The sequence below is a fragment of the Physeter macrocephalus genome, chromosome 20, assembly GCF_002837175.3.
Source record: "Physeter macrocephalus isolate SW-GA chromosome 20, ASM283717v5, whole genome shotgun sequence".
Classification (NCBI taxonomy): domain Eukaryota; kingdom Metazoa; phylum Chordata; class Mammalia; order Artiodactyla; family Physeteridae; genus Physeter; species Physeter macrocephalus.
Window position 1 is genome coordinate 22,668,686 of NC_041233.1, and position 72,089 is coordinate 22,740,774.

Here is a 72,089-nt window from a genome sequence, read left to right on the forward strand (position 1 = left end):
CCGGACCAGGGCTCGAACCTGTGTCCCCTGCATTGGCAGGCGGATTCTTAACCACTGCGCCACCAGGGAAGCCCCAAAGCCCTCTTTCTTATCTATTTTGTGATGCTGCCTCTGTGTCATATTCCTCGAAAGGGATGGAGGCTGCTGAACTGTGTGACTGTTGAGAGCAGGTTTGTGTGGATCAGGAATGGGATAGCTCTGCCCTCTAGGGGACACTTTGGAAGAGTGGTGAGGATGCTTTTGTCTTGCAGTCTTGTCTTGTCTGAACATACGTTTTATTATACAAAGCTTCTTGTTTCTCTTCCCTTACATTGCAGTTGGGGTGCTATATTGAAATTTTAAAAGTTATGTCTATGGGTATAATGTTATAATCTTTGAATTTCATTTCAGAATAAAGAACATTACAAAATATTTGTTACAGAAGGGGGCATTGGGTCTGATAGGGTAGAAAGCCACTTTTGTGGACAGTATGCTATGGCAATAAAACTTGAAGATGGACTGGAGTCCATATATGACAAACTTTGGATTCCAGACGAAGGTTCTTGGGCTGTCAGCCCTCAGTGCTTTCCTGCCTTTGATTTTGTCCTCATTTGATTAAGGGGTTTTGCCTGCCTTTTTCCATTTGTTCATTTATGCCACGGACTGTGATACTTTCCACTTACATCTCAGAGAGAATAAAATGAGTGAGTGTATTCATTCATGGGAGAATTGTGATGCTTTCAGAGGGAATTCAAGTCTGGAAATTTTTTAGCAATCTTTCTCCACTTTAGCAACCATTCTTTTCAACCATCTTCTCCTCCTTCCTGGTGCTAGGGGTCTGTATCGCTTTGCGAGTTGCCAAATACTCCTAGCTTTAACAACAACCAAAAAGGTACTGTATAAAGCTAAGTCTACTTCATAGACCCATCCAGATGGATGACTCAGAGTTACCCTATGCACTGTGGTAGTGCTGGGTGGGGTGTGAGTGATAAAAGTTGATCTAGGGTCGAGGTTCTCAGCCAGGGGCAGTTTTTGCCCCAACCCCCATCCCGTGGACATTTGGCAATGTGTAGAGACACTTTTGATTGTCATACTGGAGGAGTGCTGGAGGTCAGAGATGCAACTGATTGCCCTACTCTGCAGTGTAGTCCCTCACAACTGAGAATTACCTGGCCCGAAATGTCAGAAGCGCCCAGGTTGAGAAACCCTGGTCTAGGTTCCTTAACATAAGTAACAATATCTGTGCAGCCCTGGCATTCATGTGGATGGGGCAGTAGGTCTTTTCTTAGAGTTTAATGGGTCTGTTACAGTGATACTTGGGTTGTTTTGCCCATGGATCAAGCTCTGCTACTTTGGAATATATATTGGAGAGTGTACAGCATGATATTCTGAAGCACAGTAAAAGTCCTAAGAAATGCTGTCTTTTGCAACATTTCTGCAGCACTCTTGATTTGGAAACGGTAAGCCTGTCTCAGTTTTGTTTTTCAGGTGCAAAAATCACATCTTTCCAGATATTAGAGCTTCATCTTTGACCCTTGAATCTTTTTCAGGGATGCTTTCTTTATGACTCTCAAATGGGATTTAAGCAATAAACTGAAAGATTGACACTAAAAGCTCATTTCTATTATTTGAATCTGATGTCTTATTTGTAGGCTTGTCTATAAGAAAGGGAGGATTCATTGGAACTGGTAGGACATTTCAATTTTTGTTGACAGTTTGAGTGGCCATTGTAGGATGAGCACTGTTTTTGGCCTTGTTCCATTCTTGTAAATAAAGCAAAATATAACAAGTATGATAATTTCTCCAGCTTTTGGTCTAAAGGAAAGGAAAGTTATAAATAGATAAACCCCAAATCTCAGTCTTTGGCTTGGCTTTGCAGTCTGTGTGTCAGGAATTTTTAGTAACATTTACCTCTTAATTAGGCATTGCCCGATCTAGTATTACATGTAGTTTGTACACATTGGTGGCAGAAATGGGAATCATCCTGGGATTAAGACTCTTCCATAGGGAACTGATTTGTAGTGAATCAGTCCATATGTGGAAGCATACAGAATGCAATTACTGAGAGAAAAAGCATGCTATGGGGTAAGGGAAGATAGGAGCCATCGGGGATGATGGAACAGTGCAGGCTGAAAATAGTTTGTTGGGTCTATCAGTTACCTCCTGGTGCACTCCAACAGTGTGATTGCCCAGAGTTAAGGAACACCAACAAGGGTTGGTGAAACACTTCAGGGCTAAGAGCAGTTAGCGCCCTTAAGCCTGATGGAGCAAGAGAGGGAGTAATTTCTGGAACTTGAGAGAGCTTAGCGGAAAGAGAAGGTAACCTGTGGGAAAGCAACCACTTCCAACCAGTGGCCTAGCAGGAAGGGAATCAAGGAGAATAAACACCTCACATGTTTTATTCTCCCATCCTCTGGTCTGCTGGAGCTTTTCATTGGTCAAACCCAACTGGAAACCAGAGGATACAGGAACCTGGGTGATTTAATTTATAGGACAGCCCCATGAAGCACATAACAGAGTTGAGGAAGGTTCGGTAGAGGAGTATGCTGAAGTCAAGGTCAAGTTAGTTTTGAAAGGTACAAGTGAGAAGATAGTGTTGGAGCAGTCTTGAAGAAACGTTATAGAAAAGGAATGTTCTTGCTGATAACAGAAGGATAGATTCAGACACAGAGAGGTGCCACAGCTTCAGAGCTAGTTTGTTCCCATAGTAGCCTTAGAATCTTAATTGCCAGAAGGGCCTTTAGAAATCCTGCAGTGCCACTTCCCTTGCCATGTGGGAATCCCTTCCACAATGCCCGGCCAGGAGTGGGTGCGCTATAGTTTCTCAGGAAGTCCTTTCCATTGTTGGACAGCTTTAAATTTTTATTTGTCCAAATCACTGGATGTGTGAGGATTAGGTTTGGCTGAATATAAGAGAAAAATCTACAGAAATAGAGATTTCTAAAAAGTAGAAATAAATTTTTCTAAAGTAAGAGAAATCCAGAGTCAACAGTTGGTGACTGATAACCGCCATTCCTAGGTCTTTGAGGAGGTTCCACCGCTCAGTCCATCCTCTCCAGGTCAGGATAGCTGCTTTGAGCTTGAGCTGTCAGGTTCGCGTTTCATTCGGCAGGAAGAGGAAATGGGAAGGAAAAGAGCTTGCCTGCATTTATTATACAAAGAGAAGAGTGTATAAAGCACATGTCCTCATTTTAAAGAATAATAATGAAGAAAACAGTTATATATCTACCACCCAGGTTAAGAAATAGAGCGTTCACCACCAACCCCATGTGCCCCACCCTGGTTACATCTCCTTTCCTTTTCTCTACTGATATCGCTCTACTATCCTGATTTTCGGGATAGTTATTCCCTTGCTGTTTAAGAAAAAAATTGTGTTACCACCTAGTTCTGCATCCTGAATTTTAATTTTGTTTGTTTTTCAACTTGATACAAATGGATTTATATGTATTTTTTTAACCTTTAAAAAAATTGAAGTATAGTTAATTTACAATGTTGTGTTTGCTTCTGGTGTACAGCAAAGTGATGTGGTTATATATATAGATATATATGTATCTATCTATATTCTTTTTCAGATTCTTGTCCATTATAGGTTATTACAAGATATTGAATATAGTGCTATATAGTAGGTCCTTGTTGTTTATTTTATATATAGTAGTGTGTATATGTTAATCCCAAACTCCAAATTTATCCCCCCTCCCGCCCCCCACTATCCCCTTTGGTAACTGTTAGTTTGTTTTCTATGTCTGTGAGTCTATTTCTGTTTTGTAGATAAGTTCATTTGTATGATTTTTTAGATTCCACTTATAAGTGATTTCATATGATATTTGTCTTTTCCTTCTTCACTTAATGTGACAATCTCTGGGTCCCTCCATGTTGCTGCAAATGGCATTATTGCATTCTTTTTTATGGCTGAGTAGTAGTCCATTGTATATATGTACCACATCTTCTTTATCCATTCATCTGATGCTGGACAGTTAGGTTGCTTCCATGTCTTGGCTGTTGTAAATAGTGCTGCTGTGAACATGGGGTGCATGTATCTTTTTAAATTAGAATTTTCTAGGGATGTATGCCCAGGAGTGGGATGGCAGGATCATATGGTAACTCTATTTTTAGTTTTTTAAGGAACTTCTATACTCTTCTCCATAGTGGCTGCACCAGTTTACATTACCACCAATAGTGTAGGAGGGTTCCCTTTTCTCTACACTCTCTCCAGCATTTATTATTTGTAGACTTTTTAATAATGGCCATTCTGACTGGTGAGAGGTGATACCTCATTGTAGTTTTGATTTTCATCTCTTTAATAATTAGTGATATTGAGAATCTTTTCATGTGCCTGTTGGCCATCTGTGTGTCTTTTCTGGAGAAATGTCTGTTTAGGTCTTCTGCCATTTTTTGATTGGGTTGGTTCTTTTTCTGATATTAAGCTGCACGAGCTGTTTGTGTATTTTGGAAATTAATCCCTTGTCGGTAGCATTGTTTGCAGATATTTTCTCCCAGTCCATAGGTTGTCTTTTCATTTTGTTTATGGTTTCCTTTGCTGTGCAAAAGCTTTTAAGTTTAATTAGGTCCCATTTGTTTATTTTTGTTTTTATTTCCATTTCTCTAGGAGAGAGGTCCAAAAAAAATAATGCTGCGATTTATGTCAGAAAGTGTTCTGCCTATGTTTTCCTCTAGCAGTTTTATATATCCGGTCTTACATTTAGGTCTTTAATCCTTTTAGAGTTTGTTTTTATATATGGTGTTAACGAATGTTCTAATCTCAATTTTTTACATGTGGCTGTTCAGTTTTCCCAGCATCACATGTTGAAGAGACTATCTTTTCTCCATTGTATATTCTTCCCTCCTTTGTCGTAGATTCACCATAAGTGTGTGGGTTTACTTCTGGTCTTTCTGTCCTGTTCCATTGATCTATATGTCTATTTTTGTGCCGGCACCATACTGTTTTGATTACTGTAGTTTTGTAGTATAGTCTGAAGTCAGGGAGTGTGATTCCTCCAGCTCCATTCTTCTTTCTCAAGATTGTTTTGGATATTCGGGGTCTTTTGTGTTTCCATACAAATTTAAAATTTTTTGTCCTAGTTCTGTGAAAAATATACCATTGGTAATTTGATGGGGATTGCAGTGAACGATTTTTATGTATTTTTGGTGATTTTCCTATATTGCCCAGTATTTGCGAGATTCATCCATGTTGTTGCATGTAGTTTATAGTTTAGTTAATTCATTTTCATTGTTGTATAGCATTTCATTATATGATTACTACAATTTATTTAGCCATTCCACTGATGATGGATATTTGGACTGTTTCCATTATTTCTTCTTGTAGTTCTATTAGATTTTGTTGTACATAACTTGATATTTTATTACTAGGTGCATCCAGATCTAAAATTGTTACATCTTATCTAGTGAGTTGTGATTTTTATCTAATAATGCTTTTTGACTTAATATAACATAACTATATGAGCTTTTTGTCATGAAATAGGCAAACTATAAGTGTTTGATGAATGAATGACTTGCCTGTTGTATAGGCAGAAACTGCAGAGCACTCGTCCTAGCCTGTTCTCCTGGCACACTGTTATTTATGTGTCCTGTTATCCTACGAAGTGAACAAAGCACTTTTAAATTAAAAAAAAAAATGTGGAGTTTTCTTTTTGGAGGGATAACTTGTGTATAGTAAAGGGCACAAATCTTAATTGTACAGGCCAATGAATATTTGTATATGGATACACGTACTCACTGCCCAGATCAAGATGTGAAAAATGTCCAGCATCCCAGCAAGCTCCTCATATCCCTCCCAGTTGATACCCACCAAAGATTGTCATTCTTCTCACTGTAGATAGTTTTGCTTATTTTTCAGTTTTATATAAACGGAAGTATACAATATATTTTCTTTTGTGAATGTCTTTTGTTCTGAATGTTGATTGTATCTGTGAGTTTCAGCCATGGTCTGATGTAGCAATATTTTTAAGAATTATTGTAGTTTTATGGTGTATAAAATATCAAAATTTATTCATTCTGTGGTTGATGAACATTTATGTTTATAGTTTTTGGCTGTTATGAATGACATTGCTACATTCTTGAACATGTCTTTTAGTAAATGTAAATACAATTGTTGGGTCATGAGGTATACTGCCAAACAGGTTTCTAAAGTGGTTGTACCAGTTTATACTCCTGTAGGGTTTTCTTAGTATATAACTTTTGGATTTAGCTTTGGGCAACAAGTCTTAACTTTTTGTTACCTGTACAGTGGAGAGAGCTTTAAGAACTCTTTCCTGAAGTAGTGTAGGTACTTCTAAAATGTGAAATGCCCTTTTCTTTGCGTTCTCGTTTACCTAGTCTATAACTATTAATAAACATTTGATGAAAAAAAAACACCTTGGTTCTTTTTGAGTATTAAAAGGGCTCTGTTAAGAGCAGAGTTTAGATTTGTAAAACACCATTTGTAGCAGTTAATTCCAAGGCTGAAATCATAATCCTTTGGAACCTAAGTAGTTGTGGTATATTTACGCCTTGTGCTCAGTAGTGGGAAGACCTTCTTTTTGGAGACTTTTCCTGAGAGGCATTTGAGTTCACTCCTTTGCATTGCATTTTGGTATATGAGTCTAAAAAGGAATACGTTAATCCTGCCTTGAGTTCCAGTCTTAATGGTGCTGAGTCTTTGAGACAGTTGAGGGAAATTGATAATTGTTTCAAATTCTAATGGGGAGGAATTGAGGACAAATATGAGAATGCCATGGTGTACCGGCTCCTTGTTGAGCTGTATTGCAGCCAGGGTGGAAGAAAGCCTAGGATTAGAATATTACCCAGACCTTTTTGATAAGCTTAAGGTTTCATGCTTTCGCATGAGTCATGATTGCAGCAATCAACAACAGTCTATCTGGATGACTGAAATCAGGTTTATGATCTGTAAACATAAGTAGGTAACTGGTTTAATCCTGTTTTGTTAGTAGGTAAGGGGACACTTGCAACCTTCTGATTGAATTAGATTGTGGAAGGCTGAGTTGATTTAACATCTGTCTTACAAAATTGAGGAGCAGCTCACTATTTACCTGCATTTATTACCATCATCTGTAGGAAAATACAGCATAGGCATGGAAATCAAACTACTTAGAGACTCTTGCAGCTCTACCTTTGTGGCTTTGCCTGGAACATTGCAAAGGTCACTTTTCCTTGCTGCTAATTGAAAAGGAAAGGAGGGCTTCCCTGGTGGCGCAGTGGTTGAGAGTCCGCCTGCCGATGCTGGGGACACGGGTTCGTGCCCCGGTCCGGGAAGATTCCGCATGCCGCGGAACGGCTGGGCCCGTGAGCCATGGCTGTTGAGCCTGTGCGTCCGGAGCCTTTGCTCCACAATGGGAGAGGCCACAGCAGTGAGAGGCCCGCGTACCGCAAAAAAAAAAAAAAAAAAGAAAAGGAAAATGTTTATCAGAGAATTCAGATTCATCAAATAATTTGTGAAGTGTTTATTATCTGCAGTCATTTGCTTATTAACTTGCTGCATTTAATATTCACAACAACCCTGTGAATTGCTTTTTTCTTGAGAATTTTTTGTTGAATTGTAACAATGGCATCTAGTTTTGTTTGCAGATGAGCAAAATCCAGTTGCATAGAGGTTCAATAAGTGCCAAAGGTCACACAGCTTCTAAGTGAGAGCTAAAATTAGAGTAGAAGCCTCTGAACACTATCCAGACTACCTAGGACACCACAGTGGCCTGTAAAACACTATTAACACAACTCTCAAAGAGTTCACAGGAGTCGTGATGAGGTGTCAGCTCAAGACAGTACTCAGAGGTGTCTGTCCTTTTCAGATGGCTGGAGTATGTGTTCATGAAAAAACACAAAAAGTGTTTTTAAAAAAAGTTTTGTCATTTTAGCAGTTAGTAATTTTGTTTATAGACTCTTAAAAACTATACCTCTGGACAATAATGACCCTTTTTGTCTAGTTTATCCATAATTACTCTACAAATTTCTACATTATTTTTAAGATACTTAGGGTTGCTTTCATTTGGAGTCCAAAGCTTTAATCTGTTACTGGAATTGCAAAGTTTCTGCTATCTTTGACCATATGGAAACTTTTTTTCAGAAAGACTTTTTTTTAAAGTCTTTGAATCCAAACAATCTCAGGTGGTTTGGTTTTAGCTAAGAGAACATTTGGTGAACATAAATGGAATTGCTGAGTCATAATGCTTTTTTTCCTGTAAAGTATACAATCCAGTGGTTTTTAGTGTATTGACAGAGTTTGTACAGCTGTCACCACAATTTTAGAACAATTTCAGAAGAAACCCCTTACTCATTAGTAGTCACTTCCTCCCCATCTCCTAGTCCTAGGCAACCACCAAACTACTTTTTGTCTATAGATTTCCTTATTCAGAACATTTACTATAAATGAATCATATAAATACTATGTGGTGTTTTATAATTGACTTTTTTCACTTAGCGTGATGTTGTCAAGGTTCATCCATGTTGTAGCATGGATCAGAACTTCATTCCTTTTTATTATACTCATGAGGCTTTTCCTGAAGAATTGTAAATAATGTGTTTCTATTTTGTTCTCAAAAATGTTGTTTGCTTTATATATAATAGGATAGTTTGTCATATTAAGGCTACTTCTATGATTCATTTTAGGGAAGACATTATTAATCTGAGGAATATGGATCCCATATATGACTGGCCTTCTGGATGTCCTGAACCCTTTGTACTTATTTGCAAGATTTTATATTCCCAAGCATTTTTTGTTGGGGGAGTTCTAGCTTTTGCTAAAAGATAATTTCCCAAAAAAGGTAAAATCATGACACTCATACAGTTAGGAAATGAATACACACTGTATTTTACTTACAGTGTTCAAAGGAGAGGTCCAAAGAACAGACACATTTATAGATCAGGAATATTAAAATGAGTAGGCAAATGGAGGCAAACCTAGTTTCTTCCATAGTGGAGAGGGAGGTCATTTGAACCTTTACTGGACCTGGCAGACTTTATATGTTTATAGATTAAGATCAGTTTGCATTGCTATCAGTTATCTACAACTTCCAGACTTGTAAAATAACTGCCATATAATCAGAATCAGAGGGATGTCCTAGACAATGTATGATTTTCCACTGGAAACACACATTTTCTCCTGCACTTTCAACAGATTATCCAAAAAGTCTGAAAGTCTTCCAAGTGTTAATTTTAAATTCAGAGTTTTACTTCAGTTTTAAAAAGCATCTCCTTTGTGACTAGATTTAGAAAAATGTTTGTATCCGTTGAGTATCAGTCAGAGACCTAGGGATAGGTCTCTGGTTTATTCTTTTGAACAGGATTATTTGTTAGAAATCTCCAGAGAAGTAGCCTTTGCAACTTAACTTAGGTTACACTTTTGGGCATATATTCAGTATTTCTCATCTCTAATATCAGCATGACTATTGAAGGGAGGGCATTTCTGTAACTAGTTTAGAATAGTCTAGCTTTTCTAGAAAAAAAAGTCTAGCTATCTTAACTCTGACAAAGGTAGATAGATAATCCTATTAGTAAAAGAAGTACAGGAAGGGAGAAGCCTAGACAACTTCTTCCCCAGTTGTGGTATGCTCAGGGAAGTCAAGACTTCTCCTTTGTGTGTGAAGAACGTAGGATTATTTCCACTAGACCTTGCTTATTCTCCAAGGGGTTCTCATTTCCAGTCTTCGGAGGATAATGAACTTCTTTTTTACTTTGAAAGGTAACTTCTGTGCGCGTGTACAGTAAGTCATTTAGCTACTGACTTTAAGAGACTCTGGGAGTTCATAGCAAATTTGGCAACATGACATGTTCAGGTTTGCAGAGTACTTTTCCCCCCACATCTTCCCTACTTCCCTCAGGCTGAGAATGTATTTACCAAGAAAACCCATGATTGCCCTTACCTCTACATCCCTCAGCCTGTTCCTCTGCTTGTTCAACTTAGTTTTATGCATTTCAGTCTTGTCTGCTAGGTTAAGCTCCCTGTAGTGCCTTTCTTGATAGACATCAGAAGAGAGGTGCTCAGAGTTGTTAGTTGACAGAATCAGCATCTGTCTTCACTTGACGCCTGGTCCTGACCATAAGTAAATGAATAAAAAGTTTTCAGCAACCATTTGACAGTCTTCGGGGCCCACTTTTATGAACCCAGGAGCTTGGATTTTCTGTGAGTGCACTCCTGATGACTTGAGAACATTGCATGGCTGTCTCTCCTTTCTGAGGCCAAGATTTTATCTCAGTGACGGGGTGCTTTGCCCAAATACTCCAGTGTTAAGTGTAAAGCAATTAGACTTTGTAAGTGCTTGTGAACTAGTACTGAGCATGTATATTTGCCTCTTGAGGCATGGCTGGAAGGGAAATGTGGACAGTTAAGCTTTTTTGAGATGCGCTTCTCAGATACTGGATCTTTTGACTTACATAGTAGAATTTTGGGGGAAGTATATGGTTTGCTCTTTACCTCCTAAGAAATGATGACTCGGTCCCTTTAAACATTTCTATATCACACAGTCACCGTTGATTGGTTGGGATGGCTGTTTGGTTTATTGCTCAATTCTTACTTCTTTAATGACCCAAGGGAGTTTTCCCTTTGAGCTTGTGATCTGTTTTTGCTGATAAACGTTAATGCCTTTTGAGGCTCTAAAGACAATAGTGTTTTTCTTACCTGTTTACTTTGCACTTTGAAGTTCTGCAGAATGTAATATGAAAGAGAATCAGATTCAGTTAATTTTTTTTTTCCATTTTTAGAGCAGAAGTAGAGTAAGAATAAATACTTAACTCTTAGGCTTTCTTCTGTATTTTAACTTCACTCCTTTATCTGAGTCTCAGTCATTAGAGTACCATTTGATTTGAAGACATTCAGGCAGTGGATGAACTGGGTAAAACAGGTTTTTCTTTTCCTCAACAGCCCATTCCTGCTTTAAAGCTCAGATTTCTGGCTCTTCTGGAAAAACTATTGAGTGTTGAATTGTGCACTTGTATTAGAGGTGAAGAAAGTGGAAGAAGAGGAAAACAAAATCCTTTTTTCTCTGCAGCATTGCAGAATGGAAGATTTTGATTTTCATTAGTATCTGACCAAAGAATAAATACTAGCCATGAGTAATGTGTTGATCTGTGGATTGATGTGGCTGGGCTCCAACTTTAACACTTACAGTAAAACTTGGTGGATGTCTTTTTATCCCCATCTAGTAATATGTTAACTCAATTATTGGGTAATTCTTTTATCAAAGAAGGGGATGGGGAGAGTAGGGGCCATGTTGTAGTGTAGAGAAAGGGTTCTTAACCAAGCAAAGATGTCTGTCACAATCACCTGCGGGAAGTTTTCCAAAATATGTATTTCTGGGCTCCACTCTGTACTTACTAAACCTCTGGGGTGGGGTGTTCTGAAGAAAGCTCCTTGGATGATTTTGATGCATTCTACTGGTTAGCCCCCATTAAATCATGGTGAAAGGATTGTTATTATTAAGGAAAGAAGCACCATCCAGTGTGGGTCTGGAAATGTCTTCTTTCAGTGATAGTCATTTTTAGAATGTTTCTTCTAAGGACATTTAATGGGGGAAAAATATCACTGCCTAATTGGCAGTTGGTTAAGTACAGTAATAGTTCTCAAAGAAGTTTTTTTGGGGTGAATGGGGGTGTGGATAGTGCCATTATGGGAAGTCTGCTTACAGAATCTTGTTCTCTTGAAGTGATTTAAGGACTGAAAGAGTTTAGTATCATTGGGGAGAGACATGGGCTAGTACTGATAGGAAAGTAACTTGTGATTGAAGAATTCTGAGTTTCCTGGACTGAGTCACTCCATCACGTCATGATCCTGGCCTCACAAAAATGTTACGAGAATAAATCCTAAGTATAAAAAGCACTGAGATTGTGTTGAGTGGAAAATAACCTTAGTGTTAACTCCCTTCACCGCATTACAGAACCACATTCTAAATTTAAGGAAGCCAGGAGTGAAACCACTCTAAGACACTGGTTTTAAACCTGAAGGTCATGATCCATTTAGAGGGATGCAGAATCAATTTAGTGGGCCAAGCCTTTGAAAAATGAAGGAGGAAATAGAAAAGAAATCTAAGTGTATCACAAGTAATAAGGTGTTAAGTATTATTTTGGAAATTTTTGTTTTGGTTTTATATCTTTCTGTTGCTGTGTGTGCTAGTTTGTTTTGTAAAATACATTTCTGTGGGACTGTATTGGAAAAGTTTGAAACTCGTTGGTCTAAAAAGTGACATGCCCTGGGACTTCCCTGGTGGCGCAGTGGTTAAGAATCCACCTGCCAATGCAGGGGACACGGGTTGGAGCCCTCATCCGGGAAGATCCCACATGCCACGGAGCAACTAAGTCCATGGGCCACAACTACGGAGTCTGTGCTGTAGAGCCTGTGAGCCACAACTACTGAGCCCGTGTGCCACAACTACTGAAGCCCGTTTGCCTAGAGCCCGTGCTCCGCAACAAGAGAAGCCACCACAGTGAGAAGCCTGTGCACCGCAACAAAGAGTAGCCCCGACTTGCCACAACTAGAGAAAGCCCACACGCAGCAATGAAGACCCAACGCAGCCAAAAAAAACCAAACCATATGCTTTAAAAAAAAAAAAAAAGTGGCAGGCCCCAAATTTACCAAATTTGTAGACTGCTACTATCATGTTCACGGAAGTGTCTTGCTCGCTTGAAGTGATTTGGGGGGTGAGAGGGTTCAGTATGAGAATAGTAGGCTACCAAGCTCCCATACACTCTAGCAGCTGCCTTTTATCTAATAATGATTAGGGTTATTGAGTACTATTTTGTTTTTTTTTTTTTTTTGCGGTACGCGGGCCTCTCACTGTTGTGGCCTCTCCCGTTGCGGAGCACAGGCTCCGGACGCGCAGGCTCAGCGGCCATGGCTCACGGGCCCAGCCGCTCCGCGGCATGTGGGATCTTCCCGGACCTGGGCACGAACCCGTGTCCCCTGCATCGGCAGGCGGATTCTCAACCACTGCGCCACCAGGGAAGCCCCCTTGAGTACTATTTTGATGTCTTTTAGGTATCTGCTAAAACCTAAATCATTAGATTGAAGTGGGATGAATAAAAGAAAGTCTGGTTAGTTTATTCATCCTTATTTGACAATAGCTTCTTCAAAGTAGTTAATATTTTAAATCTTCACACTAAAGTTGATCTTTTTTCCTTTAATATTATACTTTTAAAAGATTTATGGTATTCTTTACTATCATTTTATATAGATTGATTGGGCAAAGTATTTTGTTTTTTCCTCTAGGGGAATACATTTCCAATTTTATAACGAAGTGTGAAGGAAAGAATGCTTTTTTTGTGGAAGTTTTACCAAAACTACTTTTGTATTAAGCAAAGATTAGAGATAAACAGCCACAAACACCCACACATACCCACAGACACACAAGTACACAGACATTTTATTTTGTGAATATTCTGTGTCCCTTCTAGATAAAGAAATGAAGGCACAGATGGGTGAAATAATTTGCCTGGTGTTGCACAATAAGCTAGTGGCCTTCATAGATGATCATTTATGGTTCTTGTATTTCCAGAGACACAATGTAGAGATTAAGTTGAAATAGAAGCCTAAGTATTGTAATTATAAATAAGTATGCAAGTGTATATAGACAAAATATATTTCTATAAGAAGAAAGATGTGGTGGGAAATAGTAATTATAATTATATTAAGTTCTCATGCCATCTCTGTCTAGATGTTTTTTCTGTAGTCATGACCTAGCAATACAATTTTGGTTTGTTGTATGTTATCATATATCCAAGGTATATTCTGCCAGGAACATAAATTGTGGAAAGAAAATCCTTGGGATAGCACTGGATTGTAATGTGTTTAGTGATCCTCTGCCTGTGACACTGAGAATGAAGAATTGAAAGAGTACTATATACTGGCAGGAGGCATGGGTTCCTAGTCTCCACTCTGACACAAGCCCGTCTGCATGAGCTGAGGTACACTGTACTGCTTCAGGGCCTCTGTAAAATGAAAATGTGGGCTTGATCTCTGAAGTTCTCTTCAACATTTAGATTGTATACTTCCCCAGGGCTGGAATATTGCATCAGAACCCAGCCTGGGGTTGGTGCTGGTTGCAAGGCCCCAAGGAACTGCCTCATCCTTTTTTCCAAGGAGATAGCACATGTTACCCCACAGAGCCCTATTGTGCAGCGAGTTGTCAGTGTTGTGAAGTGCTTCTTCGTTGGGACTGAGCCTAGGTTGTTTGTAGTAACCTAGAAGGACTTTGGAATGAGGCCAGGAGATATAATTTCTGTGACCAACTGGTTGCCCATTCAAAAAGCTTGCTAGGACCCATCCAAGTACAGTATCATTCTGTCACTGGAGTAAGAGAATATAGAAATATATCTCCTTGAGAGGTGTTTCTCTATATCTCCTCTTAAGGAGATATATTCAAGGACTCCCATTATCTTCTCATAGCAATTACAAAGAAAATATACTTTTGCTGAATATAATTTTGTAAATGTTAGCAAGGAATGCCTTCATATCTTTTTTTTAAACCCCACATTTGTTTATTTATTTATTTTTGGCTGTGTTGGGTCTTCGTTTCTGTGCGAGGGCTTTCTCTAGTTGTGGCAAGCGGGGGCCACTCTTCATCGCGGTGCGCGGGCCTCTCACTATCGCGTCCTCTCTTGTTGCGGAGCACAGGCTCCAGACGCACAGGCTCAGTAATTGTGGCTCACGGGCCTAGTTGCTCCGCGGCATGTGGGATCTTACCAGACCAGGGCTCGAACCCGTGTCCGCTGCATTAGCAGGCAGATTCTCAACCACTGCGCCACCAGGGAAGCCCGCCTTCATATCTTAATAGGCTTTTTAAAAATGGAAGTAGTTTGCATGTGCTGATTCTTTGCTCTTTCCCTAATACTAGTTATGTTACTTTTTTGTTTAGTCAGTGCTGTGATAATGTCTACAGTCATTTTTGCAATTGGTAACCTCTATTTTCTGGGTGAACTAGGAACTAGAGTCACCAGAGGAAAAGCTGATCTGTATGATTGTTCTTCTGTCATCTCATTCATACACACCATTCAACCATTTGGTTTGATCACAGCTTTAACACTAGAAGATTCTCTATAATAGTTGAAATTATGACATACCTTCAATGGTGGTAGACTCCTCTGGTCTTTCTCTGGTCTCGACCAGCACTGCCACTGTTGTGTATGATTGAGATTGTTGATAGCAACAGTGGGCTCTAGGGAATGGCCACCAAGAACTATGAGGGGGTTGCAGATAAACTGTGTTTCCATGGATAGCCCTCTGGGAACCCAGTACTTGTCTAATGCTAATTACCTTATACCGCAGCCTAATTGCTAAGTGTATAAATATTTTCAACAAACATTAGTTGAGCACCCATCCTCCTTCTGAGCTTTCATGCTGCTCCTCGAACATTGCATGTAGATATCCAACAGGAACATAAACCTACAGCATTATCTTGTTCTCAGAATCTCCTCTACCATCTTCAGCTTCCCTTCGTCTTCTAGTCTGCCATGGTTAACGTTGTCACCACTTACCCAGTCTCTCAAACTTGAAAATCTGGAATTATCTGTATTTTTCCCCCTCCATACTTTCTATATTTAATAAGTTATCAAACACTGTTCTAAAAATGTTTTTCAAATCCATACCATGTTTTGGCCCAGATACCATACTGCTTAAGGTGAAACCCAGTTTATTTCTCCCATGGACTATTTCAACAGTCCTCTTAACTAAAATTTTTGTCTCTGATTTCTGTCCTCCTTCTATTCCTTTCCCATGAAGTTATCTTAAAAAAAAAAAATTGCTCTCTTGATTAATACCCATACCTTTTGTTTTGTTTTTGTTGTTCTGCTATTTGCTTTTTTCTTTTTTTTTTTTTAACTCAACATCGTGTTCTGGAAATTTTTCCATGTGGTTCATTTAAATCTGTCTTTTAAAAAATATAAATTTATTTATTTATGTATGTATTTTTTATTTTTGGCTGCGTTGGGTCTTTGTTGTTGTGCGCAGGCTTTCTCTAGTTGGGGTGAACGGGGGCTACTCTTTGTTGTGGTGCGCGGGCTTCTCACCACGGTGGCTTCTCTTGTTGCGGAGCACGGGCTCTAGGTGCGCGGGCTTCAGTAGTTATGGCTCACGGGCTCTAGAGCGCAGGCTGAGTAGTTGTGGCGCACAGGCTTAGTTGCTCTGCGGCATGTGGGATCTTCCCAGACCAGGGCTCGAACCCGTGTCCCCTGCACTGGCAGGAGGATTCTTAACCACTGCGCCACCAGGGAAGTCCATAAGTCTGTCTTCTTTTTAATGCTGCATAGTATGGGGACATAAAATATATATTATAGTTTATTTAACCATTTATCAATGGACAGTTATGTTATTTATATTTTTTCTTTTGCTGTTACAAAGAATACTGAAGTGAAAGTCCTTGAACATGTACATAGGTGCAGTTATATAGATACCAAAAAGAATTTCTGGGTAAAAATGAATATACATTTAAAATGTTAATAGATACTGACAAATCACTTTACAAAACGTACCTATCAATTTATACTTCCAATCTCTGTGCTTTTTTTTTCCAAGACTATTTAATATCTGGACCTAGTGTATTTCTCTCAGCCTCAGTTCTCTTGTAACTTGATGTGTTCACTCATTTACTTGGTCACTGTCAAGCCACTCTCCAAGCTTTTGTTCAGTACAAATTGTTTGCCAGGCACCATGCTATATGTTGAGGATTTAGTGCTGGGGAAGACAGATATGGTCTCTGCCCTTATCTAGCCTGTGCTCTTACTACACATACCTTTTTGCCATTCTCAGACTCTTTTTATGCATTTGCAGCTATTACTCTGTCTTCCTGGTATGACTTTTTTTTTCTTTTAACTTTTCTGCCTAGAGGATTTTTTTTGATCATTGTTAGATTTTATCCTCTGTCATATCTTCCTTATCTCCCCTCTGGTAGAGTTAGATAGGCCTTCCTTAGTGGTCTCTCTTAGCACTTCATTTACATCCTTTTTATAGTGTTTACCCTGAAGAGTTCCAATTACTTGTTTATATATGTGTGTGCCCATGTGTGTCTGCATGTGTATGTATGGACCTCTCTCATTAGATTGTAAGCTCAGTAAGGGCAAGAACTTAGGATATATACCTTAATGTTCCCCCAGCTTAATGCCTTAAACACTGGAGAAACTTCATGAATGTTGAATAAGTGAGTGAATGGCAAACTGAAGTTGAACTTATTTTGTACAGGGCCCTCGGTGGCTTGTGAATACGACTGGGATCCGGTCAGTCTCCAGGGACCTAACCATGTTGTAAAGGAGATGAGAAACAGATGAGTAGACTGCAAGGCACATTGTGATAAGCTCTGTGTAGAGGCACAAATGAATGCTTGACGAGAATTTAATGGGGGAGATTAATTCTCATGAGTTGGGTATTCTTGTAACTTTTCAGGAGAGGATTTTTTCTTGCTTGTGCTACGTATTGTGAGGGATACACATAATGATAAGATATGGTTCCTGGCTTTAAGAGTTTTCGTCAAATAGGGCCTTAGAGCAGAGATTGGCAGGCTATGGCCTATGGGCCACATCTGGCCTGCTGCCTGTTTTTGTATAGCCCATGAGCTAAAATGATATTTTAACTTGAAATTGTTTTTATAAAAAGAATATTTTGTGATATGTGAAATTAAATGAAATTCACATTTTAGCATCTGTAATTAAATTTTGTTGGAACACCACCACGTTCATTTCTTTACCCACTATTTTGTGACTGCGTTTGTGCTACAGCAGCAGAGTTGAGTAGTTGTGACAGAGACTTTTGGCCTGCAGTGCCTAAAATACTTACTCTCTGGTCTTTTACGGAAACAGTCTGCTGCCTTTTGTGTTAGAGGGTGGGAAAGGTACAAGTAGAGAAGAAGAGAAAGACATTCATATTGAGAAGATTAGTTGAGTGGGACAGTGAATACTGCAGTCATGTAGAAACTTTAGAGCTGAAATGATGATCTAGCTTAACCTTTTATTTATTTATTTACTTTTGGCTGCGTTGGGTCTTCGTTGCTGCACGCGGGCTTTCTCTAGTTGTGGCAAGCTGGGGCTGCTGTTCGTTGCGGTGCGTGGGCTTCTCATTGCGGTGGCTTCTCTTGTTGACGAGCATGGGCTCTAGGTGCACAGGCTTCAGTAGTTGTGGCTCATGGGCTCAGTAGTTGTGGCTCCTGGGCTCTAGAGTGCAGGCTAAGTAATTATGGTGCATGGGCTCAGTAGTTGTGGCTCGCGGGCTCTAGAATGCAGGCTCAGTAGTTGTGGCTCACGGGCTTAGTTGCTCTGTGGCATGTGGGATCTTCCCGGACCAGGGCTTGAACCTGTGTCCCCTGCATTGGCAGGTGGATTCTTAACCACTGCACCACCAGGGAAGTCCAATTAACCTTTTATTTTACAGATAGAAGATCAAAAACTGTGTCAAAGTCCACTTGTCTCTTAAGGGGCAGTGTGCACTGGAGTTCCTAGAGCAGAAGCGGGATGATAAGATTATTGCTAGGGTAGGGCCAGATCATGAGTGGCCTTGCTCTTGAAAAATGAGTTGAAGAGCAAACTAAGAATAGACTTCCTTTCTCTCTTTGAATGTAATATTTCTTTTTTCTTTTGTATTTCTAGAAGGCCTTTGAGCCCTACTTCGAGATTTTGGAAGTGTATTCCACAAAGGCCAAGAATTATGTAAACGGGCATTGCACCAAGTATGAGCCCTGGCAGCTAATTGCATGGAGTGTCGTGTGGACTCTGCTGATAGTCTGGGTATACGAGTTTGTCTTCCAGCCAGAGAGTAAGTATACTGTCCCCCCTGTAAAGATACAGTGGAGTTACAGTAGTTTTGGAACTGATGGCTAATGGACTGTACTAATTTCTTGCCTGGTTGGTTTGGTTCTGATTTTTAAAATCTGTTTAAATAGAAAGGACATTGCCTTCTGACTGGTAAAGTTTTAATAGGACTTATGCAACTATAACTGTTACGTTGATTTTTCTGGATTTGCAGTTTACATTAAACCCCCTGAGAGATTAGTCCTGGTAAGGATCCACAGAGTATGGCTTAAACTCTTCACTTTCAGCTTCTTGCCTAGAACATAATTGTGTCACCTGGAGTTCCCCAAGCATGAGTTTATTGCTTTCATTTTAGGCCATTGTTTCAATAAAGATTATGTGACATTGGAACAGCACTCATGCAGTGACCACTGGAATGTCTGCTATGTGTCAGGCACTGCCAGGCTCTAGGGATACCTATACAAGTAATACAGGGTCCGTGTCCTCTTGGAGTTGAACCTCTGCTGTCAGGGGACAGTATACTTTGAGCTTCCTGGGTGGTGACTCCGGGAGCCAGACTGACATGGGAAGAGGAGGCCGCTTCTCAGGGAGTGTGGAAGATGAGAAGTCTATTGGTGATCAGTTTGAACATCCTGCATCCTTCCTCAGATCCTGCCCACACTCCCTGCACCCCTCCCAACCTCCCACCGCCTGGTTGTGTGGTACCTCCTTACAAATTCTTTTCCCCTGCAGGCTGTGTTTTGTAAGTAAATGGTAGGAGAGGTGGTGGGTGCTCTGTACACTCCCCTGCACCCCTTCCTCATCCTTAGTAGGGCCATTTCTCATTTGTTTAAAATTTCCGTAACTATTTGCTTCCCTGATAACATCTGTTTGAAGGGGCTCTTTAACTGAATACTGTTTCTGCTTTTCTTCCTCTTCTCCCAGAAAAGTCAACTTAGAGGCCAGATTCTGTTTCCTCTCTTTACCATGCAGACAGCCATCCAGCTGTTCTAGTAACATTGCCGAGTCAACATTGCACTTAATTAAAATGGAAATGAGACGTGACTGCCCTGTCTGAATTTTAGCTCACTCCAGCTTTAAAAACCCTGTCCTCAATTTCTGCTCCTAGTCCGTGCAAGATTTTCTTATAAACTCTGACAAATTAGACAGACTAACCCTTGTGCTTCATGTGCTCCATGGTTTGGAAACGGATGCAGCCCCCGTCCCTTCTGCTCAGGCTTATTCCTTTCCTGGGAAGCATTTGATTCAGTGCTGCCCACCATCCTGTCCGATTCCAGAGGCCTCTAAGGAGTAGCAGTAAATGTACTTCTGTTTTTTTTTTTTATTGTGATAGAATATACATAACATAAAATTGATCATTTTACCCATTTTTGAGTGGACAGTTCAGTGACATTAAGTACATTCACACTGTTGTGCAGCCATTACTACCATCCTTCTCTAGAACTCTCTCATCATTGTAAGCTCTGTACCCATTAAACGCGAACTTCCGACTACTCCCTCTCCCCAGCTCCTGGCAGCCACCATTCTGTGTACCTTTCCTTTTAAGATGGTGCATTTGTAAATCCAAACTAAGGCCAGGGATCTTGAGGCTTATATTTCTTTGCTGTGATTAGTATTAGCTTTAGGTATTTACTTCTGTTTTCCATTGTGCAGCCCTCGGTGCCCGTGAGCATTTTGCTTAACCAGTAGTTGAAGCAAGCCATCTGAGGTCTCAGGTACTTTAGCGTTCAAAAAAGAATGTGCTGGCTTCTGAGTACACCATGAGAAAATTAATAGGAGCAGTGTGGTATGTGTAATGGTATGTGGCATCTACATCTTTGTGAACTCCAAGCCATTATGGTTGTTTTATTTTTAATAACATTTTTTCTTATTATAAAAGCAGTACATGTTCATTGTATAAAATTAGGCAATATAGCTAAACCATAAGAAAAAAAATTCAAATCTTATTACCTAGAGATAACCACCATTTATGTATCTGTGTCTCTTTCTATATCTGAATCTGGTTGAATCATATAAAATGTAGTTTTTGTCGGTAAAAAATTGTTGAATATTGGCAATTTCATATTGCTTTAATACATATACACACACAACACATTTTTTATTTTGTAACTTCCAACTTGAATTTTAGACACAGATAGAAATGTCTTCCCGCCAGAGATCGGAGGTAATTTTGATAGAACTGCCGATTTCTTCAGCACCTTGCTCATGTAGAAGTATTCCACGTATTACTGAACATCCAGTCACTTTTAGTATATTGCCTTAGAGGAGTCTAAAGTCCGCCTAGTGATAAATTTTGCTGATCTTCAAATTCCGGGTACCCTTCTGAGGGGGGAGGGTAATTGCGGAACACAGGATGGACATGGGTAGATAAGAACTGGAGGGTAGATAAGAACTGGAGGGTAGATAAGAACTGGAGGTAGATAAGAACTGGAGGCGGCAGGAGGGTGGGGCGGGGCAGGGCTGGAGTCCTCTAAGGTGTGATCTCTCCTTTAATCCTGCTCCATCCTTACTAACTCATGTTGACTTAAACTGTGGGACTATCTGCAGTTCCTCAACAGAAATCTGAGTTCTGTGGTAGGAGGAGGTTTCTAGCCATGGCACCTTGGGCAACACCCTTAAGCCTGTTGGCCTGTTTCCTCACAGTAAAATGAGCATGATAATGCTGCTTTACCCAGTCTCAGAGTGATGGGAGGATCGAGTGGCATAAGTGGTGTGAAAGGAATTTGTAAACTGTAAAGAGCCATGCGTTGTCGTTCTTACACTGGCATTTCTTATTGTATTACCTTAAAACATTCTCGTTACTTTTTTTTCCTGTACCTCTGGGAAATTTTACTTTTGAGAGTATCTTTTTAGGTCTTGACCACATAATCTTTTCATTCTCAATTTCTCCGTCTCTGGTCTGTATTCTCTTCTTTTTACCTTGTACCATATTATCTCACAAATTTCACAAAATTAGTTTATTCTTTTCTTCTCCACCTAGTCACATTAATGTACTTTTGGACACCTGACTCAGCTTGCTGATTTTTAGACCTCTTTCTACCTCATTAATTAATTATTTCATCTATTAAATAAGGAAGTGGTTCTGAATCTTTACAGCTTTAACATTGTTAGAAATAATCAAATAACAAGCAGCTTAACTATCCAACACTAAGTTATGCTCATTTGATGGACTACTGTGGTAACACTGAAAAATACGTTTAGGAAGAATATTTAATGTAGAAAATGCTGTAAATGAGAAGAGGATATGATATTGTACATACGGTAAGATCTCAGGACTGAAAGGAAATACTCCAAAATTTAAACAAAAAGTAACAGTGGTTTCAGTCCCTTTGTCTTAGTCAGTCTGTGTCTTAGATACTGGGTTTTGTCCCAGACATTTACAGAGTGTTGACCTCAGTGCTAGGCACTTAGGGATGCAACCTAAGCAAAAACAACTAGTAAAGATGCAAGGCATCATATAATAAATACCCAGAGAAGGTACAGACACATTCTTTGGCTGTTGAAAGCACCTTCTGGCCAAGGAAATTGGAATTTCCCAGATCTCCTAGGAAAGCAGTGAAGTTCATTCAGTTCATGCCTTGTATCTTTGCAGAAAGCCTACGTGTAGATTCCTTAGAAACTCACTTGGGATAACTGAAAATTCCTGTTGTGCATTTGAAGCAGTGTAGAGGCCTGGGAGTCTAGGACTAGAAAAACAAAGACTTCAGTTAAATCCCCGCCCCATCACTGATTTGATCCGTGGCCTTGAGCAAGTTATTAATGCTTTGATCCTTAGCTGCCCTTGGATAGTAGGTAGTGCCTTCTTTGCCAACCTCAAAATCTTGTTGTCAGAGTCAGTTGAGATATACTGAACGTGAATTCATTAAAAGGCACGACTGTCTATTTAGATGCCATGTATTTATAACTATTGTAATTGACAGGATCAGAATTCCATATTTGTCCTGTGTACTGCCCAACAGAATGGAGTCTGATTGGCGTCCATGATATTTGAAGGCCTTTTTAGGTCCAGAAAATGTTGTTGGGATGTGTGTTGAATGAGAGACTCGAGCATAGATCCTGAAGAAAAGCAGGGGTTGGGCATTTGTTTTGAGGGAGGGGAGAGAAATGTTGGGCATCCGGAAACCTTGGGAAGGTAAGGAGCTCTGCAATATACTTGACCCAGCAATTCTCTTTCTGGGAATTTATCCTGTAGGTATACTGTCACGTACACATATGGTGTGTGTTACAAGGTTAGCTATTTCAGCATGGTTTGTGATGGCAAATATTAGAAACAACCTAAGTTTCCATCAGGAAAGGGCAGGTTAAATAAATTAGGGTACATCCACCTAATGGAATACTCTACAGGTATAGAAATGAATGAGGAAGCACAGATCTTTAAAAGAATATTGCTAAGTAGAAGAACAAGGTCTAGTACAGTGCTGGAGTATGCTACCTTTTGTGTAAAAGAGACAAATAAGAGCATACCTCTATTCTTACTTGTATATGCATAAAGAAATTCTAGAAGGGTGTCTAGAAACTAGTAGTAATATTAACCTGGGGGTAGGATGAGGGTCTGGGGGATAGATGAGAGTGTGTGTGTTTATTTTTTTTTGAATCATGTAAATATATTACTTATTCAAAAATTAAAAGTTTTTTTTAAAAAAGGAAAGAAACTACCTTTGCCATCTGAGGGCAGGTGAGATTGCGGAGGACATATTGAATAGTTCATACATTATGACTGTCAGGTCATATAATCTGTGGAAATTTATTTGGATAATAGAACCATTTGTTTCTTTTAGGTTTATGGTCAAGGTTTAAAAAGAGATGTTTTAAGCTTATCCGGAAGATGCCTATTATTGGTCGTAAGGTAAGCAGAATCCTGTAGATTTTCCCTACCGCCTCCTACCCCCATGGTCATCAGACCCCTTTCTTTATAGTCACTGAAACTAGAAGTTCAAGGGGGCCAAGTGAGTTTTGTCCCCCACCTCCAAGAAACATTCGACAATGTCTGGAGACGTTTTTGGATCTCACAAGAGGAGGTGGGTGCTGTCGGCATCTAGTGGATAGGGGCCAGAGATGCTGCTGAACACCCTGCAGTGCAGAGGACTGGCCGACTCAAAATAGCAGAAGTGCCAAGAATGAGAAGGCTGACTCAGCCCTCTCTCCAACGTATCTGACTGAAGGAGGAAGATGCTATTCAGGAGAAATTTGAAATTAGACAACCTGACAGAAGTGACATGAAGCTTTGGAGCAATATTTGGCTGAATTTAGATAGTTATCAGGGATTGAGTGCTTACATGGTTTAGATCAGGGTTGGCAAACATTTCCTGTAAAGGGCTAGGTATGAAGCATTTTAGACGTTGCAGGCCATACCGTGTCTGCCACAGCTCCTCACCCCTGCCCTTGCAGAGGGAAAGCAGTGATAGTACGACAGGTAGAGGAATGAGCCTGGCTGTGTTCCAGTGAGATTCTCTTTACAAAAACAGGCACAGGCCAAATTTAGCCTATAGTTTGATTTGGCCTGTAGTTTGCTGATCCCAGGTTCAGAAACTTAGAGCAGAATCATTCTCTTGCTCTTTGTTCATATCTGTAGTCTAGTACGTTCCTTTCACTGGATCCTCTCTATCCTCATCCACACTCAGGATAAGACAGTCACGTCTGTACCCTTCCCACAGATTCTTTATCACAGGTGAAAATAAACAGGGCAGGCCCCACTGCAGGCTCTAAGGAATGCACATGATCCTAGATGGCTTCATCTTCCTTGCTTCCCTGCCCTGCCCCTCAACGTTGCTGCAAGCTTTTTTTCACTTTTGGCTTTCAGTTCCTTTTCCCCTTTCCTGGCCAAACCAGAAAAGATGGCAGTTATCTTTAGCCTTTGACTGAAGTCCATTCAGACCACTGTGCTAAGTCTCCCAGAACTTTGTATTTTCATGTTCATTTCCTGTGGGGAAGTGGAAGTAATAACTGGGGTGGAGAAGGACAGTGAGTGCTTTTATTTGACCTCTAATCATATTAAGCCCTAAAATTACATCTACTTTAGTCCTTAGAAAATGAAGGGTAGGGGAGAGGGAAGATAGAAAGGATGGACTGATCACAAAGGATAATAGCTTTTCCCCGTATTATTCCCTGTATTTTTTCTGCCTTTATTCATCACACTTTTCTCCTTCAGATTCAGATTTTGAGACAAATAAATGCTGGGGTTCCAGAACCCATTAAATGTATATGATAACAGAATTGGAAGGTACTTAGAAACTGTATAATCACCTTTCAATTTTTAAATGCAAATTTTGAGGCGCAGAGATGAAAGTTACTTGTTTTGAGTGAATGTGTGTGTGTCCCTCTGTCACTCACTGAGCACCTGCTCAGGGTCAGGTACTATTCTGGGTGCTGCGGACACAGTGGTGAATAAGGCCAAGTCCTTCCTCCATAGAATCTATATTTCAGTACTAAGGAAAGACAGAAAATGAGTAAGTAAACAAATACATAAGAATTTCACTTTGAAATAAATGCTGTGAAGAAATTAAAATGCAGTGGAGATTCTGAGGCAAGAATTGGGGTGAGGATGTGCTTGCTGTGCTTTCTAACATGCCTCTCTATCACTTTTGTCTGTTTTATTACAACAGCATCATCTATGCATGGAAGCTCAGCTTTCATAGTTCTGGTTACATTTATGCAGCATAATTCTTTATTTACATTTAAAAAATATCTTCATGTCCATCACATGCCCTGGCATTGCCCAGGAGTGTGGACTCTGCTTCCTGCCAATGCCTGCGTGTTAGACTTTGCAGACATGTTTTAATCTTTTATTTATTTTATTTTTTTTGTGGTATGCGGGCCTCCCTCTGTCGCGGCCTCTCCCGCTGCGGAGCACAGGCTCCGGACGCGCAGGCCCAGCGGCCATGGCCCACGGGCCCAGCCGCTCCACGGCATGTGGGATCCTCTCAGACCGGGGCGCGAACCCGGTTCCCCTGCATCGGCAGGCGGACGCGCAACCACTGCGCCACCAGGGAAGCCCTGCAGACATGTTTTAAAGGAGAGGCTTTCCCTGTGGTTTCATTGAGGGCCATGTCTAAGAAGACCCTCTTGGATTCTGATCATCCATGGCACTTTTCAGTACCTGACTTTTAGTTTCTGACTGTGATGCTAAAAATAAGCTCAGGAGAACAGGACACACACACACACACCCCGCCCCCGGCCTAAGTTTGTTTTGTTCACTGTGTATCTCTGGCCCACAGTAGTAGTTCAACAAATATTTATTAAGTAAATAAGTGAATGAATGAAAGAAAATGTCTGATGAGGATGGAAACGAAATAACCATAGCTGATAAATGATGTAGCAGAAAGGACTTCAGCTCCTCCTAGCACTTAAGAGTCAAGCAGTGCAAAGCTGTCAACCTGAGGAGACAGGTGGCAGCCTCCCTGGCTCTTCCCAGCATGTCTTGTGCTTCTGTGTGGGGATTTGTGTAGGGCCTCCAGATTCCTTTTGTGCTCTGGGTGTGCCTTGGTGAAGGAGCTCATCCCTTGCTCAAGCACCAGAATCTGTTTTACTGTGGCTTGGCCTGTTTTCTGGCTACTGTTCCTGGTTCTACCTTAGTTTCTTCGGTGCACACACTGTAGCTGCTGCCAAGGGACGAACAAGGTCCAAATATCACCCTCAGAGAAGTGCTGATTTTAGCAAATGCAAACCAAGTAAAGCATTGGTGAGGTCAATGTGGCAGAGGAAAAGGGTGGGGGTGGAGTAGGGAATTGAGTGTATCTTTGACCTTCAGAGAGAAAGCTGACTTTTCAAACTTTTAAGAGACTATTGCCCAGGCCAGAAAATAGCTGAGTGGTCAAAATGTCACCACACCTTTTTAAGAAAAAATACCATCCTTATTCTGAAGCACTTGTGCAGTGCCCAGCGTTGAGCAGTTGGTTTGGTGTTGTAACTGGTTCTTCTACTCTCCGTGCTGTATTCTTCTAGCTCCCTATTAACTTTATCTTCCTTATCTTTGGAGATCCAAGATAAGTTGAACAAGACCAAGGAAGATATTAGCAAGAATATGTCATTCCTGAAAGTGGACAAAGATTATGTGAAAGCCCTGCCCTCTCAAGGAATGAGCCCGGCTGCAGTTCTGGAGAAGCTCAAAGAATACAGCTCTATGGGTACGATTCTCAGCAAATATATGCTCCCTACTTCCTTAATGTGGCTGGTTATTTGGTCATCATTTGATGTTTGCAGAGGTTAAGAAGAGTTCATCCCTGGTGCTTCTATATTCAGGAGGGCCCACTCCCTGTCTCAAAGGCTGAATTTCGTATTTTAAAAACTGTATTTATATAGATTCATCCTTCACCCATAAAGCAAACAAATCTCAGAGATGGTGGAACTTGGTTCCATTTTCTTTTCTAAGCCTGAATAAAATAGACCGATTTGGTTTTTGGGAAGAGAAAATAGCTAATAAAATGAAATACAGATTCATTATAGAAATTGTGAAATCTGTATAGAGGCACAGAAGAAAATAAGTCAGTATAATTTCATTCTCAAAAGATAAACACAGATGATATATATATATATAATCTCAGAATGTTAATAGTGTCTTGTGTAATAAGCACACACGTACATATATGCATGAGCACGTGTGGGAAGGATAAATGAACTAAGTAGCTTAATGTTTAAGAGTACAGCCCGGATTCACTCAGCCTGGATTCACATCTGGTTCAGCACTGAAAATATGGCCTTGGGTTGGTTGCTTAACTTCTCTCTGCCTCTGTTTCTGTCTCTCTACAATGAGGATAATAACAATGGTACTTATCTGAAAGGATAATTGTAGAGATTAAATGAGATTATGCATGTAAATATATAATACCTGGCTTATAATAAGTGCTCAATAAATGTTAACTATTATTAACACAAACATGTTTGTTACAAATTAAGATATTACAAATACCTTTTAAAAATAGGCTTTTTAGTTTGGCATAATTTTAGATTTATAGAAAATTTGCAAAGATAATAGATTTCCCACATACCCCTTCCCCAGCTTCTCCTGATGTTAATATCTAAAATAACCATGGTACATTTGTCAAAACTAAAAAATTAACATCGGTACAGTGCTATTAACTAAACTACAAATTCTATTCCTGGTTCACCAGTTTTTCTTTTTCCTGTTCTAGGATCTAGTCCAGGATACCATATTACATTTTAAAATTTCTAATTGACATCTGTTGAATTTTTGACATCAGATGGTACAAAACTAGATATGGTGCAGGATTTATATATGATATAAAGCAAGGATTAGCATTCTCTGAGGCCTGTGTATTAAAGATTTCTATGATTATGAGGGCTGGTTGGCTGCCCCATTTTTCCTTCTCTTCCATTTTTAAGTCACTGTCCACTGCCATACTCTGTAGCCCCAGTAAAAGAACAGGAAATAAAACCATATATCCTACTTTTGAAATGCTGGTGACCTCTGGTCTGAAGACATACATGGCACAGACCAGTGTCGTCTAAAGAAAGAGGGAAAGTCAAACTGGCCACAAGCTGGCAGATCACGTGAGAATGAGGGGTTTGTCGGGATATTCACTACTCAGTCTTCTGCTCTCATTGGAACTGCAGATCTTGGCTTTGTAGAGCCCATGGCAACAGTTTTCAGTTAGGGTGCTTCTGTAATTCTCACTACCCATTTTCAATAGGGCACAGCCATGTTGTCATAAAAGGACCTGAGACACCCACATGAACAGATTCGTTGGTATTGTAGAGTGTCTCTGGGGGAGCACCTCAGACAGGAAGTGGAAAGTCAGACCTTACCTTCTGGTCAGGAACCTGTCCTCTGAGCCTTCTCCCAGCAATGGCTGTGTTCCTGATGCTGAGTGCTGCAGCAGAGGTTGCTGGAAGCAGGTGGCTAATTCTGTATGGGTCTGAAGGAGGGGTCCCTGAGGACAGGAGGCTGAGGGTTCATCTCTCACCACGGTTTGTCTAGTCAGGGATTCAGTTCCCTGGCTCCAGCTCTGGTGGTAGTATACTGAAATTCCGCACCTTCGCCTTACTCTTTTCTGCTAACTCTGCTCATAGCAGTTCCCACACTTCCCTTGACTGGCTAGGAAGGCAGAGAAGAAGGAAGCCACTGCCGAAAAAGGTCAAGCTGAGCCATACAGAGAACAGAAAAGGAGTACAGATAAAGGAAAATTGTTCTGCTGTTAGAAGGCAGTTGGGGATGATGACATTATTATTGGACTATCTTTACCTAGATGCTGTTAATACCTTTTTCACACTGTTGTTGATGGTAATTGTTGACCTTTCATCTTTATTTTGCTGTGATAGCTCTTTATTGGAGTTCTTTTTCTTGATTTTATGTAAGCATACCTTTGGGTTTCCACTCCAACTTTTTTTTTCTTTTGTATGCAGAGGAATTTCTTCCTATTTCTTCTCTATTAGAACCTGTCTTCCCAAAGGCTCCTGCATACTGATCCAGTAGTCTTCCTTTTCTCTGTAGATGTCTTGTGGCAAGAAGGGAAAGCCTCCGGAGCGGTGTACAGTGGGGAGAAGGAGCTCACTGAACTCCTTGTGAAGGTGAGCGAGTGCCTAGTACTTGTAGGGAGTGTGTGGCCCTGCCAGTTTAGATTATGCATTTTTTTCTCCTTATTTTTGTAATTAAAAAAAATAACTTAAAGTTTATTGTTAAAATAAAACTAAGGAGGTTTAGCAAGTGTCTCTTTACCCAGACATAGGCGAATATGCATAATATTGATCAAAGACATCTTCAATCTGTAAAAAAGTAAAATGTTACTTATGTTTCCAGGCTTCATAGATGCCCTGTGTAGAAGGCAGATACTAGGGAAGGTAGTCCATCATTTGAGATTATTAATGACAAGATATATTTTGTTGGATCAGAAGAGACAAGGGATGGAAACTGGGTCATAATTTCCTGTACTATATGAGTCTCAAATCATATGATCTGAGAATAAGCAGTGGTCTCAATTATAATTCAAATAATTCTCATTTTTTGTTGACTTTAAAATTGCCTTTAGCTTCTTCCACTTCTAATCAAATTTATTTTTAAAACCCCACTTTGTCGTATAAAATTGGCATTGGACTGCTGGTCTCTAAGGTCTTTGTGTTTGATTATTGTAACTGTGAAACTGTGCATACCTTACTAAATATTATAGTTTTTGCTCGGCTGTATCTTGACATAATACCCTGACCTTACTTCTACGCTTAAGAATCTTTCAGTGGCTTCCCATTATCTACAGGACAAAACTCAAGCTGCTCATGCAGCAGAAAATACAAGTCCCTTCGTGAGCCAGCTCCCACCTATTTTTTTCAACCATTCCTGTTATCTTCCCTCATGAATACTAACCACTGCCTTTTCTCTTTATTGAGTACACCTTGCTCCTATGTTGTTTTTCTTTCCCTCCTGTTCTAAGTGATGAGTTCCTATTCATGTCTCAAGGTTCCACTGAACAGATAACCTCCAGACCACTCAGGATGTTCGTTATTCCCTCTTTAACGCCCCTCCTTAACGCCCCGTACCCTTATGTACGTATGTACATCTGGTATCGCACTTAAAATAGTTGTGCCAGACACTCCACTTAAGTGCTTCGCATGCATCATCTTATTTACTTATGGCTAGAACCCCATCAGGTAGGTACTATGATTATCCCCTTTAGCATATGAGGAAATTGAGCTTCAGAGAGGTTATCTGACCTAAGAATACACAGCTAGAAGTGATACGTAAAGCTAAGATTTCAAACTGGGGTTTTTTGGTGTTTTAGTCTGTGCTTTTAACCGCATTTATACTTCCTCTCTTACCACACTGTAAAATAATTTTTATGCCTGTCTGTCTCCTCCACTATATTTTGATCTTCTTTAGATTAGGGAACATATCTTACCATTTTTCCAGTTTCTAGTGTTGTGTCTGATACCTAGACACTTTTGTTTGTTGTGTGATTCTTTTTTTTTATACAATGTAATCGTCTTCACATCTGCTTGCATTTCTCTGCAGGCTTATGGAGATTTTGCATGGAGTAATCCGCTGCATCCAGATATCTTCCCAGGACTACGTAAGATAGAAGCAGAGATTGTGAGGATGGCTTGTTCCCTATTCAATGGGGGACCAGATTCGTGTGGATGTGTAAGTATATGCAGGTGGCATCCTATAATCTGATTTTTTTAGCTTAAAATGGAAGAGTTTATTCAAAACATTTTATTACACAAGTAATACATGATTATTGTAGGAAGATCCAGATTAACAGCGACTTTTTTTTTTTTTTTTTTTTTTGCGGTACGCGGGCCTCTCACTGTTGTGGCCTCTCCCGTTGCGGAGCACAGGCTCCGGACGCGCAGGCTCAGCGGCCATGGCTCACGGGGCCCAGCCGCTCCGCGGCATGTGGGATCTTCCCGCACCAGGGCACGAACCCGTGTCCCCTGCATCGGCAGGCGGACTCTCAACCACTGTGCCACCAGGCAAGCCCCATCTCATAGTTTTTTGATATACTTGTTTTGCTTGAGCTGGATGTTTATTATTTTGCTATAAATTGAATCTCAGTTGGTTTAGGAATAAAGAAGAGGGTGTCATTGTATTTAAAGATGCACATGAGGATTCCTTCTTTCATCTGTGCTTTCCAGTAGATGTTTGTTAGTTTTCCTAAACTGTGATTGATAAACTTCTGTTGAGGTTTGGTACCACAAACTGATACTGCCTTCTCTAGAAAAAAGTAAATTTCAGCTTATCAAGATAGTTAGATTTAACCCAGGGTGCTGTAATGGTAACCTAGAGGTGCTAATCCTATCATATCAAATACTTTTGTAAGCATTAGAAAGTCTGCAAATTTAATTTTGAAGGGCCCATCCAAAGACGAGAACATTTTATAGTTACTTTTTTGTTTTTTCCCAATAAGCAGCATTGGGTTTTACTTTTAAGTTGGCACCATGAAAAATCAACGTGTTCAAATACTCAGTAGCTAACAAAACTGGCATTCCTGGCATTCGTTTTTCCCCCAAAAGTTCCAAAACTGTTAAAAACCAACCATAATCTAGCAGTGGGTTCCCTCATGGCATTTAGATGAATGGGATGATGTAGAGGGGAGATGCCAGTATACTTACAGTACGTGGGTATTCTTCTGTGCCATTAGACTCTTTATGAACTTTTTTTTAAGCCTCACTAAATATTTTTTAAAATAATTTCTCCTGAAGATCAGTTGCTCAGTTTACTTTTTTTTTTTAATGGAGTATAGTTGCTTTACAGTGTTGTGTTAGTTGCTGCTGTACAACAAAGTGGATCAGCTATATGTATACCTATATCCCCTCCCTCTTGGACCTCCCCCCACCCCCCTGAATCCCCCCTATCCAGGTCATCCCAGAGCACCGAGCTGAGCTCCCTGTGCTGTACAGCAGGTTCCCAACAGCCATCTGTTTTACGCGTGGTAGTGTATATATATCAATCCTAACCTCCCAATCCGTCCCACCCTCCCCATCCCCCTCTGTGTCTACATGTCCGTTCTCTACATATGCATCTCTATTCCTGCCCTGAAAATAGGTTCATCTGTACCATTTTTCTAGATTCCACATATATGCGTTAATATATGATATTTGTTTTTCTCTTTCTGACTTGACTTCACTCTGTATGATAGGCTCTGTGAACTTTTAAGAGACCACAGGTTAAACAAGCACAAAAACAGTTTGGCCTTATCCAGTGAAGTTGAAGATACCCATATCTTATGACCCTGATATGCCACTACTTGGGATGTATTCTAGAAAAACGTACATGTGTGTATCAGGATAGATGTATATTCATAGCAACATTGTTCATGATAGCTAAAAACTGGAGGTAATTCAAATGCTTATCAACAGTGGGGTGGATGAATCATAGAATAGTGTGTGTGTGTCAGTCTATTGTAGCTGTCACTCAGAATGATACTCAAATTACTCCATTTTTGGCTAGTGGGAACTTATTAATTTTGGCTCCTGGGTCTTTTTGCATGACTCAAGTAGTCTTTGCAAGCTTCCTTTCTTTCCTTCTTCCTTTTTTTGGAAAAAATATTTTTATTTGATGAAATATTCCAGGTTTACCTTTTACATTTCCTGCTCCAGACCCAGAATGAGCCATTTGTTCAAGGAGCCCTAGTTCATTTTTAGCCATGTAAAATATTTACATGGTTCCTAAGTCAAATTTATGGAATAAGACAGTTTTAAAGATTAACCAGAATAAAACCTGGAGAGACAAATAGAAAGTTAAGCGACATGAATGATAGAGTGAGAAAGGCTAACACACCTCTAGTTGGTATTTAAAAGCAGCCAGAAAACATAGATAACCTGTAAAGGTTTAACTTTTAGAACAACTGACATTCTCAATAGCAACAATGGCTGGGGCAGTTGCGGTTAGAAGAATGATGGGCTATGAGTTGAGAGTTGTTGGAGCTGGGTGATACATGCAGGGGTTTTATCAATTCCCTCTTTAACTATGTATAATCTACTCTTTAGTTCTTCCATTGGGATTTAAAATTTCATTTACTGTGTTTTTCATTCTTGAGAATTCCGTTTGGTTCTTTTTTTTTTTTTTTTAATTTGCTTGGTTGGTCTTTGTAGTCCCTTTCCTTGTCTTATGCTTTGTTTATTTAAATATATTACACATAATTATTTTATAGTCTGTGTCTGATAATTCCATTATTTATGAGCCTTACCTGTCTGCTTCTGCTGGTTTCACTTACGCTGTCTTGTATCCTTATATTTGTGTTTTTTTTTTTTCTGTGAGTCACTCATTTTCTTGGAAACTTAACTCTGAGGCCTAGACCGAAGTTAAGTTCTTCCAGAGAAGATTTGTATTTTTGTATTAACTTCTGCCAGTTACTGGGGATTTGCTGGGAAGTGCTGCCACACTGGAACCAATTTAAGTCTGATTTTCAGCTCACAGTTTTGTACTATGGAAGTAGTCTGAACTCAGACCACAAACTCAAATAAAAGCTGTCTTGGCATACATTCTTGAGAAATCCTTATGTTTCTTTACCCTGAGCATCTGGGTTGAGAAAAGTAATTTTTCTTGCTGTTCTCTTCTGTACCAGCGGGGTTTATTTCTTGTACTGCTAAGAGTGTGGGTGAAGTCTCTGTTTTCAGCCATCCCCTCTTAGATTCCGTATCTTGAGCAGGCCCTACATTTATTTCCTGTTTATTTGTCAAAGTGGGAGTTTGAGGTCTAGATCTAGGAGTTGGCAATAACCCTCAAAGTTAAAACCAGCTTTGACATTCACTTATCTTGTAGGATTCTTGATTTTGCTTTGTTTGGGGGTTCAGTGTGTTCCTTTATGTTAACTCAGTGGTGGATGTAAAAATATTTTTTAATGTTTTATCAGGCTTTTTTAGTTGTTCTAGTTAGGAGGGTTGCCCAAGGTATATAATGTATATTGATGGAAATCGAAGTTCCATGATTGTTTTTTTCCATGTGGGAGACCTTTGTATACTTAAAGCCTCTTTCCCGCTGAATCTTCTCTTCACCACAGTTTTCCTAGGATTCTCAGCTTTTCTTAGAGAATATGATTTCAAATTTCCACCCATGCCCGTCCTTCCTCTCTGAACGCCTTTTGGTTATCTATGACTAGCCACGTGGACACAGTTCTGCAAATGTAGAGCAGCACTGAGCTTTCAATCTCTTTCTTATCTGGGTTCACTAAATTTACCTTAAACCTTTCCTCTAAGTCAATATTTTTATTCTCAGCAGTGTTTAGTCTGTTTCTTGCTGTTCCTAATGTATTTAGTAATTCTGGAATCACGCTACTTGGCACTTTGGGGTTTTTTTCAGGTCTGTGGTCTTGTTCTGTTGTTTCAGTGTCCAGTGTTTCAGCTTTTGTTTTCTTGAATTCATGTTCTTATGATATTGTCCTATAGTGAGAAACAGGAGGAATTTCCTTCTAAGTTGGCCTTTATTTTGCAGGCTACCTTTTTTTCTTTTTATATGTTTGCATAGTTACCATGCCATTTCTTTCATCTTGGCTCATGCTTCAGTGACTGTCTCTAGACATTCTGTTTGTTCTGATGCATGATGGGTCATTTCTTGTCTGAGACGCAAGGCTTGGGTAAAGCTTTGTTCCACCTGTATTAGAATATCTAGGCCTCTTCTGAGATTTTGTTAAAAGTTACCTACCAGAGTTCACTCTGCCTAGCTGGAAGAGAATAATACTCTTTGGGCTTTATTTCTTTAGCTCATCCTGTATCCCTGGAGTCTTCACTTTAAAGAGTCAGTCCTGGTGTTCTCTCTCCCCAGGCTGCCTGTTTCTCCCCAACTGCTATATCTATCACCCACTCATCTGACAATAAAGAAACCGCCTCCATTTGCTTCTCTGAAGATTTGGGGGCTGTTAATGAGAATTCTCAGGGTTTTGCTGACTTACCTGGACAATTTCCATGTCTTGGAGGAGGGATTAAGAACTGGGTTTTACTCTTTGCTGTGCTTTAGAAACTTGTTTCTTTTTCTCATCATCAGTATTTGAAGTTTATTGTGTTAGATTCCCTCTCTTTCCTTGTTTGGTTGTTGTTATTGCAGGGTTTTACTGCTTTTTTCCTTTATTCTTGCATGTACTGGGGGAGAGAAAATCTGTGAAGTAGTTTCAGTCTTCCATCTTAATCCAGAAATCCGAGTCTGGGGGGTTTTTTTGCATTGCTACGGTTAAACCATGCCTCTCCCATTAGGACCCTTTTTAGTGCTGTGTCAGGGGTCAGGAGAAGGAAAGATAGAGTCTAAGATCCCCAGTCTCTTCTGATACTTAGACTTTTATAAGAGAACTAATTACCTCTGGGATTATGTGAGTTTCTCTGTTTCTCTCTTTCATCTCTGTCTCTCTGTATCTCTCTCTCTCTGTCTCTCTCTTGATGAGCCACTTTTGGTGAAGAAAGTTCAGAGTTCAGAGGTGGGAAACAAGAAGACACAGTCAACTGGCTGGGCAGTCTTTAGCCTGTTCCCAACTAAGGTATTAAGCTCTTCTCATTCTTTATTCTTCAGCATTAAGCTGTCCTTTTATTAGCTTCATTTGCCCCAGTTAGAATGGGTGAGAAGTGACTTTATATACTGAAAGAAATTAGGTTGCCATGGGAAACATTCTTGGCTTGTGCAAATGCCGTCAGGTCCAAACAGTATCTAAAAGAAAAATTTCCAAATAGGACCTTTTCTCTTGTTTTCTGACTTAGATGTCATATATTAGAGTGAGAGGTTTTAAAAATGTTGAAAGATGTTGACTAATGTAATAATTAGTTATTGAGGCCTCTGTCTTCTTACTTCAGAATTAGATTTCCATTTTTGGAGGGGTGGTGCCAGGGGTAGAGGGAAATGGGAGAGTAGCAGCATATTTGAACACAGAATTTAGGGATCAGAAATAAAAATTGGAAGTAAAATTTAGGTGTTCCTGCTTTTACAGTCCAAAGTACACTGGTGTTTGCCTAACAGATAATGATGTTGATTGGATTAGTTATTGGACTGAAAATAGGACGTGTGAAGTGAGTGAGTGACTAGGGGTTTGGAAATATTTCTGCTTAGGTCATTGCTGGACCTTAGTGAGAGATGAGTGCGCTGAGGACTTGATCCTTTCCCGACTTCCTTCACAATTGGCTTGGCTCCTCATGTGATGTTCTGAGGTTTTACGCTGGACCACAGGACATGCCGCGATTTGCAGCGGTGACCTCAACTGTAAGCAGAGAAATGCTGAGACCTACAAACAAGTGTCCTGTGCCCGAGTTCAGTGTCTTACTGTGTGGATGACGGTCACATGTTTCCTGAAGGCTTCCTCAATTACAAAATGACTGACTCTTCTCAGCTAATCTTCCATATAATTCCTGACTACTGGGATTTTTTATTTTATTTTTGGGCTTCATTGGGTCTTTGTTGCTGCGCGCGGGCTTTCTCTAGTTATGGCGAGCGGGGGCTACTCTTTGTTGCGGCGCGCGGGCTTCTCGTTGCGGAGCACGGGCTCTAGACACGTGGGCTTCAGTAATTGTGGCTCGCGGGCTCTAGAGCGCAGGCTCAGGAGTTGCGGCGCACGGGCTTAGCTGCTCTGCAGCATGTGGGATCTTCCTGGAGCAGGGCTCGAACCCATGTCCCCTGCACTGGCAGGTGGGCTCTTAACCACTGTGCCACCAGGTAAGTCCCTCCACTGGGGTTTTGTATCCTGTGGTATTTTTGTCTTATATGTGGATATTACTTTAAGAAATTTCAGTCATCGCCTGCTCTCATTTTATCTCATGTTAAGTTACACTAAATATGAAAATATAGAAAGTTTTACTTTTTATCAAAAGATGGATGACATTGGATGAATCACTTAGTCTCTCAGTTTGGAGGCTCAGTTTTCTTACCTGTAAAATGGAAAAGCTTTCTAAGATTATATGAATCTTTGGAGATGATAAATCTAAGGAAATATCCACCTAGCTCAGTGCTATGGCTTTTTTTTTCCTGTTTGTTTTGAAATTATTTCATTCTTAGATGTTATCAAAGGATAGCCAGATGGGTATGACATGCCTTGGTCATGGTTTACTGAGAGTCAAATCAGGCATTAAGAAATGTTAATGGAGGGTCTGGTAGGTGTCAGCTACTAGCTAGGTGCCAGGAATATTGTCATGAACAGAACGGTCCCCACCTTCATGAGTTTTGTAGTCCAGTGAGGAAAACAAGATGAATGAAATGACCTCTGAGTATTTTTGTATCAACTCTGATAAAGAAATTCGCCTGTATCAGAGGTGCTAGGCCTAGCTTCAGGAGAACATTTTTCTTCACTTTAAAAACATTAGGATTTTTTTTTTTTAATTTCAGATAAGTAAGTTAACAGACTTCTAAGTAGAGGCTTCTGCTTTTTTCTGTGTTTCAAACTTGTCAAAACCACAAGTTTACTTTGGAATATCTGAGTGTCTTTTCTTGGTCTTCTAAGTATTGCACAGCTGACTAGAGTTGTAACTTCACAGTTTCACATTCTTCAATGGGCATTAAAAATTTAAATCAAAGTCAGTAATCCTGATGCTTTTGGATGGGGTAAAATGCCCTATGCTATCTGCAACTGGATGAACAACAGAAATATAGGCGGATTGTGCACAGATGGGATCTGGGCAGATGTACTTTTGTTCATACAGTGTGGAGCTTCTAATCATTTAGTAGTTTTTATTCTTCTCCTGAACCAAGATTGGGCTTAGCCAATAAAATCAAATTTTCCTTCTGGCGGACAGAAGCACCTGCTCTGCAGCATGCATCCAAGAGCTCACCTGTTTCTGCATCAGACACCCTCAAGATCAAGGCAGGAAGTGCATATTCATAGCTATCCCTAACTCCCTTCCACAGATGGCCTCTCTTTTTTTTTATTACAGGTGACCTCCGGGGGGACAGAAAGTATTCTGATGGCCTGTAAAGCTTATCGGGAACTGGCCTTCGAGAATGGGATCAAAACTCCAGAAATGTATGTACAGTTCCCTTGGTATCCATGGAGGATTGGTTCCAGGACCCCCAATGGATACCAAATCCTCGATGCTCAGGTCCCTTATATAAAGTGGTATAGTATTTGCATATGGCCTATGCATATCCTCAATATTAGTGATTTGTTGTTTTTTTTTTAATTTATTTATTTTTGGCTGCATTGGGTCTTTGTTGCTGCACGCAGGCTTTCTCTAGCTGCAGTGAGCCGGGGGCTACTCTTCATTGTGGTGTGCAGGCTTCTCATTGTGGTGGCTTCTCTTGTTGTGGAGCACGGGCTCTAGCGCGCAGGCTCAGTAGTTGTTGCGCACAGGTTTAGTTGCTCTGCGGCATGTGGGATCTTCCTGGACCAGGGCTCAAACCTGTGTCCCCTGCATTGGCAGGCGGATTCTTAACCACTGCGCCACCAGGGAAGCCCCTCCATATGGTTTTAAATCATCTCTAGATTACTTAGAATACTTAACGTGTAAATGCTATATAAACAGTTGCCGGTATGCAGCAAATACAAGTTTTGCTTTTGGGAACTTTTTTCCCCCTGAATATTTTCCTTCCTTGGGTGGTTGAACTCATGGATACGGAGGGCTTGACTGTATGTGTGGCTGGGTTTTTTCCCTTTTTAGGTTTGTCTGTGTGGAATACTGCTGTGTGAAACAGCCTGATAATCTGTTTTCTGATTCTTGTCTTCCTCTGGTAATTCCAATCCTCTTCTCTCCCGTCCTGTGCCCTTGACCATTATCCTTCACATTCAGCAAAGTCCTAAGTGGATCTGCTAGTTAATATTGAAGGTCATTCCCTTTCCCAACCACCCAGATTTATACATGGTGTATATTGCAAGCAAGAACAGGATCCTTTTTCTAAAAGTTGACAGAGTTATAGGACTACATCTTTGAATTCTGTGATGCTATTAGTTTATCTCGTGCCTAAGAAAAGCTCTCTACTTATCTCAGTTCAGTGAAAGTTACTTAAATATAATAGGTTGCCTCGGGGTGCTCCCTAAGAAAATTTCAGCCTGACAGCTGTGTTCTGGGAGGAAAATTTTTAAAAATCTTCTTGAGATGTTACCCATATTGCCACCCCATGGACATAATTTTGATAACTTGGTTGCATTTTTTTTTCTCTAGGTTCCCTCCTTGTACAGTGTGTTTATACCACATCTTTTGGTTTTTTTTCCACAAGTGTCAGTGACTAAGGGTTTTGTTGTACATGATCTCATGCTGTGATTCATACCTAGCCTAAGAGAGTAAGTCAGGCTGCCATATTTCTTCATGCATGAATCTTTGATGCTTGGTACTTATTCAGTGATAGCGATTTTTCTGCCTTAAAGGGAACAGATTAATTGTAAGAGAGGAGTAATTGAGGGAAGTCTGAAAGCAAATGACTTGGTTACCTTTTTCAATACTGTTTGAAATGCTGCTCCCAAATATGTAGGAAAAATGGGGATTTTAGTTTTTCATAGGATCATGGTCTTTCAGAGATGGAGAAGACCACTGATCTGAGGCTTGACCGCTGCTTTAATATCCCTGCTGAGCAATCTTATGTTTTCTGCTTGAACATGTGTTGTGTCACAAAGCTTGCTCCTCAGTGAGGTACCCGTCTTTGGGTAGGCAACCACTAGAGGTGGGTTCGACCACATGTTGATCTGATCCAGATTCCCTGTCAGCCCTGATTTATGCTTGGGATCCTTCCATGTGGCATTATTTCCAAGTTCTTCCTGCTACCAAAATGATTTGGTAGCAGGAAGAAGTAGGGAGAAGGTTTCTCTAGAAAATCAGGTGACCTCTTTTTGTCTATGCTTAAAAAGAAAAATAAAACAATATAAAGTTTTAAAAACTGGACTAAAAATAATCAGAAGTTTCTTCCTGGTGATTTAGATTAGCTGCTAACCATGTTATCTCTTGAACCCTGTTTTGATTTGAATTTCACTGTTTTCTTCTTCCCTGTCCTTTAGTGTAGCCCCCCAGAGTGCCCATGCTGCATTTGACAAAGCAGCCAACTATTTTGGGATGAAGATTAAACGGGTTCCACTGAACAAAGTGATGGAGGTGGATGTTCGGGTGAGTTCCTCTGAAGGGCTGTTGTCTGTCTTGGGCTGCAAGAAGCAGGAAGTGCTTTTACCAGTGTCACACACAGACAGGCTCAAAATGCCTTTGAATGTAGTAGCCAGAGTTGCAAAAACTGCCACTGGCAGTGGTGAGTCACTGCAGCTTCAGTCTTTTCATGAACTCTAAGAGGAGGATGAGACTAACTTGAGACTTTAAAGAGCTGGGTTTTGCTTCAGCACCATCACTTTCTCTTCTGTCTGTAAAATGAGCCAGGACTAACTTGCCCTACGACTCTCACTGTCATTTTCGATTGGCTTGAATTAGTACCATTGCCATTATGATAGTATTTTTTTTTTCAGAAGTAAACTGTACAATTTATTAGCACTAGCGTTATCCCCCCCACCTTAATTGAGGTATTAACTAATTGACAAGTAAAAAATTGTGTATAAGGTATACAACTTGGTGTTTTGATACATGTATACATTGTGAAATAATCACCACAGTCAAGCTATTTAACATCTCCACCTCACGTAGTTACCATTTTCTTTTTTCATGGTTAGAATACTTAAGACCACCCTGCAGATCTCTCAGCACATTTCAGCTATACAGTGCAGTATTGTTCAGCATAGTCACGTGGCTCTACATTAGACCTCCAGAACTTACTCATCTTGCATAACTGGAACGTGGTACCCCTTGACTAGCATCTGCCTGTTTCCCTCATCCTCCAGCTCCTGGCAACCACAGTTCTCCTCTTTGCATCTATGAGTTTGTTTTAGATTTCTCATATAAGTGAGATCATGCAGTATTTGTCCTTCTGTGTCTGGCTTATTTAACTTAGCATAATGTCCTCCAAGTTCATCCACATTGTCGCAAATGGGCAGGATTTTTTAAGCCAGAGTAATATTCCTTTAGTAATTATTTTTATGCCTTGCATTTACACAGAAGAACTCTGTAGTCTTCAGTGTTATCAGAATCGCATTTGAGCCTCATAACAACCTGGGGAGGTCATAGAAGCTGTTAGTGTTATTGCAGCCAAGGAAACACACTGGCTGAAGTTACGTAGTTTCCTCAAGGCTTCACTGCTAATAGGTGGGGCGAGGACTCACATTTGGCTCTTTTGCCTCTTAGCTGAATAGTCTTTTTTACCCTCACAGTGATTCTGCTATTTTTGTATCGTGCTTTCAGACTGTTTCCCCCAAATGTTTGTATCTGGCCAGCAAGGCAGGGTGGGGCGGTGGTCTTCTTCCAGGTTGGAGAGGTGAAGCAGGGGTGCTAGTGGAACTGGAACTCGAGGCTGGTAGCCTAGATTGCTCCCGGCGGCAGAAGAGAGGAGGAATTGTGATGTGGCTTCTCACTTTCCTTTCAACTTTAAACCCCTAGGCAATGCGAAGAGCCATCTCCAGGAACACTGCCATGCTCGTCTGTTCTGCCCCACAGTTTCCTCACGGTGTGATAGATCCTGTCCCTGATGTGGCCAAGGTATGTGCGAGAATGGACTACTAGGCAGGCAGACTGAGATTTTAAAGTAGAATCTAATTGTGCAGTACTTGGCAAAAAGCGATTTTGAGTTTAGATTCTAGCCCAGTGGCGATGAACAGCTCTCATCCGCCCTGTGATAAGCTGCACAGCTCTGCCGAAGCCTCTGAAAGTGATTAGCTTCTGCTATGGGGGAGGGATAACACAAGGAGGAAGCCTTTGTTTAAACTGGACATTCTGAAGCAGTACTGACATTTTGATTCAGATCAGGAAATAATCTCCCTTTAGGGAGAGCATCCCTCCCTCCTTCCCCACCCCCAGCCTAAATCAGAGTGCTTCTCATTTCTTGCTGGATTTTGCGGGTGAGTTTGAGGGCCCGCGTATTTAAATATAAAATAGAAACCACATTCAGATGAATTATTTTGAAGGCTAACTACATTTGAAAGACAAGCTTTATTAAAAAAGTCAAAAATAGCCAGGTTTTTAAAACATGGAAGACAGTACATAATGCCTTGGGCTTGTATCCCACCATTCCACCCGTGTCTTGCAAAGTTTTTGTTGTAGGGCTATAACTGATATTCTCTATGGTCTTTGGTTTTTGGAACTAGCTGGCTGTCAAATACAAAATACCTCTTCATGTGGATGCCTGTCTGGGGGGCTTCCTCATCGTCTTTATGGAGAAAGCCGGATACCCACTGGAGCAACCATTTGATTTCCGGGTGAAAGGTGTGACCAGCATTTCAGCTGATACTCATAAGGTGAGTGAGGGAAGAGACCACATGTTAATCGAAGTAGACAGTTGATTAATTTGACTACTACCAATAAAATCGGTTAGAGCATTAGTTTCTCCCATTAATATAAATCTGGCTCTTTGCTCTCACCAAGGCAGCTGATTGATATGACAAGGTACAGTGCTAGAGGTGACCAGCAGTAGTGAAAAGGAACCTATTATCTTTATGTCACAGCTAAGAGAATTTCTGTATCCAGTGACTGTATGTAACTGGGACATGCTAGTGCAGTGGCCCTTATACAAAGGTTCCCTGAAGCCTTGAGATCCTTGGGGGTGGGGGGAGGAGGTGGGATTGATAACCAGAGTTCCTAAGAGGAGGTATGCTGATGCTGCAGCCCCCATGCTTCTGGGGCTCCTGTACCTGCGTGACTGGAGTTTATCACTGGAAGAGTCCCTTTGAAAAAGGGATGAACTTATGTGCTCAGGAATGTTTGGCTTGTAATGTTGGAAATGTCCATGCCTGCTACCCCTGGTGGACTGAGGCAAAGTGCCCTTTTTCTTACTGTCCATCCTTGTGTGGCTCAGGGGGTAACATCAGTCACATTTTAGCTTCAGTGAGTTAATTAGGAGGGCACACTCATGAAGTATATAGTTCATTTTACAGCTGGATTAAGTAGCTTCTAGATTTTGAGCACCATGGTGTTCTTAAGAAGGAAGTATGATACTAAGCAAAAAAGATGGAAAGGGAGTCAGATCATGATTTTAGTTGCTCCAAGTGACCTCAATTCCATCCTGTCCTGGCTTCCAGTGGAAATTTATCTTTGCTTTCATCCTGACATACCTCCCTGGGGTACTGTCTTACTATGCTGCGTGAGAGATAGGAAGCAAACCCATTAACTAGACAAGACGTTGTTTTTCCTGGGCCTCAGATTCCTCATTCCTAAATAGAGAATTTAAACCCCATGAACCCCCCTGAAGTTTCTTATACTCTTTAATAAATAAGTTGGAAATCTTAATGTGAGTGGGAACCCAGGGAAACTGACAGACAGGGGGAATCTGCATGAAGAGAGTTCTGGGGCAGGTCTGCCGCAGGGAACTGTACACTCACCTGTCTGCTTCTCCCCCTCAGTATGGCTACGCTCCCAAGGGCTCTTCAGTGGTGTTATACTCTGAGAAGAAGTACAGGCACTATCAGTTCTTCGTTGACACAGATTGGCAGGGCGGCATCTACGCTTCCCCAACCATTGCGGGCTCACGGCCTGGTGGCATCAGTGCAGCCTGTTGGGCCGCCCTGATGTACTTCGGTGAGAGCGGCTACGTTGAAGCTACCAAGCAGATCATCAAAACCACTCGCTTCCTCAAGTCAGAGTATGTCTGGAAGGTTGGGGGGCTCTGCCGTGTCTCTTGCTTTGTCTGCTATAGGCTCAAGGCAGCTGCTAGGCCAAGTGCCATGGCTCCAGCCCGTCTGCAGGCCCCGCAGCTTATGAGTGTGGTGTTGGCCTGGGGGGATAAGCTCCCTTGCCGTGCTGTGACTTGGAGGCCACACCCGGGCTTCATCTGTAGGCCATTTTGTCTCCAAGGATGTCCCTAACAACTGGCAGCTTTTACCAGGTGCTGATGTACAGCTTAATGGTTAAGATAGTCGTTCTCAAAACTTGAGGTTGAATCCTAATCAGTCACATGGAGGGCTTGTTAAGATGCAGATTGCCGGGGCCCACTCCTAGAACTGACTCAGTAGGTCTGGAACGGGAGTCTGAAGATTTGCATTTCTGAAAGTTCCCAGTGGACACTAATGCTGCTGGTCTGAGTCACACTTGGAGAATCTCTGGAGTAAGAGAAGAACTGGAGAGCAGGAGGGCGGAAGGGGTGGTGAAATCTGGGGTTAAGGCTAGAACCAGCTTGTGCGCTTTGTCTAACACACCTCTTCGTGTGTCACCAGGATTGGGGAGGCCTTTTCACGATCTTGAGGGTGAATGAAAGCAGCTAGTAGGCACGGCTCACTTGAAAAAGGCCTGTATATGGTCCTGATACACCCATCTGCTGAGAAGTGCTGTACCATTTCTTGCTTTAGGGATTACATGGATGACTATTATTTAGTTGCTGCACGCGGGCTTTCTTTAGGTGCGGCGAGCAGGGGCTATTCTTGGTTGCGGTGCGTGGGCTTCTCATTGCAGTGGCTTCTCTTGTTGTGGAGCACGGGCTCTAGGCGTGCGGGCTTCAGTAGTTGTGGCGCATGGGTTTAGCTGCTCCACAGCATGTGGGATCTTCCCGGACCAGGGCTCGAACCCGTGTCCCCTGCATTGGCAGGCGGATTCTTAACCACTGCACCACCAGGGGAGCCCTACATGGATGACTTTCTTAAAGAGATGGATTATTTTTCCAGGATTTACAAAAAAGTACATTGTTTATCCCTCAGATACCCCTGGGGGGCATATCATAATTTGGGGGTTGGGCAGACAGGTTAAGAGCCAACAGTCTTGATTCATTGGATCTAGTGGGGTTTGAGCCTTAAAATATTTTTAATATTTAGGAACCACTGATCTCCGTCTAGCCACCTTATGAGAAAACTTAAGCCCCCAAAGGTTAGATTTGTTATAAGGGAGACATGAGATGACCAGAAGAATGTACGTGCCTGAATTTCCTTTCTGTTCCTTTTGTTTGTTTTAAGACTGGAAAACATCAAAGGCATCTTTGTTTTTGGGAATCCTCAATTGTCAGTCATTGCTCTGGGCTCCCATGATTTTGACATCTACCGACTATTCAACCTGATGAATGCCAAGGGCTGGAGCTTGAACCAGTTGCAGTTCCCACCCAGGTGAGCTTGAAGACTTTCCTTTGCTCCATGGCTGCTGAAGGACTTGGGCAGCAAGGTGACCTGAAGTATAGAGAGTGACTGCTAGAGCCCAGCACTTTAGTGGCAACTGTAGTATCTTAGGATATCTGTCTTGCCATTTGGAGTTATTCAATATCAAGAACAAGACTGTTAGCTTTAAACTCTGGCAAATTAGGTGGCAGCCTTGAGACAAGTGGTCGGTCATGAGATCGTCTCCCACCGCCCCCCACACACTTGCTCTTTCTGGGCTCTGTTCTGCCCCATCCGCAGGTGCTCTCATGACCCGAGTAATGCAGGGCCTCTAATCAAGGGCCTGTAATCATTCAGGCCTGCTGCTGTCGCCTTCCATAGGCATTTCTAACCTAATCTTGCAGGATGCCTTTAAATAAACACTCTGCTTCAACCGAGTAGGTCTCCTGGTGTCCTCCACGCAGCCCCCGATCCTTTCGTGTGTCCTGCCACTGCCAATCCCATCGGGATTCCGTTTTTTCCTCTTCACGATCCCACTGTACCCCAGTCTCCCTCCAGGGGCAGTCAGTTTCTTCTGTGCCCTGAAGACCCCCGCCATATGGCCCTAGCCCCATGAGGGTTTACCACCTAAGATAAAAGCGTCCTGTGGCTTGTCACATGGTTGAAGGAACAGCAGTGGGCAGTTTCTGAGGGGAGGACAGAACAGCCAGCTGTATCCATCTTATCAGGGTGGTTCTTGGTCACGCCGAGGGCATGAAGCCCTCATGCCAGCCTGCGCTTGACAGCCCGTGTATTTGAGAGCCCTCATGCCCAGGACTAGGAGCACTTTGACGGCACTTGTCAAAAGTAACATGAAGAAGCAATCGATAAATTCCGGTATTTGGGGCTGCTTGATTTCAGAACTTTTTTTCCCCTCTTTTTCCAGGATTCATCTCACTTTGTCTTTCTTCTCCCATAGCATTCATTTCTGCATCACGTTGGTACACACCCGTAAGCAAGTAGCGATACAGTTCCTAAAGGACATCCGGGAATCCGTCACTCAAATCATGAAGAATCCGAAAGCAAAGACCACGGGAATGGTAGGGACACTTGGGGTTTTTTCTTCCTGTGGAAGTTTAGGTGTTGTTGGTGGGCTTGACAGAGTCAGATGACCTCCAGTCTGTTCCTGCCTCTGTCCCTTATCCACAAACCTTTTTCCTTATTAGTCAGAACTGATGATCTCTGCTCACCCATTCCTAGGGTTTGTTTTAGTCTCAAACGAGGTATGCTAGATATAATAAGCACCTTGTAAATTTGAAAGTGCTGTACAAAGGCAGGTGGTGGTAGTGTCCATTTAAAAAGAAAATTTTGACACAGGAAAGGCAGTAAACCTGTTTCCTCTGGAATTTTCTACACCAAATCCCATAGGACAGTTCTTAAGGCAGAAAGGCAGACTGGCAAATGCCTGTGAAAAACATCCTATGCCTTTCTGCTAGAATAGTGCCTGGGCTGGGGAGGGGGGCCCGGTGGGAGAAGGAGCGCACGACCACAGCGCCGTTTGCTCCGAACCCCTCGTCTCTAATGATGCTCTGACTGGGTTTGTAGGGTGCGATCTACGGCATGGCCCAGGCTACAGTCGACAGGAACCTGGTGGCAGAATTGTCCTCCGTCTTCTTGGACAGCCTTTTCAGCACAGACACTGTAACTCAGGGCAGCCAGATGAATGGTTCTCCCAAACCCCGCTGAGCTGGGATCCTCCGTGGCCCCGAGGTGCATCTGGCCTCCAGAAGGTTCTCGGGGTGTGGGACCGGCCACGTGGTTTCAACATCTGGTCTTTGCTCCATAGAGCACAACGAAGCAGACCATGAGACAGCTTGATCCTCAGGATTCTTGCTTCCATCCTTTTGTGGTTTTTAATGTGAAGACTCTAAAGGATGCCATGACGTAATTATTTTGCCCTTGTTCTAAATGTTACCCTGGGAATTGTTTTAACCATTTCCTTCTCTAACCTCTCTTGCTTTCAGCTTCACTTAATCACGGTGTGGCAGCTCTGACCTGTCCTGACTCCTTAGGGAAGCTGGGCCACAGTTTACGAGATAGGAAAAGGTTTGCTTTGTTACCTCAGGCAGGTGGGCTAGTCAGACGGGAAGTGTTCCATAACCGATGTTTCCCTCGGTGGGGGTGAGGTCTGCTCTAAGCAGGAGGCTTTTCCAGTCCTCCTCTGTGAGTGGTTAGCTGTCTCAGGGTCCCTTCTATGGCAGCTTGTGTTGTCTCTTGAGGACACAGGTTGGCCAGCCATTGTTCCTGTTATGCAGGGCCGGCATGGTCCAGCAGCTCTGCTCAGTCCACCAGGCCGCGTCTGGAGCAGTCGCTGGGCCTCGGCTGGGCCTGCAGTTCCCATTTGATACTGGGTTGTCATCTTTGAAGATTCTTGTTGGAAATTAGGCTCCCACTGGTTTGTTCCTGTTTCCATGGACGAGGAAAAGAATGCGGTTTCAGAGAACCTAGGACCTTCTGGGGCTCTGGCGCTGCCTCTCTGAATTGGCAGTGTTCGAGCGCACCTGAACTCTCTCCGGGGCTGGTGATGATCGGGACCAGGCCCCTTTCTGTACGTTTCTGAGGATCAGAGCGGGACGAGCACCCAAATTCACGTGTGTCACCAGGGTTGGTGGCAGCCCCCTCCTGCTGCTCCGAGCCGTCCAGCATGTTTGTTTGCCTGAAGGAACAGCTCAAAGCACCTTCACAAATCGCCTCGACTTACCCGAGGTGGGTGTGAGGAGGGCGTGAGAGAGCCCCCAAGGCAAGGAACATCTCTCTCCATTCTGTGTTCTTCCTGCCCCTTCCCCCTTTATTCAGCTCCCAAAGGTACGACGGCAGTTAAGCCTCAGGTACTGCAAGCTCCTCGGCCCTGGCTAGGATGAGGTAAACTTTCTGGAGTAGGAAGACATGATGGCAAGTGTCAGTTGTGGCCTAGGGCCTGGGATTCCTTCGTAAGACTAGTTGCTCAGGGTGGCGCACGGACAGGATCCAACCCTGCGCCCACTACCCACCCTCTGCCTCCCACACGGGGCCCTGATCTAGGTTGAGCCACTGTCCTACTCATGCTGACACACCATGTGCCTTCTTCCTCAACGGGGACCGGCTACTCCTGACCCGGGCCGAGGGGAACTGGATCAGTCCTTGAGGCTTTTACCTGGGTAGGGGTAAGTCAGGAGGAACTTTCCTTTGTCCCCCTACCCCTCTCAGGGACTCCTGAATATTCAGCCTCTTCAGGCTGGTCTCCTCTAGCCTTCTTCGCTGGGAACGCTGGCCGGGAGAACCACGACGCCCGGACTTCCCATCAGCTCCTTGGCACGGTTGTCTGAGTGTTCTCTAGCTCTGTACTTCCTCCACACTAATTAACTGTGACCAGCTGGCCGTGTCGTTGCAGGGCTGGTGTGGTGTGTTTCATCCTGTCTTCTGTGGGTTCCAAGGATGGTTGGGGTGTGTTTTTGTTAGAGGCTCAGATCCTTTGGACGTGAGAGTCACGTTCCCCCTGGTGGCTGAACTGCTGGGCACTTCCTGAGAGAGAGACTGTGCATGAACCGTCCCTGGATCTCCAGTGCGTTCAGGTTGGATAGAGGAAGTCCAGGGGCCCAGAACCACCCAACAGGCACCACTGTGGTTTGTCTGTCAGCTGCTAAAATGGAGAAGCACGTGTCCTGCAGAGTGTGCTGTTGCTTCTGGCGTCTCCCAGGACCTTCCTCTGTGCTGTGACATTGCTTGGGGGGTGGGGGGTGCGATGGTGTTTTTCAAAGGGACCTGCTCTTGCCACTTTAGGTTATGATCACGAGCGTTAGTCTGACCCAACACTTGTGGGCTTTCTATTTTGTACACCTGTGCACATGAGTAACAGTCTGGCAGAGGTGGGTGGAATGTCTTGATGATGTCTTGTTGCTAGCAGGTGTCACATCGGCCTCTGCAAAAACTCTACTCTCATTTCTGGGTTAGAATTAAGTAGTCGCATGAATATACTGCCATGTCACTTTTAACATGACCAGTTTTATACCTGGAAAATGGTACTGGCCTCTTTTAGATCTTTTCTGTCTTTAACCTCCCCCTTTTCCATCTCAAGGCTCCCTTCCTAATTGCAGCAATAATCTCTTAAGAAGCAATTAAGTAATAAAACGTCCCAAATTTTAATCATTGTGGATGACTATATTCATTTGCCTATTTAGGCACACAGGGAAGATACCTACTGGGGTGGTGGCAGCTCCAAACCGGCTGCTGGTGAGAAGCGCCCCTCTGTGTTGAAATGGTTGTGTGTCACCACTGATAGCAGAACCAATTCACAGACATGGACGAGCGGCAGTTCTGCTCAGTTCCAAGCACCTTCCTGGTAGCTCCACCAGGAGTGGTGGTCACACCTGTTTAAAGGTCTGGAACTCACATCTTCAGTTCCTCGGGGCCAGGGACTTTTAAGTTTTCAGTCACCTCTCTCATCCACACCTGCTTACATCTTCCTGATGGATTGAGCCATCTGGGGTGGTCTCCACCCAGCTGGGCAGTGTGGATCCATTTCACCAAGGGACACTGATTTCAAGACCTACATTCGGTTTGGGAGCTGATGGAACTCCTCAGATATCTGCACACGTAATCACTGGGCCTCTTGTCCCATTATACGAATAGGAAGTGAGAAGTCTTTCTGAAGGGTTATTCAGGCTCTGAAGTTCTGTCCTTCAGGTAACCCAGCTTTTCATTCTGGCTCTCAGCCCATTCACACTTTGCCAGAATCAAGCCAAGGAATACTGCCTTTGCCATATAGTTTCTGCCAAATGACTTGGTTCCCTGAGCCCCTACTTGCTTTGGGGTAAACCCTAGAGAAAAAGGGGCCAGGATATGTTTGGTGAGGAGGCGTGGTCCACCCGAGAAGTGGTGTCCTGCTGCTTACAGCTGTGAGCCCCTTTGCCTTCTCTGTGGGTCTTGACAGCAACAAGCTGCTTTTAGCTAGACCCAGTAGTGACAGAAGTAATGACAGAGGCGGAACTTGGTAGCCACCAGCTATAGCCTGTAAGCAGAAGTCAGGTGTTTGAGAGCCTTTTCTTGAGCTGGAGTTGTAATTGCCTTACTTTTTCTTGTGTTTTTTTTTGGTCCATAATAGCTCCTTAACATCCTCCCCTATAATTTCAGTTATTTGCATTGCTTTTAGAATAAACATGTTTATTTCTAAAAAGTGTTGCTTGTGTCTTTGTACCACATCAAGGTGCTTCATATAACTGTAGTGCCCTCCAGGTTGGCATTTTCCAGTCTTTGATCCATGAGTAAGCAGAGGCAGAAAGGTGACATAATAGTCCATACCACCATGTCTAGTGGCTTGTCCCCTGATCCACAGTCATTAGATCAAAGCACATTTAGAAGAATTTATGTCAGAAGTGAAGCAGATGGGGGAACCACTGTCTGAACCTTGCTGGTTTGACATTAAGCTTTACTGAGAACTTGTTACTAAAAAAGGTATCAGAGAGAGAGAGATCAAGATGGCAGAATATAAAAGGACATGGAGCTCACCTCCTCCCATAAATACATCAAAAATACATATACATGTGGAACAATTCTCACAGAATACCTACAGGACGCTGGCAGAAGATCTCATACAACCAAAGCTTCAAGAAAGATCACCATATAACTGGGTAGGATAAAGGAAAAAAATAAATAGGAATCAGGATGGGACCTGTGCCCCTTGGAGGGAGCTGTGAAAGAGGAAAGGTCTCCTCACCCCGGGAACCCCGTTAACCAGCTGGGAGATCAGCTGGGACAGGGAGCTTCAGCAGCTCAGAGGAGAGTGCAGCCAGCTGGCTTGCAGCTGGCAGAACAGAGAAAGACCAGCACAGACAGTCCCAGCCACCTCGTTGCACTCCGCAGCCCAGATGTGCATCTGCTGGAGCATGTGGGGCTGGGTGCTGAAACTTGGGCTTCAGCAGATAGACCCAGGGAGAGGACTGGGGTTGGCTGCACAGAGATAGCCTAAAGGGGCTGGAGTGTGGTCCAGGCTGCAACCAGGGGTGTGTGCAGGACAGAGTATGGGTTGGTCACAGAAGCCCCGTTATTAACGTGCACACCAAGGTGGGGGGGCTTGCCATAGCAGCCTCATTCTCGGTGCTTAACAGTGGGCACGGCTCCCCCTCTACAGCTCTGGGGGCATGCGAGTGCTGGTGGGTTGCCCATATGCAGAGGCAGGGCTGAAATCTGAGGTGTGTGACTTCAGTGGATTTATGTTGCTGCAGGCAGCTTTGTACCTTCATTGCCTGTGGGACACCTGAGCAGATTACTGGTGCTCCTGTAGCTATGGCGGGTCCAGCATTAGTAGCTGCAGGCTTTGTGGGCCCCACGCATGCAGCTGCGTGGCTGGGGCCTGAGCTGACTCCTTAGCTCCCATGGCGGGTCCAGGTGTGCAACTACAGCAGTCCCCATGCCTGACTTTGGCCGATCTGTGCTAGTGGCTTTGTGAGCACAGCACCTGAGGTACACCTGGTAGATTGCCTGCATTCCCATGGCTGACTCGGGGCCGAGGGCAATGCCAACAACAGTGTACTTTGTGATCCCACACAACAGGTGACAGGCAACACCACAGAGCGCATTTCCCAGTGGACAGCTCCGGTAGAAGAATACTCAGTGGCTCCTCTCTCAGCGGGAGTGCTCCAGTCCTGCCTACCTCACACCACAGCTCAGAAATGGATCTTGGGCTTCTTCTCCAACAACTGGGGAGCAGACCCGCCCCAAACAGGGCTGTGACAACCAGAGCAAAGAGGAGGCCCTGCTGAACATCCAGTGCAGGCTCTGGTCACCACAACACCTACCACACCTCCTATAACATCCAGCACACCCTGAAGAAAGACATGGCAGGCAACCATACTAAAAAGTCCTCGCACCAAAAATATTAGGCCACACAGGGATGCTCCCACATAAAAACAGCCCTTCCAGACCACAGTATATAACTTTGTCTTAAATTCATAGAGTCAGAGAAATTTAAGTGAAATGAAAAAGCAGAAGAACTACTCCCAATAAGAAAAATAAGAAAATCCCCGGAAAGAGCAAACAATGAAACAGACCTCTACAGACTACTAGACCCCCAGTTCAAGAAGGAGGTAATAAAGATACTGAAAGAATTAAGAAAGGCTATCAATAAATACAAATCACTGTAAAAAGGAACTAGAAACAATAAAGGGGAGACAATTAAAATTATAAAACTCACTTGCCAAGATGAAAGCCAACCTAAAGGCAATAAATAGCAAACTAAATAATGCAGAAGAAAGAATAAGTGATCTGGAAGATAGAGTAATGGAAATCACCGAATCAGAACAGCAGACAGAAAGACAAAAAAAAAAAAAAAGCAATAATATATGAGATCTATGGGATAATATAAAGCATGTCAATCTACACACAATAGGAATCCCAGTAGAAGAAGAAAAAGGAGATCAAAAATGTATTAGAAGAAATTATAGCTGAAAATTTCCCAAACCTAAAGAAGGAAACAGATATCCAGGTATAGGAAGCACAGAGGGTCCAAAATAAGATGAACCTGAAGAGAACTACACCAAGACATATCATAATTAGAATGGCAAAAGTGAAAAATAAACAGAGGATTCTAAAGGCAGCAAGAAAAAAACAAGGAATTAATTACACCATAAGACTATGAGCTGATTCCGATACAGAAACACTGTAGGCCAGAAGGGAGTGGCAAGATATATTCAAAGTCCAGAAATGGAAAAACCTGCAACCTAGGGATACTCTAACCAGCAAGGTTATCATTTAGAATAGAAGGAGAGAATTTCTCAGAGAAGAAGAAACTAAAAGAATACAATAATACTAAAACCTATCCTAAAAGAAATATTGAAAGGTATTCTCTAAATAGAAAAGAAGAATCTATAGGAAAGAGAAAATCACACAATTGGAAAAAAAGTCACTTAAACCAGTACAGAGATTGAGGGAAAAAAAAAAATCAAAAAAAATTTTCTGAAAGTGATGATAACCACATTGAACAACAAAAGTATCAACAAGATGTAAAGAGGACATCAAAATCATAAAATGTGGGGGAAGAAAGACAAGGTAGATTTTTCTTCTTAGAATATGCTTGAGCCTATATGGCTACCAGTCTAAAGCAAGTAGATACAGTAATGGGTAAACGTACTTGAAAACAGGGTAATCACAAAACAAAAACATAGAATAGATTCACAAAAAACGAAGAGAACAAAAAGTATAATACAAAAGAAAACCATCAAATCACAAAAGGAAAAAGAAAAAGAAACAAAGACTACAAAATCAATAGGAAAACAAAGTTTAAAATGGCAATAAAAAAATATCTTTCCATAATTACCTTAAATGTCAATGGACTAAATGCTCCAATCGAAACACACAGACTGGCAGATTGGATAATAAAACAAGAGTCTACAATATCCTGGCTATAACAGACCCACTTTAGGGTGAAGGACACACACAGATTGAAAGTGAGGGGATCGAAAACAGTATTTCATGCAAATGGAAATGACAATAAAGCAGGGGGTAGCAATACTGATATCAGAAAAAATAGACTTTAAAGCCAAGGCCATAAAGAAACAAAGAAAAACACTATATAATGATAAAGGGATCAATACAAGAAGAGGATATTACACTCGTTAACATATATGCACCTATTATAGGAGCAATTAAATACATAAAACAAATGTTAAGAGACATAAAGGGAGAAACTGATGGGAATATAATAATAGTGGGAGATTTTAACAGCCCACTGACATTAACAAACAGATCTTCTAGATAGAAAATTGATAAGGGAAAAGAGATCCTAAATGACACAATAGAACAGTTAAACTTAATAGATATTTTCAGCATATTACATCCAAAAAACTAGAATACACATTCAAGTACACATAGAACATTTTCTAGAACAAGCCACATACTGTCTCACAAAACAAGCCTAAACAAATTTAAGAGGATAGAAATTTGAAGTATCTTTTCTAACCACAATGGCATGAAACTAGAAATCAACTAGAGAGAGAAAGGACAAGAAAAGACATATGGAGACTATACAACATGCTACTAAAAAACCAATGGGTGGGGCTTCCCTGGTGGCGCAGTAGTTGAGAGTCCGCCTGCCGATGCAGGGGATATGGGTTCGTGCCCTGGTCCGGGAGGACCCCACATGCCGCGGAGCGGCTGGGCCCATGAGCCATGGCGGCTGAGCATGCGCGTCCGGAGCCTGTGCTCCGCAAGGGAGAGGCCACAACAGCGAGAGGCCCGCGTACCGCAAAAAAAAAAAAAAAAAAAACCAATGGGTGAGCAATGACATCAAAGAGGAAATTTTTAAAAACCATCAGATGAACAACAATGAAAATTTAACCATACCAAATCTCTGGGACGAAGCAAAAGCAGTCCTAAGAGGGAAGAACAGAGCCATACAAGTCTTCCTAAAAAATAAGAAAAATCTCAAAAAAACAACCTAACCTACCACCTAAGAAAATTTAAAAAAGAATAAACAAAACCTAAAGGTAACATAAGAAATGTAATAATGAAGATCAGAGAGGAAATAAAATAGAGATGAATAAAAATTTAAAAATTCAAAAAAACCATGAGTTGTTTTTTTGAAAGAGTAAACATAATCAACAAACCTCTGGCCAGGAACACCAAGAAGAAAAGAAAGAGGACCTAAGTTAAAAAAAATAAGAAATGAAAGGGAGAAACAAACTTCTGAGTTGTTTTGTCTCCTTTGCTGCACATGCTCTTATCGCCAGTCAGTGCATTGTGATGCACAAGGGCTAGGGTGAAATGGAAATTTCTCTTAGGAAACAGGAAATAAGTTACGAATAAAAGAATGCTCATCCAGTGAAAGTAGATGGTCTCTCTCTGGTCATCACTGTTGACTGAATGCACAGAACCTGGAAATTGATTCAGGAGTTTTGGAAACTAAACAAAAAAAAATCACTGAGGGGCTTCCCTGGTGGCACAGTGGTTAAGAATCTCCCTGCCAATGCAGGGGACCTAGGGACACATACAGACTGAAAGTCCTGGCCTGGGAAGATCCCACATGCCGCAGAGCAACTAAGCCTGTGTGCCACAACTATTGAGCCTGCGCTCTAGAGCTCACGTGCCACAACTACTGAGCCCGCGTGCCACAACTACTGAAGCCCGTGCGCCTAGAGCCCGTGCTCCACAACAAGAGAAGCCACTGCACCGCAAAGAAGAGTAGCCCCTGCTCGCCGCAACCAGAGAAAGCCCACGCACAGCAACAAAGACCCAACACAGCCAAAAAAAAAAAAAAAATCACTGAACATCATCAGGATTGTCAAATTCTATCCAGGACTGAAACCAGCCAGCTGACAAGGTCTTGGTGCTTGGCCAGGTGTCAGGCCTGTGCCTCTGAAGTGGGAGAGCCGAGTTCAGGATATTGGTCCACCAGAGCCCTCCCGGCTCCACGTAATATCAAACAGCGAAAGCTCTCCCAGAGATCTCCATCTCAACGCTAAGACCCAACTCCACTCAACAACCAGCAAGCTACAGTGTTGGACAGCCTATGCCAAACAACTAGCAAGACAGGAACACAACCCCACCCATTAGAAGAGAGGGTGGCTAAAATTATAATAAGGTCACAGATACCCCAAAACACACCACTGGACGTGGTCCTGCCCACCAGAAAGACAAGATCCAGCCTCATCCACCAGAACACAGGAACTACTCCCCACCACCAGGAAGCCTACACAACCCACTGAACCAACCTTAGCCACTGGGGGCAGACACCAAAAACAATGGGAACTATGAACCTGCAGCCTGCAAAAAGGAGACCCCCAAACACAGTAAGTTAAGCAAAATGAGAAGACAGAGAAATACGCAGCAGATGAAGGAGCAAACTAAAAACCCACCAGACCAAACAAACGAAGAGGAAATAGGCAGTCTACCTGAATAAGAACTCTGAGTAATGACAGTAAAGATGATCCAAAATCTTGGAAATAGAATGAAGAAAATACAAGAAATGTTTAACAAGGACCTAGAAGAACTAAAGAGCAAACATTGATGAACAACACAATAAATGAAATTAAAAATTCTCTAGAAGGAATCAATAGCAGAATAACTGAGGCAGAAGAACGGATAAGTGACCTGGAAGATAAAATGGTGGAAATAACTACTGCAGAGCAGAATAAAGAAAAAAGAATGAAAAGAATTGAGGCCAGTCTTAGAGACCTCTGGGACAAAATTAAACGCACCAACATTAGAATTATAGTGGTCCCAGAAGAAGAAGAGAAAAAGGGACTGAGAAAATATTTGAAGCAATTATATTTGAAAACTTCCCTCATATGGGAAAAGGAATAGTCAATCAAGTCCAGGAAGCGCAGAGAGTCCCACACAGAATAAATCCAAGGAGAAACACGCCAAGACACATATTAATCAAACCAACAAAAATTAAATATAAAGAAAAAAATATTAAAAACAGCAAGGGAAAAACAACAAATAACATACAAGGGAATCCCCATAAGGTTAACAGCTGATCTTTCAGCAGAAACTAAAAGCTTTACAGACAAGCAAAAGCTAAGAGAATTCAGCACCACCAAACCAGCTTTACAACAAATGCTAAAGAAACTTCGCTAGGCAGGAAACACAAGAGAAGGAAAAGACCTACAATAACAAACCCAAAATAATTAAGAAAATGGTAAAAGGAACATATCAATAACTGCCTTAGATGTAAATGGATTAAATGCTCCAACCAAAAGACACAGACTGACTGAATGAATACGAAAACAAGACCCATATATATGCTGTCTAGAAGAGACCCACTTCAGACCAAGGGACACATACAGACTGAAAGTGAGGAGATGGAAAAAGATATTCCATGCCAAAATAGACTTTAAAGTAAAAACTATAACAAGAGACAAAGAAGGACACTATATAATGATCAAGGGTTCGATCCATGAAGAAGATATAACAATTGTAAATATTTATGCACCCAACATAGGAGCACCTCAATACCTAAGGCAAATACTAACAGCCATAAAAGGGGAAATCGACAGTAACACAATAATATTAGGGGACTTTAACACCCAACCTTCACCAATGGACAGATCATCCAAAATGAAAATAAATAAGGAAACACAAGCTTTAAATGATACATTAAACAAGATGGACTTAATTGATATTTATAGGACATTCCAACCAAAAACAGCAGATTACACTTTCTTCTCAAGCGTGCACAGAACATTCTCCAGGATAGTTCACATCTTGAGTCACAAATCAAGCCTCAGTCAATTTAAGAAAATTGAAATCATATCAAGCATCTTTTCTGAACACAACACTATGAGATTAGAAATTACAGGGAAAAAAACGTAAAAACCACAAACACATGGAGGCTAAACAATATGTTACTAAATAACCAAGAGATCACTGAAGAAATCAAAGAGGAAATCAAAAAATACCTAGAGACAAGTGATAATGAAAACACGACTATCCAAAACCTATGGGATGCAGCAAAGCAGTTCTAAGAGGGAAGTTTGTATCTATACAAGCCTACCTCAAGAAACAAGAAAAATCTCAAATAAACACTCTAACTTCACACATAAAGGAAATAGAGAAAGAAGAACAAACAAAACCCAAAGTTAGCAGAAGGAAAGAAATCAGAAAGATCAGAGCAGAAATAAATGAAAAAGAAATGATGGAAACAATAGTAAAGACCATTAAAACTAAAAGCTGGTTCTTTGAGAAGATAAACAAAATTGATAAACCATTAGCCAGACTAATCAAGAAAAAAAGAGAGAACACTCAGATCAATAGAATTAGAAATGAAAAAGGAGAAGTAACAACTGACACTGAAAAAATACACAGGATCAGGAGAGATTACTACAAGCATCTATGTGCCAATAAAATGGACAACCTGGAAGAAATAGACAAATTCTTAGAAAAGCGCAACCTTCTAATACTGAACCAGGAAGAAATAGAAAATATAAACAGACCAATCACAATCACTGAAATTGAGACTGTGATTAAAAATCTTCCAACAAACAAAAGTCCAGGACCAGATAGCTTCACAGGTGAATTCTATCAAACATTTAAGGAAGAGCTAACACCCATCCTTCTCAAAGTCTTCCAAAAAATTGTAGAGGAAGGAACATTCCCGAACCCATTCTATGAGGCCACCATCACCCTGATACCAAAACCAGACAAAGATACTACAAAAAAAGAAAATTACAGACCAATATCACTGATGAACATAGATGCAAAAATCCACAACAAAATACTAGCACAAGGAATCCAACAACACATTAAAAGGATCATACACCATGATCAAGTGGGATTTATCCCAGGGATGCAAGGATTCTTCAATATATGGAAATCAATTAATGTGATACACTGTATTAACAAACTGAAAAATAAAAACAATATGATCATCTCAATAGATGCAGAAAAAGCTTTTGACAGAATTCAACACCCATTTATGATAAAAACTCTTCAGAAAGTGGACATAGAGGGAACCTACCTCAACATAATAAAGACAATATATGACAAACCCACAGCAAACATCATTCTCAATGGTGAAAAACTGAAAGCATTTCCACTAAGATCAGGAATAAGACAAGGATGTCCACTCTCGCCACTATTATTCAACATAGTTTTGGAAGTTGTAGCCATGGCAATCAGAGAAGAAAAAGAAAAGGAATACAAATTGGAAAGAAGTAAAGCTGTCACTGTCTGCAGATGACATGATACTATACATAGAGAATCCTAAAGATGCCACCAGAAAACTACTAGAACTAATCAATGAAGTTGTTAAAGTTGCAGGATATAAAATTAATACACAGAAATCTCTTGCATTCCTATACACTAATGATGAAAAATCTGAAAGAGAAATTAAGGAAACACTCCCATTTACCATTGCAACAAAAAGAATAAAATACCTAGGAATACACCTACCTAGGGAGACAAAACACCTGTATGCAGAAAACTAAGACAATGATGAAAGAAATTAAAGATGATAGAAACAGATGGAGACATACCATGTTCTTGGATTGGAAGAATCAATATTGTGAAAATGACTATACTACCCAAAGCAATCTATAGATTCAATGCAATCCCTATCAAATTACCAATGGCATTTTTTTTTTTTTTTTACAGAACTAGAACAAAAAATCTTAAAATTTGTATGGAGACACAAAAGACTGCAAATAGGCAAAGCACTATTGAGGGAGAAAAATGGAGCTGGAGGAATGAGACTCCCTGACTTCAGACTATACTACAAAGCTACAGTAATCAAGACAATATGGTACTGGCACAAAAACAGAAATATAGATCAATGGAACAGGATAGACAGCCCAGAGATAAACCCACGTACCTATGGTCAACTAATCTATGACAAAGGAAGCAAGGATATACAATGGAGAAAGACAGTCTCTTCAATAAATGATGCTGGGAAAACTGGACAGCTACATGGAAAAGAATGAAATTAGAACACTTCCTAAAACCATACACAAGTATAAACTCAAAATGGATTAGAGACCTAAACGTAATACCGGACACTATAAAACTCTTAGAGAAAACACAGGAAGAACACTCTTTGACATAAATCACAGCAAGATTTTTGATCCACCTCCTAGAGTAATGGAAATAAAAACAAAAATAAACAAATGGGACCTAATGAAAATTAAAAGCTTTTACAAAGCAAAGGAAACTACAAACAAGATGAAAAGACAACCCTCAGAATGGGAAAAAATATTTTGGTGGCGCACTGGTTAAGAATCTGCCTGCCAGTGCAGGGGACACAGGTTTGAGCCCTGGCCCGGGAAGATCCCACATGCCGTGGAGCAACTAAGCCCGTGTGCAACAACTACTGAAGCCCACGCGCCTAGAGCCCGTGCTCCGCAACAAGAGAAGCCACTGCAATGAGAAGCCTACGCACCACAATGAAGAGTAGCCCCCGCTCACCACAACTAGAGAAAACCTGCGTGCAGCAACGAAGACCCAATGCAGCCAAAAAAAATTAAAAAATAAAATAAAAAAATTTATAAAAAAAAAACTACAATGAGGTATCACCTCACACCAGTTAGAATGGGCATCATCAGAAAATCTACAAACAACAAATGCTGGAGAGGGTGTGGAGAAAAGGGAACCCTCTTGCACTGTTGGTGGGAATGTAATTGATACAGCCACTATGGAGAACAGTATGGAGGGTCCTTAAAAAACTAAAAATAGAATTACTGTATGAACCAGCAATCCCGCTACTGGGCATATACCCAGAGAAAACCATAATTCAAAAAGACACATGCACCCCAAACTTCATTGCAGCACTATTTACAATAGCCAGGTCATGGAAGCAACCTAAATGACCATCAACAGATGAATGGATAAAGAAGATGTGGTACATATATACAATGGAATATTACTCAGCCATAAAAAGGAACGAAATTGGGTCATTTGTAGAGACGTGGATGAATCCAGAGACTGTCATACAGAGTGAAGTCAGTCAGAAAGAGAAAAACAAATATCGCATATTAACGCATATACATGGAACCCAGAAAAATGGTGCAGATTAACTGGCATGCAGGGCATAAATTGAGACACAGATGTAGAGAACAACCGTATGGACACCAAGGGGGGAAAGCAGCGGCGGGTGGGGGTGGTGGTGTGATGATTTGGGAGATTGGGACTGACATGTATACAATGATGTGTATAAAATGGATGACTAATAAGAACCTGTATAAAAAAATAAAATAAAATTCAAAAATTAAAAAAAAAAATCTTCCAACAAACAAAAGCCCAGGACCAGATGGCTTCACAGGCAAATTCTATCAAACATTTAGAGAATAGCTAACATGTATCCTTCTCAAAATCTTCCAAAATACAGCAGAGGGAGGAACACTCCCAAACGCATTCTACAAGGCCACCATCACCCTGATACCAAAACCAGACAAAGATGTCACAAAAAAAGAAAACTACAGGCCTATATCACTGATGAACACAGATGCAAAAATCCTCAACAAAATACTAACAAACAGAGTCCAACAGCACATTAAAAGGATGATGCACCATGATCAAGTGGGGTTTATCCCAGGAATGCAAGGATTCTTCAATATAGGCAAATCAATCAATGTGATAAACCATATTAAGAAGTTGAAGGATAAAAACCGTATGATCATCTCAATAGATGCAGAAAAAGCTTTCGACAAAATTCAACACCCATTTATGATAAAAACCCTCCAGAAAGTAGGCAAAGAGGTAACTTACCTCAAACTAATAAAGGCCATATATGACAAACCCACAGCCAACATCCTTCTCAATGGTGAAAAACTGAATTCATTTCCACTAAGATCAGGAACAAGACAAGGCTGTCCACTCTCACTGCTATTATTCAACATAGTTTTGGAAGTTTTAGCCACAACAATCAAAGAAGAAAAAGAAATAAAAGGAATCCAAATTGGAAAAGAAGAGGTAAAGCTGTCACTGTTTGCAGATGACACGATACTATACATAGAGAATCCCAAAGATGCCACCAGAAAACTACTAGAGCTAATCAATGAATTTGTTAAAGTTGCAGGATACAAAATAAATGCACAGAAATCTCTTGCATTCCTATACACTAATGATGAAAAATCTGAAAGAGAAATTAAGGAAACACTCCCATTTACCATTGCAACATAAAGGATAAAATACCTAGGAATAAACCTAAGGAGACAAAAGACCTGTATGCAGAAAACTATAAGACACTGATGAAAGAAATTAAAGATGATAGAAACAGATGGAGAGACATACCATGTTCTTGGATTGGAAGTATCAACTTTGTGAAAATGACTATGCTACCCAAAGCATCTACAGATTCAATGCAATCCCTATCAAACTACCAGAGGCATTTTTCACAGAGCTAGAACAAAAAATTTCACAATTTGTATGGAGAAACAAAAGACCCCAAATAGCCAAAGCAATCTTGAGAATGAAAAAACGGAGCTGGAGGAATCAGGTACACTGACTTCAGACTCTACTACAAAGCTACAGTAATCAAGACAGTATGGTACTGGCACAAAAACAGAAATACCGATTAATGGAACAGCATAGAAAGCCCAGAAAGAATCAATTAATGTCAATTAATTACACATTTATGGTCAATTAATCTACAAAAAAGGAGGCAAGAATATACAATGGAGAAAGGACAACCTCTTCAATAAGTGGTTCTGGGAAAACTGGACAGCTACATGTAAAAGAATGAAATTAGAACACTCCCTAACACCACACACAAAAATAAACTCAAAATGGGTTAAAGACCTAACTGTAAGGCCAGACACTATAAAACTCTTAGAGGAAAAAACAGGTGGGGGCTTCCCTGGTGGTGCCCTGGTTGAGAATCTGCCTGCCAATGCAGGGGACACGGGTTCGAGCCCTGGTCTGGGAAGATCCCACATGCCGCAGAGCAACTAGGCCCGTGAGCCACAACTACTGAGCCTGCGCGTCTGGAGCCTGTGCTCCACAACGAGAGGCCGCGATAGTGAGAGGCCTGCGCACTGCGATGAAGAGTGGCCCCCACTTGCGGCAACTAGAGAAAGCCCTCACACAGAAATGAAGACCCAACACAGCCAAAAATAAATAAATTAATTAATTAAAACAAAAACAAAAACAGGAGGAACACTCGATATAAATCACAGCAAGATCTTTTTTGACCCACCTCCTAGAGTAATGAAGATAAAAACAAAAGTAAACAAATGGGACCTCATTTAATTTAAAAGCGTTTGCACAGCAAAGGAAACCATAAACAAGATGAAAAGACAATGCTCAGAATGGGAGAAAATATTTGCAAATGAAGCAACTGACAAAGGATTAATCTCCAAACTATATAAACAGCTCATGCAGCTCAATATCAAAAAAACAAACAACACAACGCAAAAATGGGCAGAAGACCTAAATAGACATTTCTTCAAAGACAACATACAGATGGGCAACAAACACATGAAAACATGCTCATCACTAATTATGAGAAAAATGCAAATCAAAACTACAATGAGGTATCACCTCACATTGGTCAGAATGGCCGTCATCAAAAAAAATCTACAAACAAGAAATGAGGAGAGGGCGTGGAGAAAAGGGAACCCTCTTGCACTACTGGTGGGAATGTAAATTGATACAGCCACTATGGAGAACAGTATGGGAGTTCCTTACAAAACTAAAGATAGAACTACCATATGACCCAGCAATCCCACTACTGGGCACACACCCAGAGAAAAGCACAATTCAAAAAGACACATGGACCCCAATATTCACTGCAGCACTATTTACAATAGCCAGGACATGGTGGCAACCTAAATGTCCATCAACAGAAGAATGGATAAAGAAGATGTGGTACATATATACAATGGAATATTACTCAGCCAAAAAAGGAATGAAACTGGGTCATTTGTAGAGATGTGGATGGACCTAGAGACTGTCATACAGACTGAAGAAATGCAGAAAGAGAAAAACACATATTGTACATTGACACATATATGTGGAAACTAGGAAAATGGTATAGATGATCATATTTGCAAACCAGAAATAGAGACAAACACGTAGAGTTCAAACGTAAGGATACCAAGGGGGAAAGGGGGAGTGGGATGAATCGGGAGATTGAGGTTGACATATATACACTACTGCTACTATGTATAAAAGATAACTAATGAGAACCTACTGTATAGCACAGCAAAATCTACTCGTTGCACTGTGGTGACCTAAAGGGGAACGAAATCCAAAATAGATATGTGTGTGTGTGTATACACATATATGTATATGTATAGTGATTCATTTTGCTGTCCAGTAGAAACTAACACAACATTGTAAAGAAACTATACTCCAATAAAAATTAATTTAAAAAAACGTGACCCAGCAATTCCGCTCCGTGGTGTATGTGCTCCATGGAGATGTGAACACGTCCACCAACCGACACGTACCACAGTGTTCAAAGCCACAGAACAAGCAGCAGCCCAAGGCAGGCACAATCCAAGTGCCCACTGGCAGTAGGGTGGACGGAGACTGTGGCAACTCCAAGGTGGCAACAAAGGTAGCAAATCTCAGCCCCACGTGCATGGATCAACCTCATGGATTAATGCTGAGCAGAAGGAACCAGACACCAAAGAGGCCACGCATGTGACTCCATGTACGTAAAGCTCAGAAAGAGCCAAGACCAGGGTGTGCCGTGGGAGGTGTGTGCTTTGGGGAGGAATGTGGAAAATGACAGCAGCGTGGTGCTCAGTGTACCCCCCACGCCACACGCTCAGGTTGTGGGAATCAGATTGATAGTGTGACGGCGTCCCCTCCCAGAGCAGCGTGGCGCTCCTGTGTAGAGGAGCCGGTGCCACATTCCCTGCCTCTGAGCAGCACATGTAAGAGACGAACGCTCGTGGCCATGGGAGCTGTGCTTGGCCCCTTCGGACATGCTTTCAGGTCTGCACGAAGACCAGAGGTTGGGACTGACATATACACGCTACCGTGTATAAATTAGATAAGTAATCAGAACCTACAGTATAGCACAGGGAACTCTACTCAGGGCTCTGTCATGACCTAAATGGGAAGGAAAACGAAAAAAGAGCAGATACATGTATAGGTATAACTGATTCACCTTGCTGTACAGCAGAAACTAACACAACATTGTAAAGAAACTATACTCCAATAAAAATTAATTTAAAAAAACTAAAAGTAGAGTTACCATATGATCCAACAAAACCACTCCTGGGCATATAGCTGGAGAAAACTCTAAATCAAAAAGATACATACACCCCAATGTTCATGGAAGCACTATTTACAATAGCCAAGACATGGAAGCTATCTACATGTCCATCAACAGATGAATTCATAAAGAAAATGTGCTATATATATAGACATATGTATAAATAGATATGTATGTATATCTATATATGCAAAATGAAATACTCAGCCATAAAAAAGAAAAATTATGCCATTTGCAGAAGAGATGATCATACGACATCACACAAAGACAAATATCATATGGTAACACTTATACGTTGAATCTGAAATATGACACAGATTAACTTATTTGCAAACCAGAAACAGACACACACATAGAACACAAACTCATGGTTCCCGCAGGCGAAAGGGAGGAGGAGGGATAAATTAGGAGTTTGGAATTAGCAGATACAGACTACTATATATAAAACAGATAAACAACAAGGTCCTACTGTATAGCACAAGGAACTCTATTCAATATCTTATAAGGAATGATAATGGAAAAAGTACGAGGAATGGAGATACATAAATGTTTAACTGAATCACTTGGCTGTACACCAGAAACTAACACAACATTGTAAATTAACCATACTTCAATAAAAAAAAAACCTCAAAACAAACAAACAAAAATAGGTCATACACCACAATCAAGTTGGATTCATTCCAGGCTCACAAGGAGGGTTCAACATACACAAATCAACCAGCGCAACACAGCACATCAACCAAAGAAAAGACAAAAACCACACAACCATCGCCATCGATGCAGAAAAGCATTTCATAAAATTCTACATTCATCATAAAAACTCTTACCGGAGTGGGTAGGGAGGGAACGCATCTCAACATAATAAAAGCTATTCATGACCAACCCACAGCCAACATAATACTCAATGAGGACAAGCTGATAGCCTTCCCACTAAAATCTGGAACAAGTCAAGGATGCCCACTCTCACTGCTTTTATTCAACATGGTATTGCAAGTCCTCACCACAACACTCAGACAAGAAAAAGATATAAAAGGTATCCAGATTGGAAGGAAAGAGGTTCAATTCTCTTTGTATGCAGATGACCTGATACTATACATAGAAAACCCTAAAGACCCCACACAAAAACTACAAGCACTGATAAACAAATTCAGCAAGGCAACACAATACAAGACTGACATATGGAAATCTGTTGCACTTCTTCACACTAACAATGAAATATCAGAAAGGAAAAATGAACAAAACAATCCCGTTTAAAATCGTATCGAAAAATAAAATACAGAGGAATAAACCTGACCAAGGAGGTGAGAGACTTATATGCTGACAACTGCAACACACTGATAAAGGCCACTGAAGATGATTCAAAGAAGCGGACAGCTATCCCATACTCCTGGAGTGGAAGAACTAGTATCGTTTAAATGGCCATACTACCCAAAGCAAACTACAGATTTCATGTGATCCCTATCACACTACCCATGACATTTCTCACAGAACTCAAACAAATAATCCTAAAATGTACATGGAACCATAAAAGACCGAGAATTACCAAAGCGATCCTGAAGAAAAAGAACAAAGCTGCAGCCATAACCCGTCCAGACTTCAGACAACACTACAAAGTTACAGTAACCAAAACAGCATAGTACTGGCACAAACACAGCCATAGGGATCAAGGGAACAAAATATAGAGAGCCCAGAGATAAACTCACACACCTACGGTCGATTAGTCTTTGACAAAGGAGGCGAAAATATACAATGGAGAAAAGACAATCCCTTCAGCAAGTGGTATTGGGAAAGCTGGACAGCCTCATGTAAACCAGTGAAGTTGGAACACTCCCTCATTCCACACACAAACATACACTCAAAATGGCTTAACAACTTAAATGCAAGACATGACACCACCAAACTCCTAGAAGAGAACCTTAGGTAAAACATGATCTAGCATAAATCCTAGAAATGTTTTCTAAGGTCTCCCTACCAAGGCAATGGAAACAAAAGCAAAACTACACAAATAGGACCTCATCAAACTCATCTTTTGCACAGCAAAGGGAACCATAAACAAAACCAAAAGACAACCTACGAACTGGGAGAAAATATCTGCAACAGGGTGACCGACAAGGGCTTCATTTCCAAAATATACCAACAGCTCATACCACTCAATACCAAAACCACAAACAACCCAATTTTAAAAATGGGCAGTAGACCTCAACAGACACTTCTCCAAAGGAGACATACACGTGGGCAATAGGCACATGAAAAGATGGCCAACATCACTAATTACTCGAGAAATGCAAGTCAAAACTCCAATAAGCTGTCACCTCACAATTGGGCAGAGTGGCCATCATCAAAAAGGCAACAAATAATATGGGCTTCCCTGGTGGCACAGTGGTTGAGAGTCCGCCTGCCGATGCAGGGGACACGGGTTTGTGCCCCAGTCTGGGAAGATCCCACGTGCCACGGAGCAGCTAGGCCCGTGAGCCATGGCCGCTGAGCCTGCACGCCCGGAGCCTGTGCTCCGCAACGGGAGAGGCCACAACAGTGAGAGGCCCGCGTACCGCCAAAAAAAAAAAAAAAAAAAAAAAAAAAAGGCAACAAATAATAAATGCAGGAAGGGATGTGGAGAAAAAGGAACCCTCCTACCCTCCTACCCTCTTGGTGGGCACATAAATTGGTGCAGGCACTATGGAGAAGAGTATGGAGGTTCCATAAAAAACTAAACATACAGTTACCATATGATCCAGCAATCCCACTCCTGGCCATATAGCTGGAGAAAACTCTAATTTGAAAATATACATGCACCCCAATATTTAAGCAGTACTATTTACAATAGCCAAAACTTGGAAGGAACCTTTATGTCCATTGATAGCTGTATGCATAAGGAAGATGTGACACACACACACACACACACACACACACACACACACACAGGAATACTTGAATCCAAGTACTTGGGGATTCTAAGAGCATAGACATGCCTTTGGCTAGAGATTTGGTGTACTTACCCTTGAAAAGAGGAATGACACACACACACACACACACACACACACACACACACACACACAGGAATATTACTCAGCCATAAAAAAGAATTAAATAATGCCATTTGCAGCATCACGGAGGGACCTAAAGATTATTTTACTACTTGAAATCAGACAGATACAAATATCATATGATATCAATTATATATGGAATGTAAAAAATAGTACAAATGAATTTATTAGAAAACAGAAACACGTACAGTAATAGAAAACATACTTATCATTACCAAAGGGTAAAGTGGGGTAGGGATAAATTAGGAGTATGTGATTAACAGACACACACTACCATATATAAAATACATAAACAGGGATGTAGGTATAGCACAGTGAACTATCTTCAATATTTCTAATAACCTTTAATGGAGAAGTATAAAAAAGATATACATACTTCTGTATATATGTGTGTGTGTGTGTATATACATATGTACTCATACACATATATATAACTGAATCACCTTGATTTACACCTGAAATTTACACAGTATGGCAAATTGGCAAATGAACTATGCTTCAAGTTTAAAAAAAAAGAGATCTTCATGTGTTGGATCCCGAAGTCCAGGAAGATCTAGTGTAGGTCCCACCATGCATATAAATGTCTGGCTAACCTTTATCTTTTCAAGATGCTCCCTCAGTCACCTCTGCCTCCAGAATCCTAATCAGGTCTTGGAGGCAGAACTGGAATGAAGCCTTCTGATTCACCCTTGTGAATCACTTTGTGTTTGTTAACTCATTTCTTATCTTTGCATCTGGCATTAACTTCATTCATGTTGCCTAGTAATAGTTAACTATTTTTCTACTTATTTCCCTGAGGCAATAAGGAGCTTAAAAGGCAGGGTGCTCTGGTCCCCTTTCCCCCTACTGGCCTGAACTCTGTCTTGCACAAAGTAGGTGCTTTAAATGCCTGTTGACTCCGATTTGGACTGACTTGTGGAAAAGAAGATTCTAGAGCCTGAGGCCAAGTGAAACAGTGTTTTTATTTGAGGCATAAAAGCACATGGGGTTTCTGTCACACAGGATGAGGATGGCTTTAGGTTACTGGTTTCTAAGATAAGACTTTGTTTATCTTAAACACAGCTTCTATCACAGCTTCTTGGGAAATGAATCAGAAAGAGAGCAAGACACAGCCAGGAAAGAAAATCGTTACTGTTGCTGGGAAGTTGTAAAGAAAGGGAAGAACTAATTCAAATCAATGTACATGTCACAGAGTCCCAAGGAGGACGACAGTGGTGTGGGGAAAAACGGTCTAAGTTCCTCGTCTTGGCAGTGATGTTGGCCTCTCCTTCCACGGCAAGGACTTGCCCCTAAATAGAAGCAGCGGGGTCAACTTGGCCCTTCTGACTGCACCAACATCTCAGGGCTCCCCAGTTCCCTCTCTGGATCCCCAGTTCAGTGGCCCCTTTCCCCTGAAGAACTGAGAGAGGAAGGGCAGGGTCTATGTCATGGACACTGCTACTTGCTCGATGAAGCTGGCCAGGTTTATGTCCCGTTCTGAAAGGCCCGCACACTCATGAGTGCTCAGGGTGATGTGGACCTGAAACAAAACCAGAGATTCGGGGCCAGCTGATTCCACCGACTGCACCTAAGAGCAGGAGAGTCACCAGCTCCTGGGCTCAGCCACATCAAGAAGTGTAACCAAACACCCCTCTCCTGGGGGCTGCCTTCCTGATGAGTCTTTAACATCAGTGCAAAACTGTCTTCTATTACACCTCCATAAACACTGGTAACCACAGCATAGGACAAAAAAAGAAAGATCCAAATATCAAGAGCAACCTAAAAGACAGAGACAAGACCCCAAACCAACTCCTAAACACTGACCATTTACAGATCATCACTTCCAGCCTTAATGTTTTTAGAAAGAGTCCAGCATAGCTCTTGGTTCATGACAGGCATTTAATGTCTGTTGCCATTCATTCAGCAGACAGGCTGATCTCCTTGGTGTGCATGGGTATTCTTAGTTCAAGTTTATTACTTTTTCATTCTTCCATATCTCCAGAAAATGTCAGCCCTTTAGAGCTATTAACAGTGAATATGCCTGGTTCCCACAGCCTTTCCTTCTTTAGGATTTGCCTTCTTAATGTCTACTTAACTCACAAGTTGTCTCACTAGTGTTTCAATTTGCTTTCCTTTAATCTGTAGTGAGACTGAATATTTTCTAGGGGTGTTTATGTCGATCCTAGGAAGGAGATGAAAGGAACAGGAGTGGACAGTCGACCTATGGGCGAGGAGAGCCCACAGGCAAGTCCAAGGAAGGGGACTTCAGAATGAGTTGGAGTTCTAGGCATGTATCACTCACCTTGTTGTACACGTTAAACCATTCAGGATGGTGGTCCAATTTCTCAGCCTGAAGAGCCACTCTTGTCATGAAGCCAAAAGCCTGTTTAATGAAGTGAGACCCAGGTTAGTGTCCTGAAAGAGAGGACTGCTGGGCCCCCTTTTATGGCCAGTGTAAGGCCCAGACGCAGGAGGATTGCCTCCCTCCCTACAAGGTGATCCTTCTAGATTTCAGCATTCCGCCTAGCACCCTGCCACTGGTTCCGAGGCTGCAGTTTGAGGTGGTCCTTCTGCAGTAGGAAGTCTTGTTACCAGGACCACTAACAAGGTGTAAACTCCAGAGAGCTTCTGAGTCTTCACAAATCTTTTGGTTATCTACTAAAATGTCTTCAAATGTGCATCTGCTTTCCACTTGAACTGTCTTCTCTAAGGATCGTTTCTAAAAGTTCCAGGTATGGAGAGCCCAAGACCCATCTCCGCCCTCTCCAATCCCCAAGGAGGACACTTTCCAAGTAAACTGGATTAGCGGAGCATCTGACAGTCTTGGCTAACAGAACTTTAAGGGAAGGAACACGTTCTGGAGTGTGACCCCGATCAGCCTCAGTCTCAGGAAACTCTGTCCCACCCTGATGCCATACCCGATTGAAGTCTTTGAAATGGAACTGCTTGAAGATGGCATCCCGGCCTTCCAGCTCGTTCCACCCCACGGCCCGCAGGTTTGGCAGCAGCTGGTCCCTCTCCTCAGCACTTAGCCTGTGTGCTTTGCCAGCCTAGGAGAGGGAAAACACAGAAGACCAAGGGCATTCGTTTTTTTCACAGGACAAAAGAGAGGGCTCTGGACCTTTGGGGAAATTTAGCCAGCTTCCACTGGCAGTTCTGGTGGCGCAGTCAAAGGGCAGCTGGTCTAAAGCAACAGACTGGGAGGAGGGGCTCTGGCTGGTGCACTGATAGGTTCTTAGAAAACAGAGAGTCCTGAGGTGTAATGCAAATCGCTGGGGCAGAGAAACGCGCTTTCCCCACCCCTGCCTCTAAAGCCTTACAGAGGGCACCCCTCTGTAAAGAAAAAACTAGGTCTCTTTTGTTCATGGGGGAGCAAAAGTAAATCAAGTCCCTACTGTTGCTGTGTATTGAAGAGGAAACTGAGGCCTAGAGAGGGGAAATGACCTCTCTTCCCGCACCCCCCACCCTCAGTCAGCAAAAGCACAGAAATCCTTCTCAAGGTGGGTCCATGTGTCCGCATCCCTGGGGCTGGGCAAAGGAACCAGCACTTAAAACATGCTCCAGGCCATCCCTAGCCACACCGCGGTCAGCAACCACAGGCACTACCTCCTAGTGGGCCTCCGGTTCCCAGCTGCCAGGCCTACGTTTCTCAGATTTCCACCTTCTTTTCTATTCTGTCAGCTTGGGAAGCTGGAGCCACAGAGCTCAGTCCCCAAAGCAGAAGTAACTTGGCCAAGGGCAATGGCAAAGCCATTGCCTCAGCCTATTTTCCTATTGTGCAAAATGCTCTCGAGGCAGCCCAAACTGGCACAATTCAGGCCGTGAGTGGAACCCTCTCTTGGAGAACAGAAGAAAGCAAAGGTCAGTTCTAGCCTCTAAGAAGATCCAGGTGGAGGAGCTTAAGGGATCCCAGAATTTAGGCCCCTGAAGTAGAACTACCCAAGGCAGGAAAGTGAGAGCGCTAAATTAAATCAGTTAGGTCTGGGAAGAGAATGCGAGGGAGGTTAATTTAGCTTTTATGAGGCAGCCTGCAAACTGGAAGCCAGGTGGCCTTGGGGCACTCATCTCCCCTGGCTTGATGGGTATAAAGGCACAAGAACTTCCACTTTAGGAATCAGCAAGAGGAGCCAGGAGACACTTTAATAAACTTTAATAAACTCCATTGTTATCACGGGAATATCATCTGCATTTTTAAAAAGAGACTTCCTGGGGCAAATAAGCTTATGACAGGCCTTCAGGTTTGGGGCA

General features: G+C 41.6%; 2 protein-coding genes across 4 annotated transcripts in view; one reads left to right on the plus strand and one right to left on the minus strand.

Annotated features, from left to right (window-relative positions):
- The first annotated feature begins 16,340 nt into the window (after positions 1-16,340).
- SGPL1 (sphingosine-1-phosphate lyase 1) lies at positions 16,341-47,350 on the plus strand. The gene is made up of 15 exons (XM_028480882.2): positions 16,341-16,350; positions 17,153-17,187; positions 18,550-18,715; positions 23,490-23,557; positions 26,687-26,834; positions 29,159-29,235; positions 30,668-30,796; positions 37,996-38,084; positions 40,047-40,152; positions 41,521-41,619; positions 42,225-42,374; positions 43,476-43,714; positions 45,015-45,161; positions 46,108-46,228; positions 46,734-47,350. The coding sequence occupies exons 1-15, from the start codon at positions 16,341-16,343 to the stop codon at positions 46,872-46,874; spliced, it is 1,725 nt and encodes a 574-aa protein (XP_028336683.2). The 3' UTR covers positions 46,875-47,350.
- Positions 47,351-68,805: 21,455 nt separating this feature from the next.
- The window catches only part of PCBD1 (pterin-4 alpha-carbinolamine dehydratase 1), a 4,748-nt gene continuing 1,464 nt past the window's right edge, over positions 68,806-72,089 (minus strand). The window contains exons 2-5 of one of the 3 annotated variants that reach the window (XM_028480883.2): positions 70,760-70,891; positions 70,144-70,224; positions 69,308-69,381; positions 68,806-69,151 (exon numbers count right to left, since the gene is read on the minus strand). In XM_028480883.2, the coding sequence (XP_028336684.1) occupies positions 69,094-69,151; positions 69,308-69,381; positions 70,144-70,224; positions 70,760-70,891 (345 nt within the window). In that variant the 3' untranslated portion in view covers positions 68,806-69,093. Of the gene's footprint in view, positions 69,382-70,143; positions 70,225-70,759; positions 70,892-72,089 lie in introns of all 3 variants that reach the window. The other 2 variants (XM_024132081.1, XM_024132080.3) reach the window with 2 other exon arrangements.

What these genes read in the sequence shown, in the direction of transcription:
- SGPL1 (XM_028480882.2), top strand. An exon ending in GTTTGTCTTCCAGCCAGAGA is followed by an intron (nt 18,716 to 23,489) that starts GTAAGTATACTG and finishes TGTTTCTTTTAG; the next exon opens with GTTTATGGTCAAGGTTTAAA. An exon ending in TTTCAGCTGATACTCATAAG is followed by an intron (nt 42,375 to 43,475) that starts GTGAGTGAGGGA and finishes TCTCCCCCTCAG; the next exon opens with TATGGCTACGCTCCCAAGGG.